Source organism: Protopterus annectens, chromosome 2.part0 (assembly GCF_019279795.1).
Source record: "Protopterus annectens isolate FY-2018-M chromosome 2.part0, PAN1.0, whole genome shotgun sequence".
NCBI classification, from domain to species: Eukaryota; Metazoa; Chordata; order Ceratodontiformes; family Protopteridae; genus Protopterus; species Protopterus annectens.
The window spans coordinates 1,068,367,946-1,068,440,034 of record NC_056728.1 but is presented as its reverse complement, the minus strand read 5'-3'; positions in this window follow the sequence as shown (position 1 = coordinate 1,068,440,034).

The window sequence follows — 72,089 nt, the reverse complement described above, 5'->3', positions numbered from 1 at the left end:
GCAATTCATTGCATTCGTTAAAATAATAGGGACCCTTAAATATGCCTCAGTCTTGTGAAACACTAAGGTAACTGTAAACAATCTTTCTTGTCTTTGTTTGGTGGTGCTCATGGAATAAGGTATAGAATAGTACACGTACTCCAGCAGGAACTGACTCCTGCCCTGATGGTTTGTGAGGCATGGGTCATAAACATTGCATCTAGATCCAGATTTGTCTAGGATGTTTGTGTTTATATAAACCATTTCATCAATTATAACTCCAACTATAGGGAAGCATTTTGCTTATCATATTTATAGCATAATGTTTTTACTACTGGAGCTGTTTATTTGTCTGATTTACATATTTGCATCTTCCAACAGTACTGAAAACAGAGTGTTAGGGTTATGCCTATTGACAGTTTAAATGGTTGTGCACAATAATATTTTTAATGTAAAAGAAATGGGCAGTCCTAACAAACAGGCCAAGATAGTGGTCTTCAAGAGTAGGTTGTGTTTATCTGTAGTCCCACTACATGAGCCAAATATGCACCATGAAGAGTTTTGGAAAGTAGTCCTCTGATTGTGTAGGGGAGCCTGATGTTCTTGTTCATCATCAATAAAATGCATATCCATTTTGTGCACAAGATATAATTGGCCAGACGGTCTAGGGTGGGGGTTATTAGCACTGATAGGAGAGAAAGCAGTGAAATAATCTCTTTATATGTCTATGTTCCAAAGTAAAAAGTCTATTATTCTTAAGAAAATTGCAGAGGGAATGTCCTTCATCTACTATTCACCCTTCCCCTTTTACAATTGTTTTCTACAAAAGATCTTAACTTTTTTTTCCCCATGAAATAATATACTCGTGCAGTCTCTTTGCATGGTGCACCACATTCTACTAGTGGTTGGTGATTTTCAGATCCTGTGCTGTCACTGCACTCCCCCATGATTTGTTTTATCCTCTCGTCCAATCTGTACCTCAATCTTGCAGTATTCGATTAGTTCTTCCACAGCTTCAACATTTTCACCCTTCCCTTTCCACATTTTACATCAGCTGTTGCCATCTCTTTCCCAGGTCCAGGATCCTCCAGTACATCTTGTGCTTCCTTCATTTTTCTTTTTGTCTGGTAAGTAGTCATATAACTTAAGCTTTCTCTGCTTTTAACTACTCCCCTGTTTTGATATCCACATGCAAATGTTCCAAGTGGACTCCACCTATTTCTGGCATATCTCTCCCCAAATCTGTTGCACCTTTTTATGTACTTCTTGTATCCATATAAAGTACCAAAATATATGCATCACATCTGCTTCTTGTGCATGGCATCTGTGACATCTGATATTTTTCTTTCTAACCACTTTGTATAGCTTCTGAAATATTAGGTTCCATCTGTGCAAAATTCTCACACCTTGCTTATTTGCCCAATGTACTTTCTGAAGTAGCTCACTGTTCATATTATCTTCTATCACTTGCCCTCATCTACTATCCACCTTTCCACCTGTTTCATTTTTTTTTCTGATTCTGTCTTTCTTTATTGTGCATCATTTCCCTCAGATCTTTGTGACGTCTGTTTCCTTACCTTGTTTCCCATTTACTGTAGGGTGTCACTATTCATTGCTTGCCTTCCCCCTTCCATCCTATTCTTTCTTTCGTTTTCTGTTTCTCCTTTTTTCCTAGATTTCCATTATTACCAGATAGTTTCACTGCTGCTCTTCATGCAGTCTGTTTTCCTCCTGTAGCTCCTCCATTATTTGACAGATCTCCTCTCTTGTTTTATCTGCCCTTATTAGTTCCCCATTCTCCCTTGTCTCACATTTGCCGTATACCTCTGCATTCCTTTTCCACATTTTTATTATGTATATACAGAGCCATATAATGTTAAAATGGGGCCCTATGCAGTGCAATGGATCATCCCCCACCAACACTCCCTCAGCAGCAGCCCCCCCCCCCGCAGTCATTCCAGTGTCCCATTACTTGGCTCTTTCTCTATGGTTACCACAAACATTGTTCAGACCTGTCAGTGTTGCTTCATTACTTCAACAATGATTACACTTATTTGGAATTAATTTTGTCTGTAAGAAAACTGATAGCTGTTTGCTAAATAAAACAGTAGTTTCTCAATGAAAACAGACATAGCATGAACAACAGTAAGCTTCTCTGCTTTTGAAAATTGCATTCATTGAAGCTGCATTGAAACCCACATTCAAGGAAAATGCATCTGGCCAGTGGAGGATTAAGTTTACCTTTTGGCTGTCTTCAAACCATAGGCTCCTTGCCCACATTTATAGGGCCATGCATAAATGCATGTGTTCTTTGATTTACCTTCCTGAGTATATTAAATTATATTCCTTGTATAATACAGCACCATTTGTTAGAGTGTGCTTTAAATTTGTAGTTTTGATCATTTTTCCAGTAAACAATGAAACAAAACATATGAACCGATGATGACAAAACTACCCATTTCAGAACATTTCAACCATAAAAGGCCACTCACACGTCTGTCATTACATCCATCAGTGTCAGTCAATATGCACAATCTCTGCAGAAGTAAAAGTCATCTGAATAACTCTACATTAAAGAGCTGTATAAGTAATGAACATGTTGCTGCTATCAAAGAACTTTATACTTCAGTGTTATATTTACAAAATTCAGGGCCTGCTGCCCTTGAAAAATAAATTGTGCTACATTAAAAAAAATAAAAACTGGTAAGCTGGTAACGTTGCAATAGGAAAAGGCTGGTAAACCAACAACAATTTCATAGCTACTAGCCATGTCTTCCAAAGGAGGACCCACTCAGGAGTGCATCAACCCCCTCACCCCCAACAAAATACACCACAGTATTAGCTGTCCACCTGCATGATCTGTAGCACAAACACTGATGGCCATTTGCTTAACAAAATGCACATTGAAAACAGACAATATGAACAACAGAAAGGTTCTCTTCCTCTGAAGTTCACATTCCTTGAAAATGCACTGAAACCCACGTTTCTTGAAAATGCACCCCTGCTGATGAGCAGTCTGGTAGCTTTTGTAGAGGATTCAGTCTTTTGTCTCCTTTAACTAAGGTACAGGGCTTAAACCTAAGGAAGTTAATTACCTAACCTGCCTTTTTATTTACATATACACACACCTACCAAAGGGAGAAACATCTCATTTCTCACATGGGCAAAGTTTTCCGTGTTTAAATCGCACATGTACAAACAGCAGCATTTTTCAATGTTTAAATCTGTGTCTGTGCGTGCATTTTACTACAGAGGTAGAGTGCATCCTTAAGAAGAAAAGTAATGTGATTTTGTTGTTTAGTTAAAATTTGTGACAGCCCCCCAGTCATCAAGCTCTAGGAAATTGTCTAGGTCACCTAGTGCTGGATACGACTCTGCATATACTTCTTTGCCCATATCTTTCCTGTAGCCTCTTACCTCAATTAAAGCATCCTAGTTCCTTTAATTCTGCCTTGTTTTTCCTTTTTACCTCCTTCCCCCTTACCTTTTCTTCTGAATTTCTCTGCTTTCCTTCGATATTCACGGGAAAGCGTGGAAGCCCTATACCCATTTCTACACATTCTTGCTTACACTTTGCTCACTATTTTCTCCTGCCTTTTCCACCTAGTACTCTGTTTCCTTCTGTAACTGTTGCTGTCTTCTATCAGTTTGCAGGTTCCAGGACATGTGGATCATAAAGTAGAGAACCACCATTCTTACTGCATTTACTCTAATTAGCATAGTGTAAGTTCCTCCATCCCATAGGATATTTTTTGTCATTTTTTCCATCACCTCCAGACTTTTTTCTATCATCTCTTCCACTGTGGTCCCTATATGTGGAACAGGCTGTGTGTGGAATTTTGCCTCTTTTATTTTTCCTATTGCAAATCTCCCTCTCCATCTCCCAATCCATTCTGCCACCATTTTCCTGTCATTGCAAATGAGTCCTGCAACATTCCAAGACTTTTCAAAAATCTCTTGGACTGTCCTCAGTGTTAATTCCACTTTCTTTGAAATGATTATGCATTCATCGATGTCAAGAATAAAAGGTGGTCTTATCCCTCTTGCACTTTATATAGGATCTGCTTATGTCTGATCACTGCAGCCAGTTCTGTTGCTAGCATGAACAGACCCAAAGATAACAGGTATGCCTGTCTGGTTTTCATTTCTATTCTTGTTCCTTTTGAGACTGCCTTCATTGATGAGTATTTCTATCTCTGTTTTTTTATATCTAGTATGTACACATCTGATTAACTTTTCCTCTACTTGCCTTCAGCAAAACGCTTCCTATAAGAAGTCTTATCCCCTATAAGAGGCTTTTCTCAGATAGAAGATAAATATATTGCCTTCCCTTCTTTCTTCTCCTCTCTGTGCATTAATTTCATTAACTGCCCACCAGCTTCACTCTGCTTTTCTGCTCTTAATGAATCAACTTTGCCTTTTCTTTTATTACATTTGGCAGGATCTCATTTATCCTGGCTGCGACTGCTTTCACTAGTATTTTTTATATACACACTGAGTAGGTATTTGGGTCTATAGATTCTATTTTCCTCAGTTCCCCAAGTACAGCCATCCTTACCATTATCATGATGGATGTTTTCCCTGAGTCTTGTATTCTACATTCTTCCTCCTACACTATCTTCCATACTTCTTCTCTTCTCTCCTTCCCTGTGCTGTCCTCTTCTTTTCTCTTGTCCACTTGCAGAATCTCAGCTGATATAAATCCATTCCTCTTGATTTCCGATCTTTCATATGACATATTGCCCCGTTATCTCCTCTCTTAATATGTTTGCATTCAGCCTCCTTTTTCACTCATCATCTAGGGAGTAGCTTTTCATATCTCTTTTCCAGTTCCACTCTACAACCTCCTTACATACTTTCTGGTTGTAAATTTCCCTGTTATATTTTTTAAATGCTTCTCTGATTTCCTTGTCTTCGTCTATGCACTTCCCATCCACCCATTTTATTTTTCCTACCCTCCTCTACTTGTCTTCGTTTGTACTTTGTCAGTATTTCCCTTAATACTCTCCTACTACCCATGACTAGTATCTTTAGAACCACTGCCTACTTTCCTGCTGTGTCATGATCTTACGCTCTAGCTCTATCTTTAGTCCGTTGCCTCTTATCAGCACCTCCTCTCTTTTTCCTCATTTCTCTTTCTTTGCTTTTATCTCCAACTTCCCTTTTCTTCCCTACAGCTCCTCTATCTCCTTATTCTTAACTTCTTTTCTCCTTCCTGCATGTACCATCAGCTTTCCTCTCATTGAAGCCTTAACTCATTCCACCCAGTTTTCTCCTTATCCAACTCGTCATCCAGATGTGCCTTTACTATCCCCTTGACTAGCTCTGTGTCCTCATGTTCTTTCCATTTTATAACTGACTCATCTTCATCTTCTTTTACACCACTCCTCCAGCTCTTTAATGCTAAGTTATCCTGACATCTTCCACTATTCTATCCTTTATCCTCTGAGGGAATCTGTCCAGTTGCTGGCTTGTACTAAAATGTTGCACATGAAGGTATATTCCCTTGCTTTCTGGTGTCTTTTCCTCCACAAATGTCCACATACATCTTGATCCCTTGTTGTAGTTCCTGCTTCGTTTTTTTGTTATATTCCTTAAACATACTCTGTTCTTATTTGGTTCTGCAGTGACATTTTAGTCCCTCCATCAACTCTAGTCCTCTCTTCTATATTGTTCTGGTATGGAGCTTCCATGGAAAGAATATAATGAAAAAGCCATCCTCATACCTGTTTTAGGGAATACATATTTCTTATCATTCACCACGTCTCTTTAACCCTACCTTGTCATATGATCCATTTAACTGTTACACTCCTAACCTTCTTTTCTGTAGTTGCTTGGAAGCCCCTTTGAAATATGACTTTATTTTGTGTAACTTAGTGATTTTAACTTACTCTGTGGATTTTTTCATTCACTATCTCTTGGATTGCTGACAGCGCATAGTGATATTATAGTAGCAGATTTCATCTTTTGCAGTGTTTCAATGAATATGATGTTATTCCTTTGTGATTTGTGTTCTAAATCCTCCATCTTCTCTTCTTGTCTCCTTATCCTCTCCTTAGCTCTGCAATGCTGTTGTTTTGTTCTTGTAGCTCAGCTCATATTGCAGATTTATCATTGCCCATGTCTTGCACTTTCCCTTGTAGTTTTTCCATTTCTGTCTGTTACTGATTTCTTGCTTGAGTGACTGAGCTTCTGTCTTCACCCACAGTGATGATATTTTCATGCAAGATACATAACTGCTGTTTCTTGTTTGCAGCTCTGAAAATTGCCAGCTGCTCCTACTTTTGTTCTATACACTCAGCTTCCGTTGTAGACTGGTTATTTCTCCTGAGAATACAATTTTCTTCCTTTGTCCTGCTGGGCTTTCAAGAACATTGGGCTTAAGCAGATATCTTGGGTGGTGTTCCTGGCCATTGCCCCAAAGTTTATTTATTTACCACAAAGCAGACTGATGAAGTGGGGAGGTTAATTTAATATGGCCCAGAATCTGGACTGCTACAAGGTATCAGGCCGTAGTGAAGCAAACAATGTGAGACAGACATTTTTGATGGAATGTGAAGGATAACCTGCCCCTGACCTACATTTTGATGTAACAGTATACACCTAAGATATAATGTACATACTTGTTTGCAAACACAAACTGTCTATACCAGTTTTGTCTTTCCCCTGAGATAGGTCCCAGGGGCATGGATGTTAGTACTAAGTCCTCCTTTCTCTCTCTCTCTCTTCATTATCCTAGAGTGTGCATGCAGGCTTCTATAACATGTACAAGTTATAGAGAAGTTAAAAAATAAAGTGTGGCACTTTGTGGATGGAAATTCATACTGTTGCACATTTGTAAAGATTAGGCAGGCAGCATGCAAGGTTATATGGGGGTCATGTGTTTGAACCATCAGAGAACAGAGAAGGTAAGAAAGTCTGACCATAAGCTAAATTTAATGCAACAAATCTCAAAAATGTAAACAGCAGCAAACAATGTGGTACTGTATAGTGAAATGGCTGAAACACAAAGTAAACAAGCTGAATGTCAATCATTCTTGTAAATCTGGCGGAGGCTATGTAAATGGATATAGATCATTGTTTCTGAGACTGATAAAAATAATAAGAAGCTGTTTCATTATTTAGTGAAGAAGTCTGCAGAAGTCAGTGATAGCAATATATAGACTACATGGTACCTTTGTAACAAACTTGTTGGCTACCTTAAAAGTCTTCCAGGACTTTTACAAGGATTTAGTCTCACAAAATAGCATGCAAGAGGGACCATCTGGAGTGACCTCAGAGGATTAGAGGTGTGCTAAAATTGCTTGAGCATAGAGAAATCCACATTAAAGTCCATATATCCAAGGCAGAACTTCAGAAGCTAATGCATAGTCTGAACAAAGTTATTACACCAGGGTCAGTGGATCACCTTTGCAGTTTTTACAAGTTTGTATTAGACATAGGTAGGTGAATACCTGTTGAACATGCCTACTGATGTATGGGAGTCTAGAAGCTTCAATATGCGCATATTGGAAACTGTCAGTGCTGTCCCTCACAAGCTGTAAAATACACGCTTGAGAAGTTGGATACAGGTAGGATTCACAATGGGATGAGAAATGTAATACTTGATAAGACATTGATCTGTAGTTGTCGTCAAACACACTGACCTGTCATCAATTCACTATTCTTTTTCTAGACTTTGTTAAGGTGTCTGACATCCTGAGATGAGCACACTTCTTCAACATTACATGATGTTTACAGCTTGGTAAGAACTGTTGCCGATGGGCAAAACTAGTATATATATAATCCTCTATTAGTTTGAGAGTCTCTGTTTAGAATAATGCCTCCTTATCCAGGTCCTAAAGAGCAAAATTCAAGGCATGGATACCCTCTTTTCCCTCTTCTTACTCTTTTTAGCAGGAGATTTTGTAAATAATTTCTGAAACTTCTGTTCTTGTTACAAGTATGTCTTGCTGAACCAGTGGCACACCTGTTTGAGGCTATATTCTACATAACTCATTGCATGGCTCTGACTCCTGAAGTGAGCATTTACATACACAGATTCCTGGTAGAGTATGACCAATTCAGGAAATGTCAATAATGATTTTTAATTGGGGAATATTTGGGTTGATGCTCTGGAGTAAGGCCCCTTAACCATAGACAGTGGAAAGCATATATAGGCTAGTCATGTAAAACTTTTAATCCAGGAAATGCCATATTTTTGGGTAGATGCAAACTATAAAGTCTTGTTATCCTCATGAAGTAAACCATATAAAACATAGTCCTCACTGCATCTCCCAGTTTCCTGGTATGTTGGCCTCAATGAAACTATAGGTCTGTCTGCACATTTTTTTTAGTTATTTCAACCCATGTTATGCCCTGCTGCTCAAAGCACCTAATGCTGATCCATATGGTCAGTGTGAAGCTCTTAAAGGGTGGTCATGAATCACATGCAGGCCAACATGACAGCAGAATATAGCTGCTGCACATAACCACTTACAACCTAACAGCATCGGCGCAATGTATCTTGCTGAATTTTTCTTTGAGATTTGAAGTTACTGTGCAAGCCCCTTTTAAAGCCATTGATCAAAGTTAAGAAAAATGTGCATACAACAGTACTGTGACCCCTTATCCACTGGTACAGTGCGAGGGAGGTTGGGCCCACAGCCCAAATGGATTGGTATTTATACAAGCAATAGCAAAATAATGTATATATAAACTTGGTAATACACTAGAGAAGTGGAAGGATTGGGAAGAGAAAAGTACCCACATAATGGATCTCTCTAGTGCTAGAAAAATTTTGGTATTAAAATGAAACTTTTGATTACTACTAACTGATAAGTAGAGACATTTTTCATCATAGGCATATGGTGGATGTGTGATATAAAGTAAAGTATATAAAGCTACAGGAAGTGAAGAAACAGGTCTACTAAGTGGAGATGTGTTGAATACATATTTCTGATAATGGAAGCAGACTTTGCCTACTACGAGTTGTTCAACACAATTTTGAGTAAAATTTGTGATAGAATGCAAATTGGAGGATGATATACAGACTAGCCTGGTGGAGGTTGTCTTTTGCCAGGCTGCTTGGGAATTTGAAACAAATGCCCCATTATGAGCAAATTTCTTTTATTCACTTTATGATGGTATTAAAATGACAATGGCATTTTACTGATGGAAGAAAGACTACACAGGACAGAAAATGTTAATAAAGCCACCTATACTGAGCCAGAAGATATGGAAAACCTACTGACAGACACTTTCAGCCCTAACTTTACCATGTCTCACCATCAACCTCCCCTAAGGAAATACCATCAAATAAAACTCAGCCTACTATCACTAGGGGACAGGTTCTCTGTGCTATCTCTCTAAGGCCAAGAATACTGCATCAGTAGGTCCAGATTATATCCCAGGATGCCCTCTAAATAGCATGAAACATGACCAATCAGGCCCTCTGGAATTGCTATTTAATCATAGCCTCCAAAGAGGCTTTGTGTCTTGAATGGAGGATAGCAATAGTCATTCTGCTGCACAAAGGTGGGCCATCTATAAACTCTGGAAACTACAGGTCCATAAATATCACTAGTCTCATATGCAAGCCATGGAAAGAATCCAGAATTATATTACAAAAAATAATTGTCATGGAAATAATCAATAATGACAGAGGCAATCTCCAGACACAGGACCCAACCCAGTTTTCTTCAGGGCAAGTTATGCCTACTCAACTTTGTGGACTTCAGTGAGAGGGTCACCCAAGAAATGGAATAGGGCAATACAGTTCACACTGCCTACTTTGACCTGGCAAAGCCATTTGACAGAATACTCCACTCCGATACTGCTGATAAACCCAAGAAATTAGATACAAAACCTTATGTCACACAGTATATAGTCATCGGGATACAGATACAGACAGGAACTATAAAATTAGAACTGGGGAGTCCACCTCTACAAAGTGGCCAATCGCAAGCAGAGTCCTTTGTGGATTGGTCCTGGAACCACTTTTTGCCATTTAATTCTCTGAAGTCAAGGATAATAGCAAGAGCCTCTGGGTGACCAAAGCAGTCATAGACTCCCCAGATGATACTAATATTCTTCAGAAAGGGCTGACACAGTCAAATAACTTGTGTCAGAGCTATGGACAAAAACTAAATGCCAACAAATGCATAATAATATCTTTCAGGATGGCAGCAACTCCTGGCAACCATCATATTGACAACACACCCCTAACAGTCAACCCAGTAGTCAGGGAGTTGTGGGACACGCATAGACAGTAATTTAGCCTTTGACCATCATGTGTCTATACTAGTAAGGAAATCATTCTATGTTGCTCAACCTATAAACAAAGGTTTGACATCTAAGTCCAGGGAAGTAATCGTTCTTCTATTTTCAGCATTCATCAGCCATACCATTGAGTACAATGTCTCCCTTGGAATGTACCTAACTGGGATCATCCAACAACTGGAACATCCACAGAAGTTCCTCACTAAACAAATACATGGCATAATAATTTGTCCTATGCGGATCATCTCAAAGCCCTGTCCCGATATTCTGTTTCCTACAGACTGTTTAGGGGACAGCTATGCTTGGCATACAAAGCATTGTTGGACCCCACCCTGATGGACCTCCTCCATATCTGCAAAGCAAACATCACCAGAATTATCCATTCTAATTACTTAATCCTTCCCTGTGATATAAACAGGATCTGCTATAGAGACAGGTATGGATCCCACAGACTACCCCTTCTCTGGAACAGGCCCTCATCCACATGAATCAGAATTCTTTCCTAAACCAGTTCAAGCATAACTTGGACAATTGGATGGGAACAGGAAATTCATCACTAGTTTGGCACCTGTGTATCTAATGGATATAGACAGCCTGTAAATGGTTAATCTCCTAGGCCTCTGCATGTAAATGTTTCATCTCCCAAGCCTCTGCATATACTTATTAAAGATACCAGAACTTGTCAGAGATTTGGGCTGCATGAACCTAATTAGGGAGTAGAAGAAAACTAAGAAGAAAAAGAAGAATAACTCTGTTCCCCAACCTGCCTATGTCCACCTGCAGTGCAGGTAGGCAGGTCTTTATACAAGTCGTACAATGAATTCCTACACCACAGATTTCAGCCAAAGCTCAGTGTAGCTTACATCTGCCAGTGGTTTTTTTTTTTTTTTTTTGGTTTTTGGAGGGGGGAAGTAGGGTTGGTTAGCATGGAGAAGACATTTTCCTAGCAGTAGTGCCAGTAGTATATTTTAGTAGAACACCTTGCTGTTAGCCATCAGAGATACAATGAGGCTTATCCATGATGACCTATCAAACAGAATTATAGTGCATATAATCCTATTGAAAGCATGTAAAACTGCCAGATGGGTACGGTTTTTGGCAATCTTCTCATAAGGGAGTACGCAAACTCCATAATGTCCATTACAGTACTAGGGTAATATTCACAGTTTCTGTTAGCACTGTAATTTTATGGCATGAAGACATTCCCCAGGATTCACGAATCCTCTGTGTAAGAGTAGAGGAGGCTTACATGGAAATGCCAGTGTAAGAATAAGATGGCAGCGCACCATGCATACTAATGAGGGCACGCTGCCTCAACTCCAAGGCTAACACGGAACATGCACGAGTGTAGGGGGTGTGTCGGACTGCCGAGCAGTCCAAAAATCCACGCCCCTGCAAGTATCACAATAGGGAAATGTCAACTGACATGAGCGAGTCCACTCAAATGTGTACATACCCAACACTACACTCCCCCACATTCTAAACCCCAGTACAATAATAAAATATAAAACTTTTATTTTTTTTTTTTTTAGCATTCCAGATATAGCTGCCCATATTTGCGAGTGTTTGTGCGTGTATGCCCATTGCTTAGCTACAGTTAGCAGTAAGACATCAAAGAGGATAATAAGAAACTTATATGCAAATTAAGCAAAATAGCAATAGCATAGTGGTAGAACCCTCGCACTAAGAGGAGGCATTCCCGGTTCAAATCCCACCACTCCCCTTTTTATTTTCTATTGGAAATCCTTATATGAAAAGAATTCCTTCCATTTACCAATGAAATTTTAGTAAAAAGCATTGAAATGGCCTATGTGTATATGTATATATATATATATATATATATATATATATATATATATATATATATATAAGAAAGTGAAATTGTTATGCATACTGATGAATGCAGAAGGAATGTATCTTAAGCAAAGTGAAGCACTGCTAAGCAAACTTTACCAGTATTAAGCACATTGTAGTATACTTGCTCATAGCTTAGCAGCGCTTTAACAAGCACAATAGCTTTGCATGGAGCTGCGCATCGCGCCAACTAGCGCAAACAGAACATGTGTGTGTGTAGCTGCACACCACGCTAACCAGCGCAACGTCGGGCAACATAGAGCAACGTAGAGCAACATCGGGCAACGTAAAGCAACGTAGAGCAACATCGGGCAATGTAGAGCAATGTAGAGCAGTGTAGAGCAACATCGGGCAAAGTCAAGCAAAGTTGTAAAACATAGCCACACCTCCTAGCTGGTCTGGCCAGTAGTGAAATAAAAAGCAATGACAGGCCTCGAACCCGGGATACTGTTCACCATAATCACAGTACTGGACCACTAAGCCATGACATCTTTGCATAAGTATGCACTTTCAACACACACATACATATCAATGTAAGTTTACCCATTGCTAAGCAGGTGTACCATCAGCTGTGTTTTTTCAAAACTTGCCAATCACAAATAAGTGCGGGAAATGATGCATATTTAAGCTCCATAGGTGGGAATACTATCCATAACTGGTTGTAGCTCCCATCTGCAGGCATCAATGGCCGGTGCTGGAGAGGGCTCTCATTTTCGAGCACAACGTTGGGGCATTGAGGAGTCAAAAGTTATGGTTTGGCTCCTTGTCCACCATCATGAGGATAGACTCCTGTGGGGCCAGTACCAGGGCACCCAATACAAAGCAGAAGCCTGGGACGGTCTAGTTCATGAACTCATCAGTGCCACAGATGTCCCTCAGACTGGTGAGCAGGTCAGACACCACCATGCAGACCTGAGAAGATGAAAGGCAGATCAACTGGACCAGTGGATCCACGAGGCCCGTGAGATGCCAAATGCCCCACTATTGAGTAAGTAGCCATGGAATTAAGCATGTACAAATTGCCTATGGAAAGGTATGTCTCAATATCACTTCAATTACTTCACAGCTGCAGGTGTCCATGCTGCGAATCAACAAAACTATGCAGATAGGCTACTATGGCTGCGCCACCAGGCAGGTTAGTAAGTATTCTGCATGTACTGTTGTGTAAAATAAATGAGGGAGCCTGAAAAATGTGTTCAAACACAATAAATAAAGGTAAAATAATTCTCTAATAATTATTCTGCATGTACTGTCATATAAAATAAATGGGAGAGCCTCTAGAAAAGTTTTTTAAGTCTATAATAAAGGTATAATTCCTGGAGTGTGTCTGTGTCATTTTCTTTGATATGTTCTATTCTTGCATTATAGAAATAGCACTGTTGTATTAAGTGCTGTTAACACACAGTTGGGTAGGCCCATATAAAGTGGATGAAGGGAGTGCCAGTAGCTTTTAAGCATATTCACAGTCCTCAACTGTTGGTTCATGCCCAGCATGTACAGGTTAATCTGGCACATGAGTAGCTTGGTATTGTGTTCCCCAGAAATGTCATTGTGCTGGCAGAAATGTAGGGAGCTGTTAACACATAACTGATAATGTCACCTACACATATCTAGATAAGTATATGAAAGTAGAGCTGTCAGTGTACCATTTCAGCAGTAGTGTGCCTGAGCAACTCACAAAATATGTAGCAGTAACATCTGCATCCTGGACAGTTTGTATGTCAGATGCAGCCCATGTATATAAAGATCTAGCAAAACCCATTTCACAATCTAAGGACAAATGTGTAGTGTAATAATACATGTAGGGGACATATAACTGCAGTCAATAGGAATGTAGTGTAAACTAGAAGGCTATATAAGTTGTTAATGGAGCTATCATTTTCCACCCTACTGAATGTGCATAAAAAATGCAATTCCACACCTCAGTGGGTATGTCTAATCTCAAAACATTTATTGGGACATATGTCCTATTGGTTTATAAATATCTGCATTTATTTCCATGAATGTGCCCTGTTCAAATACCACAATATTAGTGGTCTGTTGCCATCAATTAAACCTGCATGCTGCTGTAATGTCCACTGTTGTCCCATATATGCATGTGCCATGCTTGCTGTTCAACTGTTGGAACTCTGGTGTGTTGGGTTAATGGGAACATGTCTGCATGCTGTTATAACTAATTGGGAATGCTGTTGACTGTTACTAACCCATATTTTCATTAAATCCTCCTAAATATAGAATGTATGGGAAGGCCGGTCCCAGCGGACCCACCTGTCCTACCTCAGCTGGCAATGGCACCTGGCACCAGCAGGTCTGGTGCCCAGCCTGGGACCTCCTCCTCCATTTGCCCTGTGCCACCTTTAGGTGGAAGTGCTGCAGGGGATGGGGCTCATCCCCCCCATGCAGGTGTGGGCGGAGGAGGGCCACCTATCACCCTACGAACGGTCTGGGCTGTGGTGCGTAGGGAGATCGAGCGTTCTGTCGTTGATCCCCAATGCCAGCTTAAGGCATGAGTGGCGCGACTCACAGGTAAGCCTTCCCATCCTACACAGCCCCCAGCACAGCCACCCTTTGGGCTGTGAAAGTGCAGTGGTGACTGCCCATGGGTGGAGATCTCAGTTCCACTGTTGCCATCTGTGGGCTCATGGGCTTGCGATTTCCAAACATCCTTCCCCTTCAATAGTGTTCACCCACCACATGTGTCATATTCCGCCCCTGTTTGCGTCTTCATGGGTTCATAGGTTCATAGGTTAGTACTAAGCTAACTGCCCCTGTGAGCCATTTTAAACCTAGCCAGTTATCCCTTGTGAGACTCAAACCCTGCACCTTGTGTTTGTAAGGTAAACACCTTAACCATTAGGCCACCCTCCCAACCCCTGTCTTGTCTGTTTACCTCCCCAACCTACCTCCCCAAATATACCTACTTCCCCTACCCCACATTCCACTCTCCCCTGAAAAAAAGGGTATTCTGCTACCAAAAAAAAATTACACCCCATACATAGCTGCCCATTTTGCACACATGTCCGCTGGACACATAAACTGATACTTAATTGGTAGTACAACATACTTTGTTGTCCTCTCCCCTCTCACAGAGGTTGAAGATTTCATATTTCCCTCCAAATTTATTGCATATGCACAGCTGTTGCTGTTAAAGAAATAGGCAGCTATGAGCCTTCCCTGCACCCATCTTGCACATCCCGAGCTGTATTCCCAACTGTCTTCCCCTCTTTGTACCTCGTTTTCACCACTTTCCTATCTCCCCATTTTCTTTTCTTTCAAAGAAATGAGCGTGGGGGTTAGCGGAAGTAAGCACTTTTAAGTAGTAGTTAGCGGGTTTGCTCGTGTGTGCACCTGTGTGAGCTTGTGTGCACTTAGCTAAGCATTGCGCAAACCCGCGCTAACCCACTTACAACTGCTTAAAAGTGCCTTAGTCACTCTATGTCAGGGCCCTTGTTCTGCTCAGCAGCAAAATAAAATACCTCTGTCAGTCTCGATCCCCTGACCTTGTACACATTAGACTGCATGAAGTACCACTGAGCCATGATAAACATACAACAAATTGGTTCTGAAATCAATATATCATGCATCAGAATGAGTGAATGTAATGGACAAATAGGAATGCCATAACACAAATCCTGTTCTGTGGATCCTTACAAGCAGTTCTTGTGGAATTGCATTACATGACTGTGATAAGAGAACCAGCCATTCTAGCAGGAAATAATGTTACCGCAGCACTTTACAACCCCCACACAGTATCATAGTAGGACAAACACTAGCATATCTGATTAGGGCAAAGGCCATACTTCGCAAATGTGACTAAATTTCAGGCATGTCCCTGATTTTGAGACAGGTTTTAGCTGTGTCCCTCTGAATCCCTCTGAAAGCTACTGACATTAGGCAGAAAGGTGGTAAATTGCACTTAATGAATAATGATAATAAGTAAGAGTTGGACACGTTGGTCAGAAAGGTGGTGAATTACACTTAATGAATAATGATAATAAGTAAGAGTTGGACACCGCTTGTACTTCAGGAAATGTGTATCCATATGATCTGGTTCTCTCAAAGTCTCAACTTAATGTCTCTAATATTGTAAAGGTGTACCTCACTTCTACCTACTTTTCCCTGAGTCTGTTCAAATATGTACCTGAGTGTTTGAGAGGCCTGACAGAGGCAGAAAAACACAGGCATATCAGCTATTCTGCTGTTACACACTGTGCAAATAGCTTTGGAAGGAGTTCCAGAAGCATACCCTTATGCAGGAGTACAACAGTGAAATACCAAAGGAAGTAGCCACCAACTGTGACAACGCCATTGTTCCAGTGCTGAAAAGACCAGTGTGGTGCACAGACAAATAATAACAGGCTAACCTCTGGCTACCATCTGGATAGGTCCACAGTTGGGAGCTACGCAGACAGACTACTTGCCTTGGTAAACTAACAGGTACACAGCAACCCTTTAAGTCCAGAAAGATAAAGTTCACACATTAATACATAATGCTGTCTGTCCTTCTGCACCCCTACCCAAATGTACAATAAACCTGTCTGTTCAGGGTCTACCAAGGATGTAGGTAGGCATACTCAGTACTGAAATTTGTCCAGTTTTTTTGAGCAGCCTGTGCTGTCAACACTAAAAAAGCAGAAACTGTTCAAAAGTGGGTAAATTAATATTCACAGTATAGCAGTTCACAAACAGTTCATGTGCCATATGAATACATCTCAATAACTACTTTTGTATGGCAGTTAATTGTATAAGTAGAAAAGAAACTACATGCACCCATGTATCTTGCATTAGTATTTGTAGGGGTGAGTACAATTCTACACTGACAACTGTGTAGTGGAAGTGGCAACATTCAGGTCTGAGTACAACATTTAAATCACTGGCTACACCCCTAGCTTCACATATAAGAAGTATACCAACCTTCTGACTTGCACAACGGTGTCCACAGCAAACAAGAATGGGCCCCACTTTGGAAAGCTGAAAGGGCTATGCCTACCTGACATAGCAATTTATAGCATTGGGTTGCTATGACAGTGAGTACTGCAATTACCACACAGCAGGCTGCATGCAGTTACCAAATGGTGGCCACCAATTGGTGCAGAGGCCATCACATGCACATGTGTAGATACCTATAAAAGCAGGCTGTACTTGCTGGCCACACATGCAATCATCCCATTGCAGACGCTGAGAGAGAGAGAGAGAGAGAGAGAGAGAGACAGAGACAGAGAGAGAGAGAGCTGCACACCCCCACCCACACCAGTGGAAAATAAAATAAAAAAGAATAATAAAAAAAAAAAAATAATAAAAATCTAAAATAAAGCCAAAGATACAGCAAAGTGAAAACTACAAACACATACAAAGGAAAGGTATGTAACAGATATGTATTTACTGGCATGTAGTAGATGTATTTGAAGACTACTGTACATACTTTGAAACATCAGTATGTGGCAGCAGTACGTATCTATGCACAGATGCCCTGCATAACTTCTGCCATGGACAAATCAGTGTGTAGCTGTGTGCAGTGGGACATAACTGTGATATAGCTCAGCATTAAATGTCAGACATCTGAACCATGTCATCTGTGTTCTGTACAGTAGTGTGGACAATGGCTGTTTGCTGGTATATGACATGTGGTGGGTAAACGCTGTGGGTGTGATTTGTTAGGTTTGCAGTGTCGCAGCCAGTGAGGCCTGCTAAAGCCACATGGGCTGAGAACACCTTCAATGCATTTTGCACAAGACTGTGCAATATCATTACATAACTGTATACCTCACATACTTCGCATAATTGATATTCCCACCATGAAAGGTGGACTGTATATGTGCCTATATATATATATATATATGCACACCAATGGATGTTTATATGTATGTGACTCTGCTTGACAGGGAAACATGGAACTAAATTACTTGGGTGTCAAAGGCCAGGGTACCATCTGGCTAGGCTTCTATAGGCCCTAGGGCAAATAGCCTATAACCTACCTATGAACCAATACACATCCACATGTACTTGTTGCAATAATTGCTATGTGAGGTTGACTGAGTGTGATGGTGAATGTGTTGGTGAATGTGTCACAGTTGTGTATATGTGGGATAGCTTAGTGGGAAATTGTTTCTGTCATGGTATTATGTTTCCTAGCTCTGATCCCAGCAAAAGATGTGTATGCTATTGCTAGCCAGTAAAAGCAGTATGGCATACAGTCCGACGTAGTCTCTTTGTGTTAACTGGGGTGTGCTATTGGAGGATAAAGCAGTACATGTATGTTCATTGATTGGCACTGCTGGTGAATCAAACCCCTGTATGAACTGTAGTACTACCTGAAGCTGTAGGCCTAAACAGCGCAGTGTGGTGTATGTCCACATTGCTAGGAAACACTGTTTTGTGTGTTCCCTGTAGTTCTCACTGATTACATACCTCAGGCATAAGGGTTTGTAAGTACTGACACACAGTACTGTATGGTACACACGTAAAGCTCATCTGGGTTGCCATACCTCTGTGTCCTGTATGTATGTATGTCTGATGTGTGTGTGGGTATGCCTGTAACATGTCCTCAGTCATATGAGTGTTACAGGATATAAGTGGGTATCTAGCAACATGTATAGTCTACTACAGCAGTATGCCTCCTATATTCACAAATGTGCATATATTTTAGGCAGGGTTTTTCCATCAACAACTAGTGTGGTATGCTGGTAATACTGTAACTGGACTTTGCAATCATTGCAATGGATTACATATTTCGTTATGCATTAGCTGGATATATACCTACTGTGGATAAGTGGTGCATTGTGTCACATACAGTATGCCATGTACTGTTGCATAGTCTTACATAGTGGTTTCACTTTGTTGCTGTGCAGAAAATGTTTTAATATATAGACCATGTCAGGCAGTGTTAGGCAGTTGTGGGTTGAGCACTGATATGTGGTATTGAAAGTGTGTATCCTCTGACAGACAATAGTTTGCTATTTATGGCAGTTCAGTGATATCTGTACTGTTGAATTTTAAGTGTGTCACATGACTTGCTCACACATATTGTTTTCTTGTCTTCCAGGGCCATGTCCCACCATCGCAATCCTGCCTACAGCCGTGCAGAGGATGAGATACTAACCAACTGTCTCATCGAACAGTACACCCTGCTATTTTCAAGAACCAGCCAGGACCAGCATGAGCGGACTGCGCTGTGGCAAGATGTTGTCCATAGGATAAATGACATAGGCATGCATAGCCGGACTTATGAGCATGTACGACATCACTGCAGTGATTTACTTAGGCATGTCCGGCAGCGTGCGTCTGATGTCCGTAGGCAACAGCTTGCTACAGGTGGTGGGATTAACACTCACCCCCCCCTCACCAGAGTGGAGGAGCTGTTCCTGAGCCTGCGGGCTCCTGGCCACCAACAACAAGAACAACAGCACACATGCATCATCATGGAGGCCGGAGCCCCCGAGCAAGATCACATGGAGCGTGCAGGTAAGATGGCATATCTGTAGACTACTGTTACCTCTATTCTTAGATCATGCATATGTGAGATGTGTACTGTGTAGTTAGAAGATGTGGAGCCTGGTGTTGTTCAATACCGATAATCTGGAACATGATGTGTAGGCCTGTGACTGTCAACCATTGTGCTACTGTAAGATTGCAAAGCCACAGTAGCAATGCCACAGTTGTTGCCACTGAAAAACTGTTTCATATCCTTGTAGGTCCCTCTGGTGTGACAGCAAAGCAGCAGATCCATGCTGGTGAGTGTGTTCTACATTTAATATTGCTAATAAAATGTGCATGTCATAGGTGAGGTGTAGGCCATGTACACATGTAACACACCTACACATAATGCATGCTGTGCATGTTTGCTTTGAGACTATGCACATCTCAGTAATGTGAGTGGCTGCCTCAAACACATGCAATACACAGAGCATCCCAAACAATTGTGGTTACACTATAGTGGACATTGGATAGGCAGTCAATACACATGCACATGACATACACAACTCTGTCATACACAGTACATGTTAATATGCTACACATGGCATATTGAGACACACGCTGTAAGTCACACTCCAGTATCCCAAATGTCATCCACACAGCACACATAATATACCTGAGGGGTAGAGGCCTATCATGGAGCAGTGCGACACTCTCCAACACACAACACATTCATGTTAGGCAATGCTCCCTATTATGCACCTTACAAACCCATGTAACAACTGGCTGTGAAATGGTGAATGTAGCCATGGTACTGCAGTTCAGGTACAGCATGATAGGTGCTGGTCTGGCACACATAAGTAGCCGTGCTATGCACCTCAATGTTGTGTGTGTGCAAACATATGCACCGATACACAATATGCATAGCAATCACCATTTGTACAAAGTGACACATATATGTCTTGTAATGCTATTGAGTGTATAGGTCACATGACACACACTGTGTATGTGTGATGTTTAATGTTGCAATTGTGTTGTAGCATGCCACGTCATGGCTGGCACTGGCATGTCCACAATATGTCCTACACTCACCATAACCACTGTACAATGGCTATGTTGAGCAATAGTATTCCATCAGGTATACATGCACCACTCATCCTGTGTCTATACATAGCATGCATGTGCTAAACCTGTGTCCACAATCATCTGCTAAAGACACAGACACTCTAATCAGAAATGGATATCTATGTGACACATAGAGACACATCCAGCCATGGTATGTATACCTGTGAATGATGGTGCACAGGACATTGCAGAGCTTGTAATACTTGCACAGTAATGTTGTGTCCATGTACACATTGCATTCCAGGGTGAGGACAATCACCGAACAACAACACACATGCATCAAAGCCATGTATACTGTTATTAACAAGGACTGTCTACACTTGCACTGCATGCTGTTGAGCAACACACGTCCTGCATGCTGACACATGTGATATGACTGTTTGTCTTGTGATACTGTGCACCACCATCAACCACTATTGGGTATGTTCTGGATTGCTGATGGTGTGTGTGTGTGTCTGCTTTAATGAGTGTATTTGTGTGCATGTGTGCATGTGTGCATTTGTGCATGTGTTCAAGTGTTCATGTGTTCACGTGTGCACATGTGCATGTGTGCATGTGTGCATGTGTGCATTTTTCATGTGTCCTGACATCATGTACAGGTCGTAAAATGTGTTTCCTGTCTTCCTCTCACAGGTACTGAGGTTGGGCTGGTTCACTGCAGCAGGGAAGCTGATGTCACTGGCTCAGATAGTGATAATGATGATAGGTGTGTTGAGGCACAGACATGTTTGCCAGGGTCTGTCGTTGGGCCACCAATCGACAGTACACAGCTGTCCACTCCATCCATGCACACAGTCATACTGTCAATACATCCCTCATCACCAATGCCCGTAGCTGAGGGACAGTTTACAGTCGGCAATGGCCAGGACAGTGTGGTACCTATGGCACATGCATCCGGACACAGCAGCCATACCCAGAGGTACCACATAGGCAGATGTCCATGGGTTCTCATCGGAGCACTGCTGGTCATCATGCCCCTGACAGACGTACCACAGGTCTTACAACCTCACACATGTTCCAGGCTGTCATAGAGGTACAGGCATGTATGGAATGGTACACCAGACAGGGACTAAGGGCACAGAGGGGACATAACACTGCTTTAACTGACAGTATCCATAACCTAGCAGGTGCCATCCATAATTACACTGAGCTCATGGATAGACGTTGGGGTGAGACATTAGATGTCCTCCACAATGTCATGTCCATGTGTTAGGACAATGTGGGATGGGTGAGACGTCGACATGGACGTATGCCAGCAACATCAGCAGCTGAAAGTCGCCGCAGACATCCCTCAAGTCACAGCCGCTCCCGTAGTGCCAGTACCAGCCCCAGCAAAGTTGGGGGTGGGCTGTCCATAGACCGCCCTAGAAGACCATGTGCACGTGGCTCTGGACAGTCTCAGTAAGGACCTGGGTCCAGTGTACATCCATCTACCTCTGGGGATAGTACCCAGTCTGGCTTAGTACCTGATAGTGTCAGTAGCACCCCTGCCAGGCACAAGTACCGTATCTGTGGCCAGAGATGGTGATCTGTAAAGCCTGGCAGGTACAGTCTGTGGCTGTCCCACAAATACCCATATATGGCAGCTACATGGTGGAACTGTGTGCATGCAGACACACACACATATGAACTAGACACCTAGGGCTAACACATACCCACACACAATACATCAACATTGGCCCATAGCAGTACTCTTGCCCCTCACACACACACACACACACACACACACACACACACACACACACACACACACACACACTCTCATATACATGTCGATTGGATGGCTCACTGTAGGCCTCTGGCAAACCAACAACATACCCTGTGCAAATGATGAAACCTGTGCCACCTCCTGTCATCTGTAACATTGATGCAGGAACAGGCTACCATGGTGCTGATGCACAGGGTGACTTTATAGCAGTATAGCAATGTTGCCATGTTGTCAGCAGTAGAGTGTAATGATATGCTTGAAGGTGTAGCTGAGCAGGCTTGATGCATTAAAGCTGTGATTGTCATTGTATTATTTTTTACACCAGTGTTAGTTAAAATAGTGCATTGTCCTCCCACGTGCCACTTGGCTGATGTGTGTAGTATTGGCAGCATGTGTTAGAGAGGGGACAGTATGTGTGGGACGTGTGTAGCACAAATTTTCAGGTGTACATTTGTGAACATGGTGGAGGTGCACTGTCTGCATGTACATGCATAGTGGACACATGGGCAGGTGACATGCCCTGTATTACACAGTTACACTCCATAGTTTCTATTGGTGGCCAGTATGCATTGTACTACACACATTTTGGAACCTGACTACACGTGTGTGCATGACATTGTTTGACTCTGTGCTGTGGGTGATACTGTTACTATCTGTCATTGTTTTGCATTCTGGTAGTATACATAACTTCAGCAGCCTGACCATAACCAATTGTTAGATGATGTCTTGACAACTGACACACAGATGTAGGACACACAGCAACATTTGGATCCTTCAGGTACTATACTATGCCAGTAACCAGTGGTATTCTCCTGCACCCATTACTGAGACCACTCCTGTTTGGCATATAGCTCTCTTAAGTACAAGCAATCACAGTAGGGATATGTCTGTCCACGTCTGGTAATGCATACTGTGGCCTATAATGCAGTCTCCAGATGACACACACATCCTCCACAAGGGTATCATACAGACAGATACCTGTTGTCAAACCCATGCTGTAAAGCTATAAGCCAAACTATGCATAGTCATCCACCTTTACGGAACATAGTATCCCCACAGTACCACATAGGTAGCAGCCACCAACATGAAGGACAGGTACCAATGTGTACATGCAACCAAGTTGTACATCATCTCTCCTTTGATAATCACATTTCCAAAGGTATGTTTAAATCCCTCGGTGGATCACATAAACAATAAGGGGTCTGCATGCATATCCACAAAGGTTGTTGTGCACCTATAATGAATAGCCATCATTGATAGACTCTGCTGCATTTGAACAGGTCTGACATATACCTTGGCCATAAACCCTCACTCACACAATTCTATAGAAACCGTAATGAGTGTGTGTGACACAGTTGACCTAGGCCAGGGATCACTGCAGTGGCTGGCCTTGTCACAAGCATACAGATGTGACCTAAGGTCTGGAAAGCAGCAGCACACTCTTGAAAAGATGACAGATGTGTTCTTGGAGAAAGCAGGGTTCCCACACATGCAATCATTGAGATCACATGTACGTATATGTATTTGCCACACAGCTACCTCACATGTGCAATGCACATACTGGTGTCATACAGTAGTTAAAGCAAAACCCACAACCCATTGTCCAACAGTGTCTCACACACATAAAACACACACACTCACCAAGTGAAGGATTTAAACCCCTACCTAACTACTTCATGATACTACAGGAGTACAGATTTACACTACACACTATACACATTATTGTGAGTTCTCTTTTCCACAGGTATATTTGTAGGATGATGACATCATCAGATCTGACAAAGATTAGTATACCACTTTTAAGGTGTTTGAGTACTCTCCAAAAAGGTTGCTTCACTCCAAGGAGATTACACACAAACAGACACACACCCTTGTCAAGTTCAGGATTCAAACCCGTACTTAACTGGTTTATGATATTATAGGAGTACACATTTACACAACACGCTATACACATTACTGTGAGCGTTCTTTTCCACAGGTATATTTGTAGGATGGTGACATCATCAGACCTGACAAAGATTAGTATACCACTTTTAAGATGTTTGAGTACTCTCCAAAAAGGTTGAACTTTTCCAAGGAGATCACACACAAACAGACACACACACACACATTAAGTGCAGGATTCAATCCCCTACCAAACTGGTCTATGATACTACAGGAGTAACCATTAACACGACGTGTTATACACATTACTGTGAGCTGTTTTTTCCACAGGTATATTTGTAGGATGGTGACATCATTAGACCTGACAAAGATCAGTATACCACTTTTAAGGTGTTTGAGTACTCTCCAAAAAGGTTGCTCCTCTCCAAGAAGATCACACACAAACAGACACACACTTGTTAAGTGCAGGATTCAAACCCCTACCTAATTGGTTTATGATACTGCAGGAGTACGCATTAACACAACACTCTATACACATTACTGTGAGTTCTCTTTTCCACAGGTATATTTGTAGGATGGTGACATCATCAGACATGACAAAGTGGGTTACATTAGGTGTCATTAGGTGGGCTACATAGAAGGAATGTCTAAACACTTTGGCCATGTGATCATCACAGGACAGTTTACTATCTAACTATGTCCCCAGGGCCTTCATGACTTTCTCCATACATACTGGAGTACCACCTATGTGGTCATTTGTTTGCACTTTGTTTTAGCCAAAGGGGATGACTATGCATTCTTTGGCATTCTTCTTGGGGCATTGTTTTGACACCAGGCATCTGTCTCTGTAAGCCCCTTCTGGAGGATGTGTGTGTCAGCCATAGAGTCAATTATGGACCACAGTTAGCAGTCATCTGCAAACCTGTTCAGCCATACTCCACCTGTGCTTGCCTGTACCTCTGAGCAGTGTCAACTGAACAGGTGGGGTCCCAGGGCCAAGACCTGTGGAATGCCATTTGTGACTGTCTTAGAGTCAGACATGGCACCCACAACTCTGAACATGTGTGTTTGATCTGTGAGCCACTTGGTCACACATCCTATGACATAGCTGTTGATGTTCAGGCTGGTAAGCGTGTCCATGATGACAGAGTGGGGAATGGCGTACACTCTCCTTATTGAGGTCCAGGTGGGCTGTGTGGACTACATTCACCTCCATCTATGTCCTTGGTAACTGTTTGAAGTAAGTCAACTATGTTTAGGAGGCAGGATCTGCCTTTGATAAGGCAAGGTTGTGTAGAGTCCAGTGTCTGGAGGTACCCAATGTCACTGTTTATGGGTTCCATGACAATTTGCTCAATAGCTTTGTAGACCAGGCTGAGTAGACATATAGGGCAATGGTTTCCAGGTTCTGTTGTGGCACCCCCTTTGTGGGGCTGGATGACTGTTAGTGTATGCCATTCTTTGGGTACATACCCTGTGGTATGATTGAGTCTGGGCAGTGAATGTAGGTGAGGGTGTAGTTCCTTTTGGGTCTAGTGTAAGACGTAGCCTGGGACACCATCCAGTCCCATTGATGCTGTGTTCTTGGCTTTGGAGAAGGCTGTCTTTACCTGCATGTCCATGACGTCTGGGGCTCTGCCTCCTTCTGTGATGGACACAGACCCTTTTGGGGGTGATGGGGGAAGTTTTCACTGAACCCAAGATGTGGGCAATGAAAGTTGGTTCAGTGTATTCCTTGCCAATTGTCAGTAGCTGACAGCATATTTGGAAGCTGACATCTACATGTCTGGTATAGCTACCGCAGGCTTTGTGGTTGTCATTCTTACAGTCCTTGGCAATTTGTCTTTTGAATGTGTCCTTGAATTATTTTATGAGCGATCATTGCTTCTTCCTAATAATGATCAGTGATGCCTTTCCTTTAGTGAAGCTGGCTCTATCAGGTGTTAGTTTCTTCCTTCTGTTGTCTAGCTTATTTATGGGCAACGACCACCAGATTGTTTTCTTATTTTTGGAGGAGAGCATCTTGGTTTTATTTGTGATGTCTTGATCCATGCATCCCTGTAGATGCTCATAGGATTCACTTGTAACTGATTCGACAGATTGTATACCATTATCTTACAGCAAGAGGTATTTGGAACTTTCCACTTTTGTCTTGGGATGTGTGCAGTTTGCTTTTGAAAATGTCTTCACGGTGGTGTGGATGTCCAGTGTGATTACTTTATGATCTGATATTACCAGCGAGGGTTTTATCTCTATTGTGGAACATTGGTACCCCGTGTTGGTGATGATCATGTCCAGTATGGTGTCACCTCTAGTGGGCATGGTGACCAGCTGTTCCAGGGTGTTAGATTTTTTAAATTCTAGGAAACATTGGGCAAAGGACGTTGTGCACAAGTAATTCTCCCACTCAAGGTTTGGGTAGTTGTAATCACCTCATATAATAGTGTTTGATAGGACCTTTATATTTTCCACTGTTCTCAGGAATACTGAGTGAGGTTCCTGTGACAAGGTAGGTGATCTGTAGCAGGCTACAATCTGATGAGCAGCTTTGGCCAATGTTAGTTGCACTTGCATGGTCTCCGAGGCCTCATGCTGTGCCACTAACCTGAAGGTGTGGGTATCCATAAGGTAAATGGGTACACCCCTTCTTTTTGTATTTCACTCGTGGTTTTGTGTCCGAAGGTCAGAGGGATTGTGAGTGTTTTATGTGGAGCATGTCCAACAGCTCTGAGTAGGTGATATGCAAGGGAGTACAGATGGAGCTTTTTGAGATGGTCTGTGTATGACATGTATTTCTGGCCACTAATGCTCTTTGTGAGGTATTGCTGCAGGCCTTACCATTGTTGTAGTTGTCTTGTGAGGTACATAGCAAAAGTGGGGCTGTACTCTATTATAGTTCTAGTGAGTGATGAGTAGTGTAGAACAATGCCCTCTTCTATTCTGCAGGAGACAAATTTTGTGATGAGGTGTGCCACATAGCAGGGTTTCCTGACTACTGTGGGGATATGCTTATCACAGTTGTGTCCAGTGTACACCTGTGACCCAAGGTCTCTTGTCACACTTTCAGTGTTAAGTATACTACCACCTATGTTGTAGTTCTTGGTTACAGAGTTTTTAACAAAGGGGATGACAATGCACCTTTTGGCATTGAGCTAGAGCCCATGGCTTTGACAACAGCCATCTGTCTCAGTGAGGCCCTTTTGTAGGATGTCCACATCTTTAGTGTTTACAATTATGGCTCCTAGTTTGCAGTCCTCTGGAAACTTCTGTAGCCACAGACCTTCCATGTTAAAGTTTACTTCAGGGAAGTAGATACTAAACAGGACAGGACACAGGACTGGACCTTGCGGTACTGCACTCATCACTGCTCCAAAGTCATACTTGGAGTCTGCTACTTTCACAGTGTGTGTTCTGTCAGTAAGCCTGTTGGCAACCCATCTTGTGACATAGCAATTTAAACCTAGTTTAGTGGGTTTATCTATATTTCCAGACTGTGGAGTGGTGTTGTAAGCCATGGCAGGATCAACATAGGCTGTGTGAACCACCTTACCCTTGTCAACGGTTCTGTTGACTGCTTCAATGTCATCTATCAGGTTTAGGTGACATGATCTGCATTTTACAAACCCAACATGGCTGTGGTCCAGGGTTTGGGTATTACAAATGTAATTGTTTATATGTTGTATGATGATACATTCCATGGCACTGAAGAGCGGGCTCATCAGGCTAATGGGGTGCTAGTTCCTGGGGTCCGTGGTGTCTCCATCCTTGTGTAGTAGGATAGCCATCACTGTGCACCATTCTACAGGCACAAAGCATGAGGTGAGCCTATGACTGCACATGGTACATCAGTGCGGTGCCTGTTCATTCTGTGGTTTATGTGGAACACAGCCCGTGAAGTTATCTGGTCCCATGGCTGCTGTGATACTGGCTTTGGAGAGTGTTTTTTACCTGTGCAGCTGTGATGACATCAACTTTGCAGTCTTCCATTATAGAGATGTGTCTTTCATGGGTGAAAGGGGGGTACAGTTAACAGTGATGCTATCTGCCAGGATGTTGGCAATATCAGTTAGGTCTGTATATTTAGTACCATTGAGCTGTACCTCAGAACAGATTTGAGTGTAGCCATGACATGGACTTGTCTGTTGGGCAGAGATCTCCTGAGTAGACAGTATGCAACAGAGTACAGATTGGGTTACATTCAGTCTTGTTGCATGGGGCAACTGCTTGAGGCCAGTAATCCTCTTGTTAGGGTACTTCAGTGGTCTTTCTGGCTGCTGAACATGCCTATTCAGATTCATTGCATGTGTGTTGTGGTAATCTCTGATGGGTCTGATGACTGATAAGTACTGGGAACCTCCTTTGACCTACATGCACAGACCTTGGCAGTTTGTGTGAACACATAGCATGATTTTTTGACAACTTTGTGAATGTATTTCTGGAAGTAGAGATGTTTATCCACATTTGTTCATAGATCCCTTATTATCACCTCCATATTTGGCATAAGTGTGTGAGCATGCCCAGTATGACCTTTCAGTGTGATGCTGAATGACATCCACTACATTTGTTGGAGTGTGTGAGCACACCCAGTATAGACATTTATACTATATGTGTATGGAAAATCAAGTTGTATTTTTACAGCAGGGCTCACCTTTGTGTCATAGATCAACAGGGATCATACTGTGCCTGCAGGGCTTCCATGAGACACTTTGCATAGACTTAGCAACATTTCTACATACAGGGGGGGCAGCTATTCTTTGTACATTTCTACCCAGGGGCACACTTGATTGTTACTATGGGTGTACATAGGATGAGGGTTTCACTTGACACTTATACACATTTGCTATGCCTGCACTGCTATGTACGGTACACCATTTCAGTCTGTACTGTTGCCTATCATACTGGCTTGAGGCATACTACTGTGCTACAGACCCTAGCATCCAATGTCACGTATATTAGATAGCAACTTCATAGCCTACACAACCCACATCACACCGTCTGCCCTAATGTTCTCTGTCTGCATGGGCCTGTGGGGGAGGTTACCCATATGCCTCTTTAGGGACATGATACAGCATTTATTTGTGTTTGCATTACTGTACAATTGTCCTGCTGTGGCTGCGCCACTGAAATGTTATCATGCCTTAGTGGTTCAGTACTGTGATTATAGTGCACAGTATCCTGGGTTCGAGCCCTGTCACTGCTTTTTATTTTCATGCTGGGCAGACCAGACTGCTTAAGGATCAGTAAAGCAAATATGAGCATGTTTACCTGACTTTGATCAACTTTGCATGACTTTGCCCGACCTTGACCAACATTGCTTAACGTTGCTCAACATTGCACTAGTTAGCATGGGAAATTTTGTTTACATATACTAAATATTGGTTAATACTGCTTAGCACTGCTTTATATTGCTTAGAACATGGCAATCATGCATGCCTCCAGTGGTGCTGCAGGGCTGCCTATGTCAGATGCACATACTACACTCCCTATACATGTTTGGAAACAGGTAGTGTCAAGTTAGGCATCCCTTTTATTTTATGTGCGAGTCAGAGAGCGGTATCATTTCCAGGGTTCCTACTGAGCCAGTGGATGTGCTATGCATTACCTCTTTGCCAAGGCCAATGCATAATGGGCATGCCTCCTTCCGCCTACTGGGGCAGGCTCAGGTTGTTCCTCCTCCAAGTCACGCTGTGTCTGTGTAGGCCTTGGCAATGGTGGGGGGCTATTTGGCCCTGCCCCATGCTGTTCCTGCTGCAGCTGTTTTTGCTGGATCATATTGTGTAGCATGGCACATACCATGACAATTTGGGTACATGTAGTTGGTGAGTACTGCAAGGCTCCACCAGATGTGTCCAGGCACCGGAACCATGACTTGCGCATCCCAAACACGTGCTCGATTACATTTCGTGTTTGTGCGTTTGCCTCATTATGGAGTTCTTGTTCAGGTGTGTGTGCATTTCTGATGGGTGTCATCAGCCATGGCTCCAGTGCGTATCCAGCATCCCCCACTAGGTGGCCGTCAGGGATGTCCCCATTGGCAAATGTCTGGTACAGCTGCGTCAGATGCCAGATATGAGAATCATGGTAGCTTCCAGGGCAGGCAGCACACACATTCAGTATTATGCCCTGGGCATCGCACACGACCTGGAAGTTGATGGAGTGGAAGCCCTTGCGGTTGATGTAGGCCCTACCCCGCTCACTGGCTGGTGCCTTGATGTGTTTGTGCATGCAGTCAATTTCACCCACTACCTCAGGGTATTCCACTATTTGCTGGAAGAGACGCATATTGCTGGTCAATACCTCACGGGAATTGGGGAAATATACATGATCACCGACATGTGCTGACATGGCATTCAGGAACTGGTGCAGTACCCTGGATGTTGATGCCTGTGAAATCCCCATCATATCACCAGTTAGTCCCTGGAAGGTACCAGTTGCTAGTATTCTTAGGCCAACACATACCTTGGTTTCCACTGGGATGGGTTCCCCTCTGTTGGTTCTGTGTGTGAGGCGTGGCCTGCACAGCTCAACAATTTGCTGCAGGAGCTCTCTGTCCACTCTATAGTGCTCCACTATCTCCAGCTCATGTAGCCCCTGGTAGGTTACCATGGGTCTGTACACTCTTCTCTGTCTCCTCACTGTGGGTTGCTCAGCAACATCCGCAATGGCACCACCCTCAGCATCTTGCACATGTTGCCTTATAATAGCAATGGCAGCCCCTAACATTTCTTTTCTCAGTTAAGCTTTTTAAGTTTTCACTTCTCTCTGTATACTGCAGTGTTGCAGTGTTTCTGAGTAAAACACGAGGGACTGTTTGCAGAGTTTTAAGTGCTGGGCTGGGCTGGGCTAGTGTACTGCCTGTGTAACTGGCTGATTCTGATTGATTTCACCTGGCAGCTCGGCTAGTTTTCCTTGGTTAACTTCCTACTACTACTTTTCCTTCCTTTTCCCTTTCTGTTTCCACAGGGGGCAGAGCTGCGCAAACAAGCGCAAACACGCGCACATGAGCGCACAAGCGTGCAAATAGCCTTATACAGGCTTACACAGGCTTAGGCGGGTGCACATCTGTGCACACAGGCTTAGACAGCCTTACACAGGCTTACATGGGCGCACATATGTGCACACAGGCTTAGACGGGTGTACAGGTGCGCACACATGCGCACACAGTGTAAGCAGCTTTGCAAGAAACTTTGGAGGTAACCACAGCGTACGCCTTCGGTTTCTGGGTTTCAGTTCAGACAACTGTAGACATGTCTCTTCCAGTCCTAAGTAACTCACAGAAAACATATGCCACTCTGCTTCAATAAGCTTACAGTCTTTCATACATACCCCCCTCATGATGTCACCTATCTTCTACTCTGTTACTCCCCTAATCCTACTCTTACACTCTAGGGACATGGTTCACATGGCAGGGAAAATTGGGATTCACTATCATTATACTCTTTTGCATAGGATTGCCTACTAATGCTTGGTTACATCTCTCACTCTGAGCTTCCCCCCTTAGCAACCACTACTCAGTAGCCATGTTGTCTTCAGCCTGCCATTCACTTGCATGGCAGATGGATATTTTTAATAAAATGTCTATTTTTGGCTTTTATTTTTTTTTTATGGTTTTTAGAGCGCAGCACGTTTGAGCGGCGCTGCGCTATGCTTAAACATCGGAGATCGTGGAAAAAAAATTAATTATTTTTTTTATTATTTTGCAACACATATAAATGCCAATGGCCTTATATTTGGCCATTGGCATGCTTCCTCAACTGGATGCCTCCTTTATTTGGAGCTGTCATTGCTCCGTTTTGCTATTTGCAGAACGGTACTCAGTTACCAACCGAGTACATTTCTGCAAATAACACTACTCTTACTCAGACAGGCTAGTGTTTCCTGGATCACAAATTTACCTCATTTGCAAAGCTTTCAGCTGCAAATGAGGTCATTTGCATAACCTAACACTGTCCGTGCAAGAGTCATTTTAGGAGCTCTCATGCACGCCCCCTGCCGGCTGTTCCTGGATCGCTCGGCAGACATATTGGCTGTCTGGAGTCTTACACTACTCTTAGACTCCATGCAAGCCTTCATGAATCCGGCCCATTGTGTGAAGTCAGGGTTTCCTCAACAAAGGGCCAATGTCTGGAGGTTTAGTGGTAATGCTCTAAATGTAAGCTATTATCATTAATCATGGTATGTTCATTGGACGATTAGGCTGAGGATGTGGGACATGTTCTTCAGGGGCCTGTAATGTTTACTGTCTATGCATTATAAGTATGGGGGTGAGGCAGTTCAGACAAATAAGGAATGCCCATAAGGCACAATATAATGAGACCGTATGTAGCACTTAGTGAAAATAATTGTGTCAGTCCAATAGAGTGATTATTTGCCGGCCTACGTTATTATTCATTTGTGTGTAAGCTTATATTGATATGTCAGTTCTGGAGCTACAAAAACTGTTAGCAGTTTGTTTTATAATTAAAAAAAAACAGCTAAAAGATCTATTTGTTTTAACTGCTGATTACAGTGTTGGTTGAAAAAGAATTGCCAAAACACCCAATATAAATATACTAGTATTGGCTGTTAGAATAAGTGAATGGTTGCACTATAGGAACTAACTCCTTATAAATAAGACCCTCAAATAAATTATAATAAGATAAAGTCCAAGGTGCAGTGAAAAGTATTTCCAGACACTATAACATCATGTGCTGTCCTTCTCTTTTCCACAATTGCTTTCTTAAGTTTCTTGTTTCTTAATGCCATACTGATATGTCTAGTATCTACATATTATTAACTACATATTTTGTATCCAAACTGAAAAAAAAAGGAAAAAAAAAAACAGTCACATATTTGATCATCCTGGAGTAAATTATAGTTTCTCCCTTTTAAGTCACATTGTCAGTGTAAGACTACTAAACATCTAAACATGTTGCTTCCAGCATACACATATGCGGCATGATGTAAATTATTAAGCTGATGGCAATATGTTATCTCCTGTGCCAGCCTGCTACTAGTACATTAAGGCAGCTGAATACCCTGTGATCATATTTAAGCATAATGACCTATAGTGTAGACTTTCCTACTGTTAAACTGGAAGACAAAGATATTTATCTATTTTTGATCTCATATTGATAATGATAGGAAAGAATGCCCCACTATCACAAATAATGGTGCACATTTGTGCAGAGTGCTGGTTCACATCTTAGTCAGGAAAAGAGTCTACCTGGTTCCTTCAATCTTGCAAATATGTAGATGTTATTTTATACTTTTTTTCTTAACAGAACATTGATCTTTATTTTAATATGCAGATCATTTTAGCTGGTGAGGGGAAATAAGAGAGTATAGCAGTAATCCATAATGAAATGTCGTACTGCACAAGGTGAAGCTGGCATCTAATCAGTTAATTCAATTTTGAAGCTTCATTAACATTTACCTTCTCTTACTTTATTCAATGACCTTTATTGTGCATTGCTCTACCACTCTCTGTCCTACTCTTTCTTGTGAGATAAAATTTCAATGTGATATTTGCAGTGTGTGCTGTATTTGCAAATCCAATAAAAAAATTAATGCTAACTCATGATCTAGAATAAATTACATAGTTCCTTCTTGTCTTACGTGAAATGAAACTTTAAACATAATATTTGAATGTTCTTTGTTCCGAAGACAACAAGGAGAACACTGGCAAAGCTGAGTAACATTAATCATAGATTTGTGGATTTCAGAATTGATTTTATTTAACCATTTGGTGTGCAGTGATGCTGAAAACATTTTCAGTGGAAGTAACAAAACAGAGGTATATTCTTGCTTGTCACTATAGCAGTTAACTATATCATTTGCTAATCACCTAAGCATACTAAGCTGTATCTAACAAGTGTAACATGCTTTTGATGTAATTAGCTTCCCCAAGAATCTAAAATGCTGATATTTATTTTTCTACTAACTTGCTAATCTTTTCTAAGAAAGAAGAGGTTAGGATTACTCTGAAATATATATATGATCACACACGCGCAGACATACACACACACACACACACGCACACACGCACACACGGGCACACACACACACACACACACACACACACACACACACACACACACACACACACACACACACACACACACACACACACTATTCGCCCACACACACTCACACACGTCCATATACAACATAAATATGCACAATTAAATAGACAAAAGTGTTTTTTTTGTTAAACAAATGCTTGGATTTTTGCAGCATAACAAACAACTGGCCTTCAATATATAAATATTTCAAACTTTAAACTTCACTTGAGGGACATTACATGAGTTTCCTACCTACCAAAATGTAATCAAATAACCTATGTCCTTAAATGACCTTAAATGGCATCTGAAAACTACAACATTGATAGCATAGATCTTAAGTTATTACAGTTTAATAGAAGTTACTATAACACGGCCCAAGGGTATATCATTTTAATCACATACCTAAAAGATGAAGTGAGCAGGTCATTCAGTTTCGATTCCTTAGTTAGTAATATTAGCACAAATATTTTACATTAAGCAATTCAGGCCTCTTCTGGTGCTATGATAAAATATCAGATAATGAGTAATGGAGAGAATTTAATGCTTGCTGCACACTGATGGGATGGAGAAAAGAGAAAAAAAAGTGTTTAAGTACTTAGCACTATATATATATATATATATATATATATATATATATATATATATATATATATATATAAATATATATTGCTTAAAGGAAAATGTTACATTATAACACACTTTCAGACTTATTATCACAGCTAACTTCTGCTGAAACATTTAACTTAGAAAGCAAAATGTAATGTTTTCAGCAAATTGATATCAATTTGTCTTCGGAAACTTAAATCTTGTTTAGAATAAGGTAAACAAATAAACAAACAAACAAATAAATAAGTAAACAGAAGAGCCTTACATATTAAAGTAATCTGCTTTACAATGCTCTTTAAGAAATAGCTTAAGTAGTATAGAGGATTATGATCTGGTCTCCAGTATCCATGTGCAGACGTCATAAAAGAGGTTTTTATTCAAAGACCCATTCATACAACTTTATACTACATGGAACTTTATCTGCTGCAAGTACTATCAGTTATAGAAAAAAAGAATAGAAAAGAATAAGAAAGAAAGAAAGAGACCAAATGTAGGGCTGCATAGTGTTTTACTAGCTTTTTGAAATCAACTTCTTTGCTTAAGAATTCTGGACCAATCCAAAAAATAATGTGGACAAAAAGAATCAAAATTAGCTACATTTTTCACATTTCTCTAATTTGGGTCTACTTTAATTAAACAAAAGCAGAATCCATCGAATACGAATCCATCGATACATAAACAGCAAAGCGCGATAACGTCGAAAATGCAAAACCATGAAATTTAAACATCAAAACCACAATAGTCGGCCAACCCCACCGCTAGTAACATACTACCTACGCAAACACAACAACCAAAAACACATACATACATTAACCAAAACCTTACAACTAACCCTAAATTAAAGCACCATAACCCCACTTGTAACCTTACACTAAACCCCGCATACACAAATATCTAAGCACTACCCTTAACTCCTCCCTAACTCTAAGGTCTGTAACTACCGCACACTTACAGAACTATACCCACACAAAGTAAATATTCCACACACATACACTTAACAAAACCCTACACTAAACCTTACATACATTACCTATCTATGCACGTACCTTAACCCGCACCCTAACCCTAAGGTCAGTAACTATCGCACACTTACCTTACGGAGCTATACCGCAGATGGGCCAACTATGACAATTCGACATTTCCAATTTTGCTATTTACTGTGTTTGACGTCTTCGTGTTTCACTGTTTATGTGTCGATGGATTCATATTTGATGGATTCTGCTTTCGCTTAATTAAAGTAGACCCCTCTAATTCACATAAAAATGTTAATAGAGCAGCAGGTTTTACATTTACATCAACATAAATTTTCTGAATAATATAAAGTAAGAAATTTTAATGCATACCCTTATTGATTGGCTGTAATTTGGAGTGATTTACTTGAAAATCAAAAAAAAAAAAAAAAATTCTGAAGGACAAGGAAAATATATGAGGCAAAATGAAGGACATTGTACAGAATCAGGGTCAGTTGAGAGATATGGATGACAGGCAACCACAACATGCTTCTCTGTACAACTAGTGGTTTTAAAATCTGTTTGACACTTTCCCCAGGATTCATGAAGCTTGCACCAGGCGCAGGCGTAGCGTACGCAGAATAACGCCAAATATGGCCATCGAGCGATTCAGGTACGATCCACTTCTACGTGAACTACCGACGTACGCCAGAACTGCGCAGCCCACGGCATAGGTATGCTAATCACCCCATGTGCAGTGTTGCACCATGCAAATGAAGGCAGATAGCGATTCATGAAGTGGTGCAGGTGTAGCGTAAGCCCATGGAAATGTAAACCGAAAAATATGGTTTACATTTTCCCAAACAGAACATCGGAGCTATGGAAGCAGACCAGACTCATGTATTACAAAGTTAAGATATGCCAATGGCGAAATACACAGCCAAATGCATAAGAAAAGATGTACAACACCTAAAAAACAACATTTAATGTCATGTCCACAGTAACGCACAGTACAACCGCAGGGCATGTGTGCGCAAACAGGAACATAAAGAAATTATATAAAAATGTCATAAAATCGCAATGTAATACAAATCAGGTTTACACCATAATACGCAATGGTAGGCATGGAACACCACAACCAAGGTGCAAGGGTTGCTAAGGGCCTGCGACAGTGCTCGGTGCGGTAACTATGAATTAGTAGTCAATGCCATGCACATGAGGCAGGTAATACTGAATCGCAAACGTCCCGCTGGATGAAGGTTGTACCATACGGCATAGCGCTATAACACTGAGGAGTGGCTCAGAGGAGATACATGACATCAGCAGAGGGGTGTGCCACCGTAGCAGTAAGCACATTGGAGCAATGCAAATCTTGCCTGGCCATTGCTAAGCAAAGCTGCAGGACAGGGGTGGGGAGGAAGGTATAGAATCGTTTAGCTGAGAGCACACATGGTGGCCGAAAGTGCATGTGTAAGGGGATGAAAACGTGCCCGAAACCCGGTAAGCAGATGCACGTGCTGTGAACAATAGCACAAACAGGAAGGTCAGGGGAAGAAAAGAAGGAAATGCCGAAGTAGGGTAATTGGAGTACTAATGAGCAATTAACACCAATCACCTCACGGCGTCCAGTCGACGGCAGCTGACAAGTCTGCTCGCAGAAACCTGCAAAACAGGATAGGGGAGGCATTGGAATGCAAAGAAAGGAGGGGAAGCATTGGATTGCAAAGATAGGAGATCTGTCATAGCAGAGCAAAGCAAACTGACAGTAGACTGGCAATAGCACACATTATGCAAGATAAGCCTTGTCTAGAAAAGTACATATGAAAGCAGGCTGCTGGATGCATGCAAGAAAATGGTAGGTGGAACGTACAGATGTGTAAAGGGAAGGTCAAGAGGTAATCCACGGCAGCCAAATGTAATTCAACACCAAAGGCACCATAATAGTAGCTCCAGTAGGAAAACACATAAGATACCCTGTAGCTACGATCGTACATACACACCCTATGACATCATCGGTGTTCACAACACAATAGTATAAAGTGTGAAAGCACCCTACACACACCTGTGTATTCCCAAACACTACACCATAGGTGTAAACACATGGGGAACTTTTAAAATGTACATGTTGGGAGCTGCCATAGCTGTGATTCATCAGCATGTGTTAGAGACTGATGGTGTTGTGGAGGATGATGCCGACAACCACCGCAGGCCCTGGAGGAGGAGAAGAGTGTTCAGACCAAGGGTAACCTACCAGGGGCTACATGATCTGGAGATAGTAGAGCATTACAGGGTGGACAGGGACATCTTACAGCAAATAGTGGAGCTGTGCCGGCCACTCCTGAGAACCAGAAACAACAGAGGGAACCCATCTCAGTGGACATGAAGGTATGTGTAAGCTTGCGAATACTAGCCACAGGTACCTTTTAAAGGCCAACTGGAGATATAATGGGGATCTCACAGGCATCGGCATCCAGGGTCCTACTCCAGTTCCTGGATGCCATGTTACCACATGCCAATGAGCATATATACTTCCCCCAAACCCAGGAGGAGTTGGCCAGCAATATGCGTCTCTTCCACCATGTGGCACAATACCTGGAGGTACTGGGTGCGATAGACTGCACGCACATACAAATGAAGTCACCACCCAGTGAGCATGGTAGGTGCTACATAAACCACAAGGGATTCCACTCCATCAACTGCCAGGTCGTGTGCAATGCCCAGGGCATTATCATGGATGTGTGTGCTGGCAGCTCTGGAAGCAACCATGACTCCCATATCTGGCATGCCTCACAGCTATATCAGGTATTTGTCAGGGGGGACATCTCACATGGCCACCTTGTGGGGGATGCTGGCTATGCACTGGAGCCATGGATGATGACTCCCATCAGAAATGCACACACACCCATGCAAGAACGCCATAATGAGGCACACGCACAAACCAGAATAATCATAGAGCATGTGTGCGGGATGCTGAAATCACGATTCCGGTGCTTGGACACATCTGGTGGAGCCTTGCAGTACTCTCCAGGCACTTGTGCCCACATCGTCATAGTATGTGCCATGCTACATAATATGATCCTGTGGAAAAAGCTGCAACAGGGACAAAATGGTGAAGGCCCTCATAGCCCACCGCAATTGCCAAGGGCATCACAGGCAGAGAGGGATTTAGACCATGAACACACTGTGCCAGCCCCAGTAGGCAGACGGAGGTGTGCCCAATATGCCTATGCCTTGGCAAAGAGGGAACATATAGCACATGCTCTGACAGTGTAGGCCCCTACGGACTGACACACCTCTCCACCTGCACACACAGTAAAATGGATGGCACACCAACACTACCACCTGTAAATTGTAATGTATAGGTGGCCCACTGTGTGAATCCTACATAGGCAGCCCTCAAAAATTGTACACACAACAGCTAATGGAACACGGAATGTCAACACCTGAACAGTACATGCACTTATCAGCATATGGTGGTGCTGTGTGTATAGGTTCCCAGGTACATCGGTAGGTACACGGCCGATTGTCAGAGGCCATACACCAAATAGGGAAAACAGTGTCCGCTATCGCCACAACATCGAGTAACCAACTGTCGCTTAGTGGAGCAGAGGCAATCGCTGGAGCACATGTGTGTAGGCACTGTTCTGCACACAGTCATCACGGAGTCCCTGCTGCGTTAATGAGGGTCTCCACACAATAAAATCATGGATGTTGTGTCAAGGCATGGGTTGTACCCATGACAGGTATTTGTCACCCCAGCATACCCCACCTACGGTCGTTTGAAGGTGTAGTACAGTATCGTGTGTGGCTCATTGTGATATACATACCCAATGCCGGAGCACATCCAGTAAACATCACATGGACACACCATTAACTGGACTCATCAATATGTAAACTAACTGAGTTACCCATGTGAGTGCAGTATGGAGTAACAGCCATAGTATACTCCACGTACAAAATGACATAACACGTGTACATATCCCAGATATCCATGTGTTAAATGCAATGACCATCGTGCATGTTCCTGGTCCCATGTCCTGCAAGGGATGTAACGTAATCCCGAAGGCACGAGTAATGCATGTCGGATGCAGGTCATCAGATCATGTTTAGCACACGTTATCGGGAATATGCGTTGCCCACTGCTGGTAAGCGATGTTTAAATACGACTATACGGATATGCGTGAAACAGGGATAATCTTCTCTGAATATCGCGCAGATCACGGTCAATGATGTCCAGAACAGGTGAAACCAGAATTATCCACCCCTGTACTAATAGCACCTGCTCTGAAATGTAAAACGACCACTGCCAGGAGTAGAACACGCAATCATGTATAGAATCACCTAACACTATTGCTAGCCAAGATGTACCTATGGTAGTGTTGCCACCTCTGCAAATGACCAATGTGGGACATACATCAGATGTCTGCAGGCCGACACATACATCTGGCCAGTACGAAAATCAGAACTTCACTGTTTTGCCTAGATAAATGCTTGTTCTTGTAATGTTTACTTACTTATTCTGTGTCTATAACATATAGGTGGTTCAGATACAGAATAACTGTTTTATGCAACTATTACATAAACTATAGGAAATAAGTATGTCCTACAATCTCAGCACATTTGCTATGTTTACAAATATTTTGCAGGACACAACTGCCCAAAGAGGGACTGTCCCTCGCAAAGTGGGACAGCTGGTAACCCTAACCTATGGCAGGTGTGTAATGTGACAGGTACAGACCCAAACGTGTGGAGTCCAGGAAACAGTATACACCAACAAGTACACAATGAAAGGTGTAGCTTGCCTGTCACTTTCCCTGTCAGATATATATATATATATATATATATATATATATATATATATATATATATATATATATACAGATAGAAAGGGCGATAGAGTGATATATGTTAATATATACGGATTCAACGATATCTACAAATATATATAGATAGGTCAACAATATTCATAACACCTTGGAGGTACAAATAAATAGGATACCGCCAACTATGGAATGTGTAACATACCGACACGCATAACCACAAGGCTGAAAGACCGAAAGAACACAGTACCGGAACAGTACAAACGCGAGTAATAGTATGACAATATGAAGGGACATGTAGTTACCTCTGCCGGTGTTGCGGTCCACGTAGGTACTGTGTTCAACTGTGTTTGAGAGTGCCGTAGTCTGTGTATGTGTGTGTTGAGGGTGCCGTGTGCGTATCCGTGTGACTATATTGTGTGTGTGTGTGTCCGCATCTGTTAGTGCCAACTCGGAGGTAGATCATTATGGTAGGTGTGGGTATAGCTAGCCGTAGGCATACGGTTACCACCTATCCCACATTAGGAGGGACAGCCCCTCCCTGGGCAGGTGTGTGCTGACATAAAATATAACAAAGGGCAAATGTCCAAGATTGTGGGACATTAATAAGTCCCATATATTATGTAATAGTTGCATTAAATAGTTATACCTGTATGTAAGAAATGTAAATGTTACATGCAATATGATAAGTAGCCAAAGTCCCACAACAATAGGTATGTATTGAGGATAAAAGTATGTGCTATCCTGTGTACTGACTGTGGCTATGTGTCGGCCTGTAAACACCGCTGTGTGTCCCGCAAGTGTCCAACAATGGCCATATGAAAAGGTGGCAACCCGTGGCCATATGAAAAGGTGGCAACCCATGGCAAAGAGGTTCTGTTACCAATACAACCGCAATGACTGCAAATATCTGAGACAAAAATACACGGGATAGCTGTCATTTAGACATATCCCTTTACATATCACTGCAATTCCGGAGGTATGTAAGTATCATCCTCACCTGCATACTATATAGAAACCAATTAACAATGGGCCAATGTAAAATCCCGTAACATAAGTCTACTAACTGATAGCTCTTTAATTAGGTATGGAGCCCACACACACATATATATGGAATATGTAGAAATGCAAGCCCCACAAACCTGTATATGCTACGTACACCCACCGACATCCCCCACACTAGAAACTATAGCAATACAGACAGTAATAACAGCACAAACATCCAGTCAGTCAATTACATCTGCAGAACTATCAACATTCCTTGTGAGAGACACAATTAAGGCGCCATGCATAATTGCAGCCATTGTATAATGTGACAAACGGCGATGTTACAGGTTTTGTTTGCAATAGTCCATTATCAGACGGCTGGGATGACAGGTACACCCACATGTTGAACCGCATACTCTAGCTGTCACACACAATCCACGGGGGACATGAATCCAAAGTATACTTGTCTTTACACATTGCAGTTGCAATTACACACAACAAAACACAATATAGGCCATCTCCCCGAAGGTAGGGCAAATGGGCAACGTCCAAGTGGAGAATTCAATTATACCCCACTGTTGCCATGTAATTGGCAAATGGAATAGCTGCACAGCAGATTTGCAAGTAATTAGTCAATCAGGAACACCAATTGGTGGCAGGAAACCACATGTTACAGGTATCGACTTATATCAGGATGACTTGCCAGACATTCAAACCGTATGCTCATACCATATACCTGTTTAAGCAGTGTGAGAGAGATAGAGACGAAAGTCCGGAACGATAACAAGGTATGTAGAACACTCGGTATGTAGGTTTATGTATAGCATGTTTTGTATTAATTATTTACTGTATGTATAGCCTGGTTTGCATTAATTAAAAGTGTCCGCAATGCATAAAGTGGGAAAAGGTATTTATGTAGTTATGTCTTGCTGAGCATACTTACGCTTGTAGAAACTGTGTGTCCAGCAGTGGGCCACAAGGTACACATCACAGACACCACTAGGGGTAGTACATGAATGCTTTAAACATAACAATTCCATACAACCTGCCGTCAGTGGTAGGGTATGTCCAACAAGTACGTGCCATCGCAGGGGATAGTATATGTTGATATACTGTCACAGTAGGCATGTGTATGGGCATATAACGACAATGACATGTGTAAGGTGGTCCCGCTGTGCAAGTATGCTTTGTTTTATGGGATACTATGTAAAATATGTGTAATGTATAGTATTGTGGGTAGATATGTCAGATATTCTACACAGCATAACAGGCATATCATGCATACCAAAGGTATCATCTATTGGCATATACAATAACAGGATACATATGGCTTGTAGGCATGGGACATTGTAATAGCATGATAGCTAATCTAAATGGAAGGGCTACCAAGTAACCATGCACAAAGGACATGTAATAGCTTCACAGGTTCATAGTGGGGTACTATGCAGTCTGGCATGTGTATGTGTAAGCACAACTGCAGTGTTCCCACCAGTGGCACCTCTCTAGGGTAGTGTCCTGTGCACAGCAGAGCCATGTGTTACCTGCACCTCTGCACAGTACAGCCACTGCAGTGATACCTGGTGTACATGTGTCCCCCAACCACCAAGGGAGGTATCACATGAACAGTGCTACTGAGTGTCCCTGCGTGATGTACATAGGACTCATGTTCCAAAGCATGGTGAGTGTCCGGTTTGGGAATGTAACCCTCAAGCACATCCCACTCATCATTGCATGTGTGCACATATCCACGGGCATGTTGCTCACAGTGGCTTTTGCTTATGTTGCGTATGTGGAGTATATCCATTAATACTGTTGTGGATATGGGCCCTGTCTGTTCAGCAGAGGTCACCCCTGAGTATGTAGTATACAAATGTGTACAGACGTGGTGTCCATAGTTCAGCCGCATATTTCAACTGTCAGAGCTCAATAAATGTTAAGGCGTGTTAACGTTGTGGTATGTAAAGCTGTAGCTGTTGTGTATGGTACACCCTAAACGGGGTGGTGTACCCTTGAATGTGTGTAGAAGTATTGGGTTCAGAGGTACAATGGGTGCCTATGTACCAGCTACACACCCAGTACAGATAAGTGTGGCTACGTAGAAGGATATCCACACCACAGTGGCAATATGGTAACCACAGGAGTGGGTGCGACATACATGTGTACTATGAACATGTACAATGTGACATGTATGTAGGGGACTACCACCTATGTGATAGTCACTGGGTGAATGGTGTAATGCAAAGGTGATGTTCATGCAGCTTGAGGCCATGATATTCATATGAGGTATCTGTCACAGTGACACCCATATGGATAGAGTCAGTATCAGCTGGTGGATCAGTCATGGCACTTTGTATGCAGGGGGTTGTAAAGCTAGGCAGGGAAAGTCCCTCTGTGCTAGCCTGAACCTCAGGGAAGCATATACTGAACATGAGGGGCCCTATGACTGAGGACTGTGGTATGCCAAGTGTAACTGAAATGCAGTAGGTACTATGGTATGCTACCCTCATTGTGTGTGTCATGTCCGTGAGCCACATTGCATAACATCCTGAGACATAGGGCATGATGTAAAGGTGGATGTATATGTTGTCAATACCAGAATGGAGAATGGTGCTATAAGGCAATGAGAGGACAATGTAGGATGTGAGGACCCCTGTACCGTCATCAACTAACCTGGTAACTGTATGAAAGGAGTCCACCAGGTGTAGGGGCCATGCTCTGGCCCTAACAAGTCCAACCCGAGAGGCATCACAGGACCGGAGCCCAACAATGTCTCTGTGAATGACGTCCATGATGATGTGCCCCATAGCCGTGCAGAACAGTCCAGTCAGGTGTGTAGGACTATTGTCTCACACATGCATTGTGGCACCACCTGTGTGGAGTGTGATAACTGTTGCTGTGTGCCATTCAGGAGCTACAATGTCTGATACAAGGCTATTACTGAATATGGTGGCCTAGTGGGGAGACATGTCGTTCAGAGTTTTGTGGACATCACAGCCTGGGACTTTGGAAGGTGACATGGGGCCAGTGTCCGAGAACATATAGAGTGGAGGTTAGTACTGTGTTGGTGTGACCGCAGGGACACCACAATGTTCCTGCATGGATTGTGGCCCTGTAGTGAGTGTGAGCATGTAATGTTAGAATTGAATCCATCTGCCAGCATGTTGCCTACATCACCTGGGTCTGTAATATTCCAGAGTGACTGTTGTATGTGAGAGCAGATGGGGGTATTGCCATTGACTACTGACATACCACCATAATGCCTTGTGGTACACCCCAGAATGTGTCACAGTAATGTTTACGTAGCTAGTCATGGAGTATGTGATGAGGGATCCCGTGGCCCTACCGAGGCTGACCAGTGAGCTACCCCACCCATGGGATTGTACACCACTGTGCAACAGCCTCCACCTGTTGTTGTACATTATGTCCATGGAACATGACCACCAGAGTGGTGTCTGTTATCTGGTGTGTACCATCATGGCTCTGTGTGGAATAGCATGATCCATGCAGTCGTGTATGCACTAATGAAGTGCACTGGGGTATGTTTCAGTGTTTGTATGTGCATTGTCCATCTGCACGGGTGTCAAGACATCAACAACCGCTGTCATAAGACGTCTGTATTAAGTGTTGTAGTACTCATGTACTTTGTATGCCGTGAAGGGTGTGGTGCCAGGATGTGGCTAACAAGGGTGATTAGCATATGTTCGGACTCCACCAATGAGGGGATAACCCCAGGTGTGAAACACCAGTCACATGTTGGTAGCGTTCATGTCAAGGATAATGTTGGTCTTGGAGGTGGTGTGTATGGGTTGATCCAGCCAAGTAGAGGTTATGACTCATGGATGTGTCAGTACATGAGTGGCTATCCCAGTTAAGTGTGGGGTAGTGTCAGTCACACATCAGTAGTAGCTGTCTGAGCCCTACTGTCCAGTACACCAACAAATGAGGTTTGGTAACTGTGGGGTGTGTTGTTGAATCTGTAGCTGGTTATAATGTGTATAGCGGTTCTGGACACAGTTAGTTACACGTGGAGCACCTCTGATGCATTGTGTTAAGTAACTAGCCAGGATGTGCGTACAACATAGTGGGATATGGGAACAACTCAGCTGTGGGTGTGCCGGTACAGGTGTGTGCCTGAAAGGTATGGTCTGTCTATAACCTGTCGTTGCAGGTGTGCTCTGCAGAGCCTAGAGGCAGGTCCCAGTCACTGCAGAGATATTGGAGTTGTGCATTATAAGGTGTGCCTTGCCTGCGTGCGTCACACAGGAAGATGCAAGCATTGGGTCACATGACCCCATGTCTTGCTTGCCAGTCTCCGTTCCGCCAGTGACTGTTATTGGAAACTGTGCAAGACAGGCAGTATAGAAGCAGCAAGAGCCTCACATGTGATCTGTAATCCCAGGGCTGACAGGTGCAGGTCAACTGTGCCAAAGCATTGTGTTTGACCAGGTCAGTCAAAGTGGACAGATACCAGATGTCTGTGGAATGACAGCAGAAGCATACGCAACTGTTGAAGTGACACAGTCAGTCATTGTACAGTGGTATTGGGTCTGGATGAATGCATAATGTTCCCCAGGGCTTGGCTCACACCTTCAGGGCTACAAGACTGGTGAGCTATTGCATGTCCCTGCACACGTAGTCTGTGAAGTGGCATCTCAGGGCAGTCACACTAACATGGAGACTGACACTCACATCGTACCTGGTGAGGTGTGGCATGGGTGCATAGGTTATGTTGCAGAACCAGTTACCCAACAGCAAGATGTAAGCGACTATCACCTTGTGTAGCCTGCTGTGTGGAATTGCAGTGTGACGGCCTACAGAGTCACCTATGGCTGGTGTGTTGTGCATGTTATAACACCCTATTGGCTGTATGTGATGAGCGCATGAGTCTTTGGGCTATAGGTTGGTATTGTTGTGTTCCGTGATGGGGGCTGCCTCTGGTGCCTACACAGAGTATGGAGAGGTACTGCACAAGTTGTCCCCGTATGTGTGGCCTGTGGTGGAGATCTTGTGAGACTATGTGATGTGTGGGGTGTGTTGCGAATGTTACACATCCCAACATGACTGTCAGGTGCAGTCAGGGTTGGTGACAGCATTACCCCCAGCAGGGCTGCATACGTGCATCCCCCACAGGCTATAGTGTAGTATGTTGGGAGGCGAGCATTTAATGTGTACATGAGACAATTTCTCTAGTGCCACATGTGCGACATATCCATCATATAGACAGGCAATAGCACTGGTACTTGACAGCTGGACATGCCTGCATATACAACCATGTCTCACAGGATATGTGAGTTACGTGTGTACAGCAGCTGTTGTACCGTAAGCAAGCTGGAAATTTTAGGACAGCCAGTGTACCTGTGGGAAATGGTGTGGAATGGGTGCTATAGAAATCAGTAGCTCATGACATGCTCACAAGTTCTGAACAAGTGCCTAGCATGAACATACAATACAGATAGGGTGTTGGATAATATCCCTCACTGGGATACATTACTGGAGGTAATTATTCCTCCAGGATTCAATATCCTAAGAAACGACCGTAAAACCAAAAAAGGTGGCTGAGTAGCCATTTTGTACAAAACAGGACTCCAAGTTAGCACCTTTGACATGCACCTTCCACCAACTAACAATGCAGAAATCCTAACAGCCAAGCTAGAAGTTAACAACTCCAAATCCATCTATGTTATTTGCATATATCTTCCTCCAGGAAATAATATAAATACACTTGAAAACATACTCTATCACCTCTGCTCACACCTGCCTCAAGAAACCATTATTCTAGGAGACTTTAATATAGACTGGATAACTTGCTCTTTACACAATCCTACCAATCACATAAATCTACATGGTTTCTCTCAAATAATTACCACTCCTACCAGAATCCATAAACCAAGTAATAAAGCTACCACCTTAGACTGTATACTTCTCAATAGCTATCTTACTACCTATAAACCAGGAATCCTTCCTGATGATATTAGTGACCACATGATAACCTATGTTATTAGGCAGAAAACACATTGTCCTCATTTCCATAATATTATAACCTGCCGCTCCAAAAAATTCTTCAATCCCCAATCCTTCCAAAATGAACTCAAAGCATGTGATTGGTCTCCTATGCTAAACATCCAACTAGATGAAGCAGTAACCTTTTTCAATGCAAAATTCATACAAATCGTAAACTCCCATGCCCCAATTAGATCCTCCTGCCTAAAGACCAAAATTGCCCCCTGGCTAACAAAGGAAATTAGACAAAAGATCCACCTCTGAAATAAAATTTGGAACAAATGGAGAACTTCTGAAAGTCCATCACATCACCTTTATTTCAAACAATTAAGAAATGCCACCAAGAAAGACATTTTCAGAGATAAAAAAGACTATTACTCTAAACTCCTTCAATCCCAAAAAGCACAACCTCAAAAATTCTGGTCAGGCATTAACAAACTACTTCAACCAGGACACTCTAAAACTCCTTCACCTTCTGGATTCCAAAATAACTCCAACCAGATTCCAGATGCTTTCAATAACTATTTTACTGAAGCCATTCTAAACCTTGCAAATTCTATACCACCAAGCACCACTTTGCCTCTTAACACCCCTAATCCTACAACTCCTACTTTTCATTTACAACCTGTTCCTACATCCCTCATTTCTAAATTCCTTCAAAAACTCAAACCCTGCACCCGTCTGCTGATTGCCTTCCAGCAGAATACCTACAAATAGCAGCTAAAGCCATTGCCTACCCCATCTCCATCCTTATAAATAGAACTATCTCTGAAAGCAAAATCCCATCCATATGGAAAGTTTCCCACATTATCCCCTACACAAAGGCAGCTCATCTACTGAGCTATCTAATTTTAGGCCTATAGCCTTACTCTCACCCATTGCTAAAATAATGGAGAAATGCATACATAGACAGCTACTTGACCACCTTATGCACAATAATCTGCTTGCCAATTGCCAACATGGCTTTAGACCATTCCACAGCACTACTACTGCTCTACTATCCTTCACCAACTCTATTAATGAAAATCAACAACAACACTTTCTCTTGCCTATTTTTAGACCTCTCTAAGGCCTTCGATATGGTGAATCACAACTTACTCATGGAAATCCTAAAAGCCCAATAACTTGACTCACAATCACTTCTTTGGTTTAAATCCTATCTTGAAAACAGACAGCAGGCTGTCCTTTGGAATAATACCCGTTCTTCTTCCCTCCCAGTGACAATCAGTGTACCTCAAGGCTCTATTTTAGGTCCTCTTCTCTTCTCATTATTTAGTAACAATCTACATGGTTTACTATCATAAATTCGAAAGTAAAAATAAATAATGTCTTTATTTTCGAATTTATGCATCGAAAATGAACATTTTTGAATAATAGTAAACTCGAAAACAAGGGTGTATTGTCAAAAATGTCACTTGCGACATTTACGGCGATACACAGCACGCCCACCCTTCCCATAATCACCTACCTACCTAACCGAACACACAGTTATGAAGGGGGGCTGTGCCCCCCTGCACCCCCCCTGTGGGGGGTTGTGCCCCCCACCCCCCCAACTACTTCAACCAGAATACCTACAAATAGCAGCTAAAGCCATTGCCTACCCCATCTCCATCCTTATAAATAGAACTATCTCTGAAAGCAAAATCCCATCCATATGGAAAGTTTCCCACATTATCCCCCTACCCAAAGGCAGCTCATCTACTGAGCTATTTTAGGCCTATAGCCTTACTCTCACCCATTGCTAAAATAATGGAGAAATGCATACATAGACAGCTACTTGACCACCTTATGCACAATAATCTGCTTGCCAATTGCCAACATGGCTTTAGACCATTCCACAGCACTACTACTGCTCTACTATCCTTCACCAACTCTATTAATGAAAATCGCAACAACAACACTTTCTCTTCGGCCCTATTTTTAGACCTCTCTAAGGCCTTCAATATGGTGAATCACAACTTACTCATGGAAATCCTAAAAGCCCAATCACTTGACTCACAATCACTTCTTTGGTTTAAATCCTATCTTGAAAACAGACAGCAGGCTGTCCTTTGGAATAATACCCATTCTTCTTCCCTCCCAGTGACAATCAGTGTACCTCAAGGCTCTATTTTAGGTCCTCTTCTCTTCTCATTATTTAGTAACAATCTACATGGTTTACTATCATAAATTCGAAAGTAAAAATAAATAATGTCTTTATTTTCGAATTTATGCATCGAAAATGAACATTTTCGAATAATAGTAAACTCGAAAACAAGGGTGTATTGTCAAAAATGTCACTTGCGACATTTACGGCGATACACAGCACGCCCACCCTTCCCATAATCACCTACCTACCTAACCGAACACACAGTTATGAAGGGCGGCTGCGCCCTGCACCCTGTGGGGTTGTGCCCCACCCCCAACTTAATATTCCAACTCGAGATCGCACTACAGTGAGGAAAGGGATGCATTTCCTAACCGCACTGTACCGCGCGATCCTCCCATGACCGAAAGTTAGAATTGCGAATGCACAGTTCATTCGCAATGCAAACCTTCGCTCATGTCACCTGCCGTAATATGAAGTATTCGAACATCTGATGTTCGAATACTTCATAGCCGTGCAAATGCACGTTGACATAATGATAGCAAACCCAGTCTACATACCAATATTCCACAAGCCACTTGCATCCAATATGCAGATGACTCGACATTAATTAGTTCTGCCAAATCCATTCACTCTCACCAACTCCAAACCCAATCAGTATTAAACACTGTTGAAACATGGTTCATGCAACACTGCCTCCTTCTGAACCCCAAAAAAACAAAGCTACTACTCTTTGCTCCTACTCCTAAGTTGTCTATCCCTAACTTCACAGTAACATCTAGCAATGGCACTAATATAGCCCCTGATACCTCTACCCGCTTATTGGGAGTTACAATTGACAACTCCCATAGCTTCGAGGAACACATTAATTCCACAATAAAAACTGTCAACAAAAAATTAGGCACTCTCTATAGAATCAAGCCCTTCCTTACCCCTCCAGCCAGAATTACTCTTGCTCAAACCCACTTTTCCTCTACCCTCTTCTATGCTTCTGCTATTTATACTAATCTATCTAGAAATAACATGAACACACTTTCCACCTGTTATAACAACATAGCTAGATTTGCTACCTGTTCCCCCTATAGAACTCACCACTGTCATAACCTCAAACAATTGGGATGGCTTGAACTGCATACTAAGCTACTCTATCAGCAACTTGTGATAACCCAAAAAAATCCTCTATCACCCCAATAATACACCAATCCTCACTAATCTAATCACCACCTACAAAAATCTCCCTACACTTCGCTCAGCTAGCAAACCTCTAGTTTCTAGTGTCAAACCAAACAACAAAGCAGGGGACTCGCTCTTTTCCAACACAGTAGGAAAAAGCTGGAATCAACTTCCAATTGAACTGTCTTCACTTGCCTCCACACATCTATTCAAAAAGCATCTTAAACAATATCTAAAGAATCATTGGCTTTGTCCCTTCTCCAACCCTGACTGATTATACCCAATATACAAAAATTTCATAACTAATCTTGGTTCCTATTGCTCTTGCAAATATAGTGTATACTTCCCTGATAATAGTGAACTTCTACTCTCATCTGATACAAAAAAAAACAAAAAAGTCTTACTTCTTTTTTATGAGTATCCCTTACGAAAATTGTTACTAAGTGTTTTTATTTCATGTCATTTTTTTTATTGTATCTAACAATTTTTTTGTAAACTTGTCTGTTGTTATATTGCATACTTGTCTTTGTAACTTGTAGGAGCTTTTCTCCCTGGGCCTCTACTGAAAATGGACATGTATCCAGTTAGACTAGCCCGGTCAACAAATGTAAAATAAATAAAAATAAATAACCCACAAGTTGTGACGACAGTCATAATGGGTGGCACCACACTATAACCCTGCTGAGTATGGTGTGCATGTCCATGAACCATTATCACTGTAGATGTTAGCAGTACAGATGTACAAGACAGTATGGATGTTTGATTACAAATACCTTTGTATGTCACAGGAGTGTTCCACCAGTGGCCTGTTGACAGACTCACAACTACAAAAGGTGCCAGAGTGACATGTGCATATCACACCAGTGACAGCTACAGTAGAACAGGGATAATGTGTTGTACTCCACCCTCATTGTAGCCCATACCACACAGACAAATGTTAGGCATCTGTGTATGTAAGGATGTGAATGGCCATGACCTATGAACAATAGCTGTGTCAGTGTTGTGAACAACATACAGAATGGGCTGTGTGGGTGAGGTGTGTGACATATGTTCACAGTCTGATGAATGATATCAGCATTGTCACCTCTAGGTTAACATCCCTGTACCCATTAACTACCACCTAGGCTGTGGTCAACATTATGGACACTGTGTAAGGGATGGTGCTGTGCAGTACACCTCCCTGACCTGGTGACGTCTCCAGGCCCAGTAGGTAGTCATATGAGGTACCCATGTCATGACAGAGTGCCATCCATGAGCACAGAGATCATTGGACAGGCATATACAGCACCGGGGTAACCAATATTGGATCACATATCACCTGTAAGGGGTAATGGCCATGCATGGATGGGTGATACCAGCCTTCACAATCCTCACCTCCACTATGCAGCATGCTGTCTACCTTGCATAAAGACATTTGCTGCACCATGATGATGGACATGCTACATGTCCATAACCTGATCTGAAAGACATACGACATCAACAGCCACCGTACTAATACTAGGATCACCACATGCTGGACAGATCCCTGTGCCATACATGTTACATACTCCTGCTATACCATGCAACCCTGTCCATCAAAGCTGCACATGTCATCCCAGTCATACATGGTGTGATGGCAGCATGGTAGATGTAGTATCAACTGTCTGGATAAGTAATGTGGCACTGATGAACCTTGCGGTGGCATAATGGCTATCGGTTACAGCTAGGAAACCTTGCCCGTACATGCTATGGTTGATAACCATCCCTGCAAATGACGTCTGACTAGCCATTGTCCCATGTCTATCACATGTGCAACACAGGCGATCCGTGGCAGGATGTTGAACAGCTGTACAGTGCTGTGTAGATGTATATGGCAAAACACATGCATGTACAGGTTTCCATGCATATGTGTGCATTGTCACTGCTCAAGTCCATTAAGGCTGTGTCTGTGTTGATATGTGACATATACACAGCATCAAGATCAACAGCAATACTGTGGATACATCCAGGCATGTGCAGATAGGTAAGAACACCAGTGCAGGCAAACAGACATGCCCACATCAAGACAGCATTCACATGGAGTATGAACACTGTAATGAGGTGACACACATATATGGTGATGATATCCAATGCATAACGGGTGTTAAATGTGTGTGACATAAACACGTCAGTCGTGTCAGTGTCATGGTGATTTGCAAAGATAACTGTGCAGATGTACTAGATGTCATAGAAATGTATGTGCAGCTGTATCTCTGTACATCTCTGAAACTGTGACCTGTCACCATCATTATGTCTTACAGATAATGCCTCGTACACGCCTTCCAGCGTGCCAGGAGGATGATGTCCTCATCCCATACCTCCATGAGAACTATGAGGTGTTGTTCAGCCATGTGCCACAGCATGCCCAGTAGTGGGATGACCTGTGTCAGGATCTGCGCAGGAGGGTGAATGATGTGGGTGGCCATAACCACACTTACCAGCAGGTGTGCAGACACTGCATGGACCTGATACGGCATGCAAAACAGCATGCCACTGCAATCACCAGGGAACAAGGTGGAACAGGTGGTGGGCCACCAACCCAGCCCCCACTCACACACACTGAGGAGTTACTGGCCAGTCTGGGGACACCCTCAGAACAGCATCCACAAACACTATCTGCCATCGTGGAGGTGGGTGTCTTCCAACCAATGAGCCTGGAGTTTCCTGGTAAGTCAGTACTGCACATATGGCTACTATATCCCATTTTCATGCATGTGTCACTGTACATTATGTAATGTAACAACATATACATGGTATGTGGACACACATGCTGCATACTACAGTATGCTACCCTGTGTATGCACACATGTGCATAGTATATGCTATTGTACAGGCGTATGTGTTAACATGCACAGTGCACCCTGTGGCTGTCATACAGTCATGGATAATGTTCATACTGCTGTGTCACCCCTATACAGGTACCTCTGGCATGCCGCACAGACATGAGTCCATTGCAGGTGAGACTGTCATCAGTATCAGGCATGTAAAAGCATAGATCTATTTGCCATGTGGCCAGTTAACACTTGTACACTTGATGATCGTTCCATTCACGATATACAGGTTGCATCACCCATCAATCATACAGGCCACCCATGTGCAATATATACAAACGAGATGATACACCGACATGAAACCAGAGTATTTGTCATCGCTACATGTGTGGTCAGCTGTGCATACAACAGTGGAGGTGTTCTACAATGGAGGCATATGTACTATACATTGGAACAACACGTGTGGTACGCAAACAGTACCACATAGTGAGCTGTGATATAGGCAGCCCACAGGAGTCACCATTGTGTTACATGCCCCTGCAATGGGTGCACACATTGTGATGTGCCATCTGACATGTCCCAGACACATAGTGCATTGGCTGCAATAATGTCACACTATCCCATAACCCATACCCCACATATAACCTGTTGTCTGCATAGCCCTGTGGATGGTGACATATCTGACATCTATGGGTGTATGTCATATGGGACAACACAGACATGTATGATAGATGGCCATCACACACATTTGTCCAACACATGCTCACATGGCCATGGGGGATGGCCAGAGATACGTAGCCACACAGTAGATGTGATGTGTATACACCCTGTTTCACATTGTCCACACATGGTCCAATTATAGCCTTAGTTGACTGATTATACAGTTGATGTGGTACACTGGACATCCTAACAGCCTGCGCACAGCCAGTGGTGGTGTCACTGATGTCTGCCATATAAGATGTGGTGAACATAATGATTGTGTCATAGCATGACAGTAGTCACCTCTACAGCTTCCACAGACATTGACACCACATCAGGCCACAGATAGTGTGTGTGGTATAGCAATGTCATGTTGGACATGGTGAATTGACAAGTCCGCTATGTGTGGACATGGTTGCCAGGCAGCTAAGACTCTGTAGTTGTTGTGCAGGGGTGTCATCTGTAGGTCCTCCAGTGACCTGTCACATGACACACCATGGTTTGGTGTGTACACACCTCAGCATCATGGGTCACAATCCACAGTTATGTCATGGGTATGCATGCAGTTATGGCTATGTAATGTGTACATATTATGCACTGTATAGCAATATAGATGCCTCATGATGCCATGCAATGGCACAGTGTCTGTACTTCACACTGTAGAGCAATGTAGATGGCTCACACTACCCTTCCATGCACATGCATATTTGCTAAACATGCATTCTATCTGTAGGGCATACAGACAGCACCTCAATGTGATGGCCATTATGATGCTGTACATGTCAGGACACCATTGTGTCAGACATGTATGCATGTTAATGCACACGTCAGTAGATTACATGTCAAGGTCACATCAGCCATGTGTACTGTTATCCTGTTCTGGTCCACATGGTGTATCACGGGGATGCATGCATACTACCATGATTGTGTGGAACTGCATGGCTACTGATATGACACCTGCTTGCTGTATTGTGCACCGCAGGGGGTATGCTTACTAACACTATTAATGTCTGAGCTGCATGCTGTCAGCTGTATCACAGGCATGCTGCATGCCATCTGTCAAATCACATGCATGGTGTGTGTCTGTGTGTGTCTGTGTGTGTCTGTGTGTGTGTCTGTGTGCGTGTGTGTGTGTGTGTGTGTGTGTGTGTGTGTGTGTGTGTGTGTGTGTGTGTGTGTGTGTCTGTGTCTGTGTGTGTGTGTGTGTGTGTGTGTGTGTGTGTGTGTGTGTGTGTGTGTGTCTGTGTCTATTGTAATTTAGAGTCTTTCTTTGCATTCACAGGTGATGTAGGTGCGTTACACTCCTGTGGTCCATCTGATGTTAGTGTCCTCACAGATACTAGCAGTGATGAACATATGCATGAGGTACAGGCAAGGTTGTCAGGGGCTGAATCTGTGCCAATGGTTGCCATCCCAGCTATGTCCCCCTCTTCCCCGCACACAGTTCTGCTGCCAACACATACCGCATCACCAGTGGCCATAGAGCAAGGACAGTCAGTGTCTGTTAGCGTGGAACAGGAACGTGTGGTGGCTACAGAAGGTGTGTCTCCACACCATGTTGTCAGTGTATTGTCTCCAGATGTGCCACACAGGCATGTGGCCGGTGCTGCTTGTAGGAGGACCTCTGGCAGACATGCACCTGCAGGACAGAGCACAGAAGCTGGTATCACCAGACGCATGTTCCAGAGTGTAATGGCAGCACAGGCATGTGCTGAACGGCAGAACAGAGAAGGGCAGAGGCTGCAGAGGGCTGCTATCCGTACCCTAAATGACAACATTCAGGCAATGGCAAATGCTCAACAGCAGATTGCTGATGTTCTGGACAGGCAATTGGGTGACATGGTCAGAATCCTTGACCGTGGCATGGCAATCCGGGAGTGTGAGCTGTCTGTGCTGGAACATCTGGTAGGAGTGAGGCGTAGGCCACGTGGACATAGGCCAGCTACACCACCTAGTGCAGGCAATGTGAGTGTGCCACCTCACATGCCCGCTCCCACAGTGCTAGTAGCAGTAGCAGTGCAGCTGGTGCTGTGCTTTCCACACCAGGACAGAGCAGGCCACGTGGACATGGCCCTGGACATTCCCAGTGGGGACATGGTTCCAGTGGACATGTGTCATCAGACAGTAGCCAATATGTACCTCCACCTGGTAGTGCTTGTGCAACCCCTGGCAGGCACAGATTACGTGGCATGGCCGGACACAGTGAGCTGTACAACCTGGTCTGTACAATCTGGAGCTGTCAATAATACCCCTGTGTAGGCCTCACAAAATGAAGAACTGTGTGCACACATACATGCACACAGCAAACACATCTGTAGGGCATCACAACACCAACATACATACTGAACAGACTAATGTACATCCTACTGTACTGTCATTCATATCACCAGCCCTTACCCACACACATGATGTCACACATTGCTGCAGCCTATGCCTCTGGCACACAATATCACCCTGTGCATATGATGAAGCCTGTGCCACATCCCTGTCAGCCACACCATCGGTGCAGGGACATGCTCAAATGGTCTGACGTACAGGGTGAACAGAATAGTGAGATGTGTATATTACATTAGTTGTGTACAACTAGTGAGGGAAGTGTATATCATGTTAGTTGTGTAAGAATGGTGAGAGATGTGTATTTTACATTGGTTGTGTACTGTTGACATGCACCAGACATACCATGAAGTACAGTTGTAGCATGCATTGTTATATGTGCACAACCATGTAGTACAGGTGTAGCATGCATTGTTATATGCTCACAGTATGTGTCTCAGCAACAACAGTAACAGCATGTTGGTAATGATGCCCAGGTTCCCTCCTTATGGTCTACTTGCATGTGTCTACAGGTAGCAGTGTTTGCAGTCTCCCATGTGTAACTGTGGAGTACTCGCAGGCATGTATGGCAATCTCAGCATGCTATACGTAGCCTCAACCGGACATCTGGAAAGTCTAACATACCACAGATGCCCACACATATACTGATCCAACAGCCTGTGTGCAGTGTAATAGGCTACAGTGGCTAGAGACGTGACATCCATACCAGGTCACATCACAGGTATGTTGACATGGTGCAGGGGTTGTACACAGTGGTCTGGACAATGATAATGTTAGAGGCCACTTGATAGCAGGAGGCCTCACTGTGTAGCACTAATACCCTGTCACAGTACAGGAACATGCCCACACTCACGGGGTCGACAACACTATAACGCACACCACATAGTGTTGAGGTGAGGACACTTGCCTATGTGGTCATCCCCTCACAGTACTATGCACCCACATGACGCGACACAGAGAGGGGACATGTACAGGTAGCCAGTACAGCTGAGACTGATGGCATCAACAGGGTAGTTGACTGCATCACCTTGAGGGGTTGGGATCCTGTGTGTTCCATATAGTAGCATACACCCACACTCCATGCACCAGACAGCCATACATACATACACACATACACACACACACACACACACACACACACACACACACACACACACACACACACACACACACACTGTGGAGACCACAACTGTTATACACATATGGATAGCTGATGTGTGTGATACACACACCACACCTGCCTATGTCATGCTTTCCACACTGCAGTATGTACAGATGTCTACAACAGTGTACAGGGGTGTGTCACAATTGGGATGTATTCCCCACCATATGTGGCATATATGGTCACACATGCAAACACACATGGCAGCACTGTGAATGATACACCTGCTATGTGATGATACGTCTGACAGACATGCAGCAGTATTGGCCGCATTATGTGTACCAGTGCTATGTCTGGCAATTGTGCTGCTATATGCACACGGGAGGATGTAAGTGTTACAGGTGTTGAGTGATGTACAGTCGGTAACACCTGACTGCTGTGTAGGTATTATGTCTTCACAGTCAGGTAACAGTAACATAGCGTACTGTTTGCACATGTAATGGTATGATGGCATGTGAGACACCTGTGAGCCGTACCCGGCGAACATCCATCTACACAGGTGAATCACCAATTTATGTGCACACATCCACCCATACCTAATGTACATCCTACCGTACTGTCAGTATGTCACCATATACAGGTGTCAATGATGGGGCTGCATTGCAACTGCAAGTTGTAGTTCGGCACAGATGAGCTACTTACATCAGCTACTGCACATGCATGGCAGCTGCATGCACACTACTGTTTGTACATGTGTGTTGGTCCTACATGCCTGTCATGTAGCCATGTTTGTATGCATTGCAATCGGTGGACATGTGTGTTGACATATATAACACATGGACTGTTGTATGATATGATGGATGTCATGGGTAACTAGTACAGAGGGAATGTGTACTCGGTCAACATTGCTACCTCATGTACTGTTGGCATTCAACAGCCATGGACCCACCTCCCATTTGCGTACGTATGATTGCTGTAGCCACTTGTCTGCACGGAGGACAGCAAAAGCTACGCTATGTACATATGTGTTGTGTGTGTGGTCCATGCACATATCCACTGCAATTACATGTATGACATATCTGAACATGTGTGTTTGTTGGTGTACAGTGACAGTCATCTGTCACAGCTGTGTAAGACCCAGGGCCCCTGTTATGTGTAGAGCCAACCTGTTTATGTACTGTGGTATCATTGCAATGCATAACACATGATGGAACCTTGTCGGTACATGTATAGTCTGCATGGTTGCTGTACACCTATGTACAGTACACTGGTCATGCGTCACACTGTGTTGTGTTGATGTATTGCTGGTCCAACTACATGGTGGTGTCTGAGGGCTACATTGTAGACTGCTGTGTGTACCTCTGTGATCTGCACCTGAGACATCTGTGATGGCTCCTGAGTGTGTACTGGTCAATGCATGTGAGTGGCCGTCATGTACGTGGGGACAGTAATACCATACTGTGCCCTTCCATGTTTAGTATCCATGTGCATGCAAGACGGCCCTTTGCAACTGCTAAGTGTGTGAGCATGCCCAGTATGCCATTGTGTAGTTGGACACACAGTACATTCCAAACTGTGCCCTTACTTGTTTAGAATCCGTGTGCATGCAAGATGACCCTTTGCAACTGCTAAGTGTGTGAGCATGCCCAGTATGCCATTGTGTAGATGGACATGCAGTACATTCCAAATGGACGTGTGATACTAAGCGTGTGGGCATGGCCAGTGACACCTTGTGCCTCTGTGTATGGGCATGGCCATTGACATCCTGTATAGCGATGGTGGACATCCAGGCAACAGATGTCCATTTACAACGTCACGATGGATGCCTACATTGAACACACTGGCTGACTGTCTTGCAGGGTGTAGTGTCTGTGGTGCGTCCCATATCTATGTAGTGTTGCTGTGGTGCTTTGTAGATATTTAGTTGCCCTGATCACACCACTGCCGTGTGTTTCTCGACGTCTACCTTGGGACAGTAATATGCTTTCAGACTGCTCACTCTCTATACATTCACTATCGGCGTCCTTGCCTTTGCGGAAGATGTCAACCACCTAGAAGTATGCCTCTGGGAGTGCTGTGTTCGGTAATCATGGTAGCGCATTCTGTAAATGCGTATTGCTGTAGTGTGATAAGGTAGTTAGGTGTATGTTCGACTACCAGCTCTGCCATATGTGTGTGTGAGTGTGTGTGTGTGTGTGTGTGTGTGTGTGTGTGTGTGTGTGTGTGTGTGTGTGTGTGTGTGTGTGTGTGTGTGTGTGTTACCAGCTCCCTGGGGACACGGTAATGCTTTTAGATGCCTCACACCACATACATTCCCTATCAGCGTCTTTACCTTTAAGGATGATGTCACCCACCTAGAAGTATGCCTCTGGGAATGCTGTGTTCAGTAATGTCAGTAGCACATTCTGTAAATGTGTATTGCTGTAGTGTGATAAAGTAGTTAGGTGTATGTTTGACTCCCAACTCTGCCAAGTGTATGTGTGTGTATGTGTGTGTGTGTGTGTGTGTGTGTGTGTGCGTGTGTGTTTGTTACCAGCTGCCTGGGGACACGGTAATGCTTTTAGACGCCTCACACCACATACATTTCCTATCGGCATCTTTGCCTTTAAGGATGATGTCACCCACCTAGAAGTATGTCTCTGGGAGTGCTGTGTTCAGTAATCTTGGCAGCGTGTTCTGTAAATGCATATTGCTGTAGTGTGATAAGATAGTTAGATGTATGTTCAACTCCCATCTCTGCCAAGTGTGTGTGTGTTACCAGCTGCCTGGGGACACGGTAATGCTTTTAGACTCCTCACACCACATACATTCCCTATCGGTGTCTTTGCTTTAAGGATGATGTCTCCCACCTAGAAGTATGCCTCTGGGAGTGGTGTATTCAGTAATCTTGGTATTGTATTCTGTAAATGCATACTGCTGTAGTGTGATAAGGTAGTTAGGTGTATGTTCAACTACCAGATCTGCCAAGTGTGTGTGTGTGTGTGTGTGTGTGTGTGTGTGTGTGTGTGTGTGTGTGTGTGTGTGTGTGTGTGTGTGTGTGTGTGTGTGTGTGTTAATAGCTGCCTGGGGACACAGTAATGCTTTTAGATGCCTCACACCACATACATTCCCTATCAGCATCTTAGCCTTTAAGATGATGTCATTCACCTACAAGTATGCCTCTGGGAGTGCTGTGTTCAGTAATCTCGGTAGCGCGTTCTGTAAATGCGTATTGCTGTATTGTGATAAGGTAGTTAAGTGTATGTTCGACTCCCAGCTCTGTCAAGTGTGTGTGTGTGTGTGTGTTTGTGTGTTTGTGTGTGTGTGTGTGTGTGTGTGTGTGTGTGTGTGTGTGTGTGTATGTGTGTGTGCATGTTACCAGCTGCCTGGGGACACAGTAATGCTTTTAGATGCCTCACACCACATACATTCCCTATCGGCATCTTTGCCTTTAAGGATGATGTCATTCACCTACAAGTATGCCTCTGGGAGTGCTGTGTTCAGTAATCTCGGTAGTGTGTTCTGTAAATGTGTATTGCTGTAGTGTGATAAGGTAGTTAGGTGTATGTTCGACTCCCATTTCTGCCAAGTGTATGTGTGTGTGTGTTACCAGCTGCCTGGGGACAAAGTGATGCTTTTAGATGCCCCACACCACATACATTCCCTATCGGCGTCTTTGCCTTTAAAGATGATGTCACCCAACTAGAAGTATGCCTCTGGGAGTGCTGTGTTCAGTACTCTCGGTAGCTTGTTCTGTAAATGTGTAGTGCTGTAGTGTGATAAGGTAGTTAGGTCTGTGTTCTAATCCCCATCCTGCCACATGTGTGTGTGAGAGTTTCCTGCTGCATGACAACAGTACATTGCTTTTACACTATTCACTTTCCATAGAATCAGTACAGCATCTTTGCCTTTGATGCTGATGCCAGCAAGCTGGATGTATGCCTGTGTGAATAATGTGATCTAGTAATCACGGTAGCACGTTCCGTACATGCGTAATGCTGTAGTGTGATAAGGTAGTTAGGTCTGTGTTCTGATCACAACCCCACCAAGTGTGTGTGTGTGTGTGTGTGTGTGTGTGTGTGTGTGTGTGTGTGTGTGTGTGTATTTCTATTTCTATATATGTAATGTAGATATATATTGATATGTATGTGGATATTAGCACTATTGAATGTGCTGCATTATTTGTATGTGAACACCTTTGATGTATGTAAATCTGCTATGGCTCTGTGATAGTGCACATACTGTGTGCTGTCGTAATCCTGGGTTATAGTTGTGTAGTGACCAGTTATTCTGTTGCTGGGTATTACAAGGGACATTGACAACAATGATAGTACAGCACCTTTAAACAGTCGTGTGCACATCTCAGCAACAGTCAGCAGTGGTTGTTACTTTGGAGGATGAGTATGGCTCATATGACTATGTATTACCTGACACTACTATGCAAATCAGGTTAACATTACTGACTCCTGTTTATCCACAGGTTATGATACAGATCCCAAGAATGCATGTGTATACATTGACAGGTGCAGGACTGGAATATTGTTGAATGCATGCAGGGGTGTCCATGGCCAGTAATGGTGATCTGTACAGGCTGGCAGATATGGTCTGTGACTGTCCCACAACCTCCTGTATATGCATGACACATGCTGAAACTGTGTACATGCAGACACACACATGAAACAAACAGCTAGGGCTAACACATACACACACACACATTGCATCAACATTGGGCCATGCAAACACTGTTGTCCCTTACACACACACACATACTTACATGTTGCTTGGATGGCTCAATGACAGGCTCTGGAAAGGAAACACCATACCCTGTGAATATGATGACACCTGTGCCACCACCTGTAATGTGTAACATAGATGCAGGAACAGACTAACATGGTGCTGATGCTTAGGGTGGCTTTATAGCACTGTATTAATGTTAAAATGTAGTTAACACAAAGTGTAATATCCTTCTAGGTGTATGTAAGCAGGCATGATGCATTGCAGCTATGACCATCAATGTAGTATAGTTTACAGCACTGTTGATTCTGATGATTTATTATCCATCCATGTGCCATTTGACTGACGTGTGTAGTATTGGCAGCATGTGTTTCAGAGTGTGCAGTATGTGTGTGATGTGTGTAGTACAGATTTATACATGCTTCCAAATGTGTACACTGGCTTACACGACATTACAAAGGCTTCAACATGCTTACACTAGCTTACTCGTTCTTCAACGTGCGCACACGGGCTGACACACACACACACATGCTTACTTGGGCTTACAGGCGCTCACAGGCGCAAACACACTGACAGCAGGTTTGCATGAAACTTCAGTGATATCCATGGTGTACACCGTCAGTTTCCTGACTGTACCTAGGATAGATCATAACATGCCTCTTCCACTGATGAGTAACTGACAGCAAAATTGTGACACATTGCTCCGATAGGATTACAGTGTTTTATACATACACACTCATGATTATACATACACACTCATGATGTCACCTATCTTCTACTCTGAGAGTCTCCTTAACCTACTCTTCCACTGTAGTGGCTTGGCCTATATGGCATGACAAATTGTGATTCACTATCCTCAGCCTCAATTGCATCGGATTGCCTACTAATGCTTGGTTACATCTCTGACAGAGCGCTTCCACACATAGCAACCAGTAATCAGTAGCCATCTTGTCTTTAGTTTACCATTCACCTGCATGGCGAACTAACTGTTAATGATAATTACAATGTCTATGCGTATTTTAAATATTTTTCTTGTTTTAAAAGCACAGCACGTTTTTGCGCCGCTGCGCTATGCTTACACACTGGAGATCGGGGGAGGACAAATAGAGTTTTATTAATTTACAATGGAGAAATATGCCACCGGCCTTATATTTGGCCATTGGCATGCTTCTTCAACTGTATTCATTTATTTATTTTATTTTTATTTATTTTTTTATTTAACATTTGTTGACCGGGAATGTCAGACTAGGTTCCACAGATCCTGTTTTCAGCAGAGGCCCGGGGAGAAATGCTCCAGAAGCATGTCTTTAGAATGTGGGAGGAAACCGGAGTGCCTGGAGGAAACCCACGCGAATGCAGGGAGAACATGCAAACTCCACACAGAAGGCACCCCAGCCGAGAATCGAACCGGAGAACCTCTTGCTGTGAGGCGACAGCATTAACCACTGCACCACTGCGCCGCCCAACTCATGAGGAACTATTCATCCTTTATTTGCAGCTGACATTGCTCCGTTTAGCTACTTGCAGAACTAACTCTGTTAACATCCGAGTACATTTCTGCACATAACTCTACTCTTGCACGTTCAGCTTACTGTTACATGTATCGCAGGTTTACATCATTTGCATAGCTTTCACCTACAAATGGGGTAATTTGCATATCCTAACATTGTCCGTGCAGCGTTCGGTTTAGGGGCTGTCTTACACGCCCCTACAGGATATTGCTGAATAGCTCGGCAGACATCTTGCCTTGTTCTACACTTCCTCTACTCGTGCACACCGGCCAAGGCTCCATGACCCCTGACCTAAGCTTTGCTGTGTGCTAATATGTCTGTTTGTGGAGTATGCATGGCTGTAGGTATGGTATGACCTGCTATGTCTCACATTTCTACAAAGCAGCTCCCACCTTCATCATTTGTAATGGTGACAGCCCTATAGGTACTATATATACAGCTGTGACATATGACATGTCAACACATACCTGCGGTCAATACTGAACTGACTACTTCAGCGCTTTTCATACCTCCAGAGTTTTCTTGTAGTAGTATAGTCGATAATACTGTTTCCTATCACATGTATCTGTTTCTGATACAAGATATATCATTGTATTACACCACTACACACAAGAAGAAATCACAGGCCAGATGCCATTACATTACTTTTGCAGGACACACCCACCAAGCGTGTTGTGTTCCTCACAAAAGCCAACAGGTGCTAATCAAAACCTATTATGCTATCATCTACCTTATGTGTTCGCCGGTATTTGCGATGTCTGTCAGTGGCAGAACTCACATGCGAGTGTGGGAGACTGGACACTGTATCGTGGACACTGCATAACACCCTGAGGGACACTATTAACCTTCCACATTGACTATCACAGGGCATAAGTATTCATTCACATTTATCGAGGTACACGCTTTTGACTTGTACATGTTTTGTCATTTGTCATCCCATCTTTCTTCACACCTGTCCACCTGATATCACTAGTTCTGTACATTTATTTAGAACAGGGTTACCTTCATACCTCTCAACTGTACACATGTTGGTTAAATGTCCCGAACTTAGACTTATAATGTTGTTCCTTCTTTGTTATCATTGTGCCTTTCTGTTAAATTAGTGGCAGGTCATTAAGGACTGTGAGGTTAGATAATAATGACAGACATTAGTAGTTTAAAACTAATAACACTCAAAACATTCATACTAATGAATTATCCATTATTCTATCAACGCTCTATATTTGTCAGAGGAATATTTAACATAGCCCTTATTTGTACTTATTTAAATATGCCTTTGTCCAGCTGTCTTATTCTGAAAGATTGAGAGGTATGGTTACCATCTTATCCGTACGCATGTACGTCCATGATAATTGCTTACATGACACTGATATAAGTCCCTACGTCTTCCCACAATGGTGTACACAATATCCAGTAGATGGGTTCTTCATGTTTGGAAGGTATAGGCGTATGCTATACCCACATAGGAATATTAATCACTCCCATGGGGTGGACCTAATAAATCTGTGCTAACCAACACCTGTGAACCTAGGCCCATTCTTGCATACCCATGATTCCCATACCTGACACCCCTATACAGTAGTCATAAGACATATTTAATGTGAGCGATAATAAAGTATGAAGATACTTCTAAGCACTATCCACTCTCCGCGTATCAGGACATATGTCATACATTCTGTCAACCCATGTGTTATTACCCTTGCACAAGCTACTGTTGCATGTACAGCTATATTGTTGCTGCCGATGTGACTTCCTTAGCGTCGATAATTACTGGCCGTTGCTGCTAGACAACACTTTTTGGAGTCCTGCAAAGGACACCTATATCCATGTTTAAATAGTAGAACTTGCAGATTTGCCACACTGGTACTTTCCGAGCAATGGTTTGGAAAGCAGCAGTGTATTTACCTTTCATGGATGTCTGTATGTCTATCCATAATAGCTATGACGTGTAGCCTTTTTATGTATATGTGTTATATCTAAAAGGACAAATGTTTCTGTGTTTGTCATGTATATATTGATTAATGTAATTGTGCGTGTGTGTGTGTGTGTGTGTGTGTGTGTGTGTGTGTGTGTATATATATATATATATATATATATATATATATATATATATATATATGTCTGTACATTCTTTATTTCATATATTTATTTAGTTTAAGTCTGTGGATATATATCTATATATCCATATATAGGTATATAAATAAATGTGTAGAAATCAGCATTAAAAAGTTTAGAAAAATAAATCATAACAAAATAAAACAAAACAAAATAAAATAAAATAAAATTATTTAAGGTAACAAGATCTGTATAGTAGTTTTGTTCACAAGATTAAAATTGAAATAAGAAATAATAATAATAATAATAAATAAATTTTCAAATTTAACAGAAGAGTAAATTTCATAGACAAATTATAGTATACTAATTTTATAAAAAGTATGAATGGTCCTGGTCTCATTTAGGAAGAAATGCATATAGATATACATATATATATATATATATATATATATATATATATATATATTAGTTTTTTAATATTATTATCATTCTGCTATTTTTGGTATTCAATATGTATAGATGATTTTAGAATTATGTATATATATATATATGTCTATACATATACATATACACATATTTTACATGTTTCCTAATGTAATCTATGAAACATATCATTATACAAATGTATTTTATGTAATAATATGTGTGGGTTGATTGTAGGTTTTATTTGAGTGGAGATGTCCCTTTAAATAATAAAAGGGGCGTTGTGTGTTTTTAAAGTATTTTAGCGCAATTTTTAAATGTTTAAATTGATGGAGTATAAATATAACTGTTTGGATTTTTTAACGTGATTTCATTTCTGAAGAAGTCTTTTATCTGAAAAGGACAAAAAACGTATGTTCACTATTTTTAGCGTTTAAATCAGTAGTAAAGGCATTCCTGGATCTATGCCCATTGTTATTCTTATATTTCATTAGAAATCAGCATTCATTTGCTATGCTGTGAGCGGATTACACACGCGCAGGTGCACTTGCATATCCTTATTGTGGGTTACATATGTTTACTAAGTCTTTGTGCTTACATGGGCTTTCTTAATTGTGACGGTACCAGTACAATATCTGTAATCCGGTTAACGGGCATATGTGAAACACACGTTCACCTTTACATATTTAAATGTCTTTACAGCACACACACATTCATTAACTCATATGTGCTGAAGTCGTAGTTGACCCTGGACTGCATTCACGTTGGCCGGATGCTGTCAACACTATACTATTGGTGTTCTGACTCATTTATATGCATACCCATAGTACATAGCTACATTAACATACGCCTCACAGCTTCACTTACAACACAGGCATCCATTCTCCTGCTGGGAAAAACGCGGTACTACATATTACACATTCCCTATTCCCTACTGCTCTGGACCCAAGCTGCATATTTAATCACTCCAAGGATATGCAGAACACCAAGGCTTATAGTCCTGGCACATACAAGTCTTTGATTGTCAGGGTGTTCCTGTGGTGATCTGGGTTTAGGCTTGTCCGCCTGGTGAATGAAGCTGCCCTGACCAAGTTAAAATGTCAGACGAAGCACATGGACAGCATTTGTCCATTTTATAGAGGTTTACCTGTGTTTACAAACACAGGTTTTTCTGCACCTGTCAGCAGCTTTGTATGTTGGCAATACATAATATGGGTGGGGGTGGTTACAATACATAATCCACGGTGAGGGGTTTTCCCATTCACATTTGACTATGTCCTGTATGCATTCATACGAGGATTATTATTTTGGACATGAATTAACTACAGGTATGCAGTGGTACAGGAAACAAATGTGAAGGTTTGTTACTGTAAATATGTATGGACCGCTGTAATACACTGTTGTTTTCTGGCAAGTCAGTAGCTAGTCATTAAAGACTGAAGTCAGAACATAATGACAAACACTTGAGTTTCAGACTTCATACACTTCAGGAAATTAATGCCAATGTACAGACTGTTATTCTATCAACTTTCTCAGTTTCTTTACAAATTGTCCATACTTTTGGGCCTTTGTCCCACTTTTATTCATGGCTTTGTCCAGATATCTTGCTCTCAGAGGCTGACAGGTATAATTTTATGCACGGCTTTGTCCAGATATCTTGCTGTCAGAGGTTGACAGGTATGGGTGGTCACACCTGCACACACATTAAATGTCCCTCACACAGTAGATAAGGGTTATCCTGGTTACGTCAGTGCCTTCATCACCCTTATACCATTTGCCACTATGCAAATGTGTGCAATATATTTCCACTTATTCGTGTCGGGACACGTGCATCATGGGCAAGTGTTTGATCCTAGGTAGTAGGTTATGCATGACCACTTAGGGATGGACAGTGTCGTACACCTCTAATGCACATTCCAACTTCTATCCAGATATCTACAGGACTGGACTTTGTGTCTTCTGTTCTAATGTTTACACAAGTTACGTATCCCATGAAGGATATCCAAGAATTGTACCGGTCCACAACAAGAGGTATACCGAACATCGTTTTGGAGTTACGAAAATGTGCTGAGGTCATGTGCAATCCTGCAACCGCCTAGGGTGACACTACCTACTACATATGCGTAGTGGTCACTATGTGTAGCTGTGGCTGCACCACACCAGTGGGCCTAGTACAGCTGGATTTGGTGGACGTTCAGGGATGGGAGCGGGTTGTGTGATGTGGAGGAGATGTTGCGTAGTCCATTATGCATCCAGGTGTGTTGCATTTGTTATGGCCAGTTCCATCCAGGTGTGTTGCATGTGTTATGGCCAGTTCCATCAGAACCAGTCTGTGGGTATGTGCCGGTCACATATCTATACATTTGTATCGCACATTTCAATATTCATCTGTTTGTGGGATTGTGTTCTACAGTATGGCCTGTCTGGTTGTATTGCAGCTGTTTATACATGTGTTTGTGTTTCTTTCAGCTTTACCCACTGCTCCCTCATACACCTCCTGTTCACCTATTCTGCATACTACACAGTATTGCCTTGGAGGATTGTACCATTACCCATCCACCCCACACACACAGATTCCTCACCCCATACATCTGTGCTTTGGTTGCTGGCCCATGACATGGCCAGAGTGACACATTGAATACCCTACATGTGTCTGTTACCTGTATGGTTGTGTGGACTACCCTGCCATGTTTGCTTTCCACATGCTATACCTCACTCACATAGGTACACACCCATACTTCTCTTTCATTACATGTTTGGTATACCCAGGCACTACCCGTTTGACTGTGACACATCCTGACAAGTTCGGCTTGTACCGCTGACTTCCGGATTTTGGCGGCCTGTTCTCATTGGTAGGATGTCACCTTTTCCTATGTCCAGGATGGGATATATTCCATACACATATCTGACTGTAGTGGACAACACCTCCCCACAGTCGACGGTAAGGTTGTCACCTTTTCAATTGGCCAAAATGGGACATTTTTGGTACACACATCACATTTTACAAGCTGACACATACCCACGGCAGTACACAGGATAGAACTTAAACATCTTGCCTATATAAAAGCTTATTCTTGTAGCAGTTCAGTTGCTTATTCTGTTTCTTATAACATTTATCTAATTTAGATACAGAGAACCTGTTTAATGCAACTATTACATAACATATAGGGAATAATTTTGTCCTATAATCTCAGGACATTTGCCATTGTTACAGGTTTTTGTCAGGACACAACTGCCCAAAGAGGGACTGTCACTCGCAAAGTGGGAAAGGTGGTAATCCTAGTCGACGGTATGGATAATACTGTTCCTTTCAGCCTACATGTGTCCTTATTGTTGTAGCTGTTTATATGCTCCTTCTGTTTCGTTTACATGCTTATTCTATTTCCTATCACATTTGGTATGTGAAATACAGACATACCTTTTGTATGTGACTATTACATGCCTTGTGGGATATAATTCGGATGTACGGTCACTAGATATCTACATTTCTTGTGTATTTTGTTATGGACACATCTGCCCAGCTGTGTACCCTCCCTCACATTATGGGTCAGCTGGTGACCCTCACCATTGGGCTGGACGTACCTACTGGTGGATCACTAACATATGATGCATTTCACTTCCACTTGGTATGGCTATCTACACTGCGTTGGACTACGGCCACACAGTCTTCCATGTCATTTGTTCACGGGATAGGGGCCCGTTATTGCCTACCGTGCATTTCTGTTTGCTTCGTCACTTTGTGTTCACAGGTACTTTCTTGCATGCTTTGCATACATTTCAGTCTCCAGGGACACTGACGTGGTTACTATCTTGCAACCTGTTACATTCAAGCATTTTAGGTTGCACATCGACAGCTGCCATTTCCACGCCTCCGTGCGGCACTTCGACACACCCTATGCACTCGCGCTCCTTTCCTGTGCACGTGGCTGTGTCGGCAGCACGCCATTACTATGCATTTGGTGCTACTGCGCCATCCTCATGCCGCATGATCAGCTCAAGCCTAACGCCGGCCTTGCGCCGAGCTTCATGAATCCCGGGGTTTATTTTTCCATACTTACTGTTACACATATGGAAGACTGAAGCTGTAGTAGCTTTTAAAAGCTATTTTACATTATACTGCTATTCCCTGACAACCAACACCCTCCTCTCTTAATCCATAGCATGAGACCAGGTTTTTATTTCCTCTTAATTGTTTTTATTTTCATTTAAAATAACATTTACATAATATATTTAAATATAATTTTTAAACAACTATATACAATATTTACAATAGCCTGACTTTCAATTATATACACTGCATGTTATTAAATATAGAATTAACAGATCAGTTATCAGAGATACAATACTGATTATTGCAGAGTGTCCAACAAAGATATAACTTTCTTCAAAGGATTATTTACCAATGGCCTGGGATAGATTTGTAGTTCTTTGATTTTTATTTCCATCAATGCAGTTGTCTTCAGTATAGTGTAGAATTCCTCCAAGGTTGGTGGTGTATTTGAATTCTACCTTCTGGTTATGCATTTCCTAGATATAGCAAATATTAGCCATAACAAATACATATTTGTCTTATTCAGGTAGAGACCTTCATTTACATTTAGTATAATCAATGCTTTAGTTAAGGTAAAGGATTCATTAAATAAAGCTTGTAAAAAATGATTGATTCCATTCCAATATGATTTAATTTTATTACATTCATAAAAAAATATTAATCCAGTCTGCTTTATTTGACTTTTCACACCTCCAGCAAAAAAACATTTGTAGTAGTACTGATCTTTTTAATTCTATCTGGTGTTAAAAATGCTCTGTGTAAGTATTTCCAGTTAAATATTTTCCAGTACTCTGTGTTAGAGGTGTAATCAACTGATAGTAAGATGTTAGTTTTAATTTCTTCTGTTAACTGTAATGGCTGACCTTTTGTTAAGAACTGCCAGTATAATGGTTTGGGAATTGTTTTATATGTTATTAACTCTTTATATAGATTTAAAATGGAATTTTTCTTTTCACAACTATTAGATATAAATTCATACAGAAAACTTTATTAGATTTGGAATATCTTTAAATGAGGCATTATTAATTAATCTGCATAAATCTTGAGTGTACATTAAAATGCTTTGTAAGGTTAAAGAGTCCTGTGTTGGAATATTGTAAGCAGTTTTTATCATATGCATATCTAAAACATTTAATTTAGTTACACATTGAAACCAGCATAAGAATTAATTTTGTTCCCAGGAGGTTATTGTTTCCCTATATATTTTAGGAGGAAAGTTCTTAGTGATGGTAAATGGGGTTAAAAGGTCAAACCAAAGTTTTAGATCTATGTTTGCATTGATAAGCTTCCTAAAGGAATTGATCTAATGATTAATCAGTGTTGTTTTAGAATGTTTTGTTATAGTATATTGTATACTTATGCATAGTATATACCAGGGTTTGTTTGATTTGTCTATTATTTTTTTTAACAGATTAAATTCATTTGCTAATATAGCCATTGTTAATTCTTTCCAGTTGGCAAAATAATTTTGGTTTATCCAGTCTATTGTAATTTTAAGCACAGATGCTTTTATATATGTTTCTA